This window comes from Carassius carassius, chromosome 44 (assembly GCF_963082965.1).
Source record: "Carassius carassius chromosome 44, fCarCar2.1, whole genome shotgun sequence".
In the NCBI taxonomy this organism is placed as follows: domain Eukaryota; kingdom Metazoa; phylum Chordata; class Actinopteri; order Cypriniformes; family Cyprinidae; genus Carassius; species Carassius carassius.
In genome coordinates this window covers 3,396,569-3,451,872 of record NC_081798.1, presented here as the reverse complement: position 1 = coordinate 3,451,872, position 55,304 = coordinate 3,396,569, and the positions used below count along the sequence as shown (strand labels likewise).

The window sequence follows — 55,304 nt, the reverse complement described above, 5'->3', positions numbered from 1 at the left end:
CAAAAGGAATTGGAGAGCTACTGACTGATGTCTGTTTACTGAAGTGTGTCATCCTGAGAAACTATTTCAACTATCGCCCTGACACCATTTCAAGCTTGTCTAATCTGTGCTGGTCATCTTACTTGTCATGTAACATTTGTGTATGTCATTCTGGAAGTCACACGAATATCAGGTCTATGCCACTTACGTAACATGAATGATGACAATATGTCATTTTAAACACCCTTTTTGAGTAAAATGTACTTTGTGGTGCACTACCTTAGATTTAATTAATGGAATACTTAGGAAAACCGAGACTGAAGTATGTGCATGTATTACATGTGTTATGTCTTTCCATTTTCAGCTGCAGACATATGCATACAGCATTCATTAAGAACAAGAATTCTCCGGAATGTACCTCACTGCCTCAAGAAACGAATTGGACAGAACAGATAGATAGACAAATAGGGAATCAGATAGATAGATAGATCAAAAAATGAAGTATACTTATATTTGGAGACACAGCCACTGCTACACGCTCTCTCTCTCTCTCTCTCTCTCTCTCTCTCTCTCTGTCTCTCTCTCTCTCTCTCTCTCTCAGAGGGCTGGGTTGAGGCTACAAAACACCTGAGGGGAAACGTGAGAGTACAGTTGGATTTCGGAAGCAGGGCAGGACGAATGCACCGTCATTCCCTCGTGAAGAGCTCTGAGACGAGCTCTGCTTCTTCATTTCTCAGGTTGGTTTGTCCCGACAGATGTACATATATAGTAAAGGAATGTAATATTTGCTGAGAGTTTAGAAAATTAACGTGTTTTTTTTTTTTTGGTGCCTGGTTAGATGAACAATGCAGCCTTTCATTCGCTTGAATTGGTTAGATGACTTAATTTACGCTTCTAAGAGCGAAATTTCAGTTTTATGCATAAAAGTGTCATTTTGGAGAAGTACAGCAACTTCTGTTTGCCACGCCTCTCAAAAGCTGTGATTGGTTTAATCTCGGCTCGCGATCCCGTTCATTCCTGTCTTTTGTTCAGGTGTGTCGTAAGAGGTCGTGATCAGAAGGAGCCAGAAGCGTTTTAACGATTTCCTGATAGCACTTGAACCGTTTACAGGTGAGTCCTAAATTATTTAGACATCTTCTGTAGTTCAGTTCTATAAAACGTGTATTGCCATGGGAAATTTGCTGTATAACTCCGTATTGTTACTAACTATGCAAATGTAAAATACCTGAAGTGTAGCTTATAAAGGTGCATCTCAGTAAATTAGAATGTCTAGGAAAAGTTCATTTCATTAATTCATCTCAAATTATGACACTCGTGTATTAAATAAATTAAATGCACACAGACTGAAGTAGTTCTTTTAATTTAGACGATTTTGGCTCACATTTAACAAAAACATACCAATTCACTATCTCAACAAATTAGAATTCTTCATAAGACCAATAATAAAAAGTTAAAAAAAAAGTGAATTTTAGTGAATTGTTGGCCTTCTGGAAAGTGTGTTAATTTACTGTACAAGTACTCAATACTTGGTAGGGGCTCCTTTTGCTTTAATTACTGGCTCAGTTCGGCGTGGCATGGAGGTGATCAGTTTGTGGCACTGCTGAGGTGGTATGGAAGCCCAGGTTTCTTTGACAGCTCATCTGCTTTTTTTTGGCCTTTTGTTTCTTATTTTCCTCTTGACAATACTCCATAGATTCTCTCTGGGGTTCATGTCTGGTAAGTTTGCTGGCCAGTCAAGCACACCAACACCATGTTCATTTAACCAATTTTTGGTGCTTTTGGCAGTGTGGGCAGGTGCCAAATCCTGCTGGAAAATTTAATCAACATCTTCAAAAAGCTGGTCAGCAGAAGGAAGCATGCAGTGCTCCCAAATATTTTGGTAAACGGGTGCAGTGACTTTGGTTTTCAAAAAACACAATGGACCAACACCAGCAGATTACATTGTACCCCAAATCATCACAGACTGTGGAAACTTAATACTTGACTTCAAGCAACTTGGGCTATGAGCTTCTCCACCCTTCCTCCAGACTCTAGGACCTTGGTTTCCAACAGGGCAACAGTGCAGTTCTTCTCATTAGCCCAGGTAAGACTACTCAGGAGTGTCTTAACAAGAGGAATACGACAACCGCAGCCAAATTCCTTGACACTTCTGTGTTTGGTGGCCCTTGATGCCTTGACCCCAGCTTCAATCCATTCCTTGTGAAGTTCACTCAAATTCTTGAATCGATTTTGTTTGACAATCCTCATAAGGCTGCGGTTCTCTTGATTTGTTGTGCATCTTTTTCTTCCACACCACTCTTTGTTAACATGCTTGGATACAGCACTCTGTGAACAGCCAGCTTCTTTGGCAAAGAATGTTTGTGTCTTACCCTCCTTGTGAAGGGTGTCAATGATTGTCTTCTGGACAACTGTCAGATCAGCAGTCTTCCCCATGATTGTGTAGCCTAGTGATCCAAACTGAGAGACCATCTTTAAAACAATTGCAGGTGTTCTGAGTTGATTAGCTGATTGACATGTCACATATTCTAATTTGTTGAGATAGTGAATTAGTGGGTTTTAGTTAAATGTGAGCCAAAATCATCACAATTAAAAGATCAAAAGACTTAAACTACTTCAGTATGTGTGCATTGAATTTATTTAATACATGAGTTTCACAATTTGAGTTGAATTACTGAAATAAATTAACTTTTCCACGACATTCTAATTCATTGAAATGCACCTGTATTAACAAATAAAATAAAATGCAAAGTTTAAAATAAAAATAAAGTGGAAAAAAAAACTATGAAGTAACAGTGCAGAGCACTAAGACAGTAACAATTGCATTTAAAAATGTAATGAATCATGAAGAAATTTTAAGAAAGATAAATTGTGACGTAATGAAAGAGTGTTGTTGAGACCCAAACCACTCTTCCTCATACTGGCAGGCAAACTCGTACATTATTCAATGCATAATATTTTCTCAAGATTTCTCACTAGATCTCTGTTTATAGTGCATTCTGCCAAAAAAGAAAAAAAGTATAGTCTTGATTTTGCTGTGAAATATTTACAACTCTGCAACATTGTGACTTCAGATTGTCTTTCTTTTGAACCACAACATGCTTTTTGCATCATTCTGAAATCCTGCTGGAGAACACGATCAGAAAATGACCAGAATAAGAAACGAACACTAGAATTTTTTTAAGTTGATCATACATTATCGAATACGTAGTGCTTCAGTTTAACTGTATCATATTTTCCCCTAGATTTCAGTGTTTTTTGTGCATTGTGTCAAAGTTCAGTCTTGATTTTGCTGTGATCACAGCGTGGATGCAAGTTACAGGCAACTGTGCATTCAAGTGGCTGCTTGTTTCTGTGTCATGCTGGCTCTCGGTTTTATCAGAAGCAACTTACGGTGCATTACATTTTAATATGGGAGTAAAACCCCCTTACTAAACCCGTGCACTGAGCTGCAGGACCCACAACATATGTTTGATTTGAGAGGGATGGGGTTAATATTAGTAAAACATCACAGTTAGATCTCTTCTTTCAGTTCTGATAGAGTTACTTGCTTCAAACCGATAGATGATTGTTCCATTGACTACAAGTTATAGTTTACCCCAAAAAAGAGACTTCTTTGATCATTTACTCACCCTTATGTCATTCCAAACCTAAATCATGACAGAATTTACATTTATGAGTCAACTATCCTTTAAAGCAGCACTTGTCTGTATTGTAATAAATGTTTAATTCTGCATCTGAAGAAGAGGTGGTGGACAAGTAGGTTTCACCCATTTGTCAGCAAGCAGTTTTCTGTCATTTAAAATGTAATATGTTTTTCTAAATAAGTATTTAAATTTTTTACATAAATATGCTATATCTGTTATGCTGAATCATTTTGGAACTTTATTTTGACATTTTATTTTCACAAAAGTTATTTTAAACATTAAAGCAACACTTGCATTTAATAAGCTTTCTATGCATATAAAATTACTTTTGTAAATTTAATTTAGTGCAGACACCAAAATGGGACTCCCTTTCAGAAACGTTTGACCTTGGCCAAAGATAAGTAAAGGTGACCAGCCCCTCATGGTAATGTTATGTAATGTTAAAATAAAAGCTTGAGAAGCTTGTTTACTAACTTGTTTGTAGTAAAAACTAAAGTGTTTACTACACACAAAAAAGCTGCCACGCCTTGTAACACAAATTCTATTTAGTTAAGCTAGTTGAATTGCTTAATGAATGAAGTGTGCACTCCATCGAGGCCATGTTTTAACCGAACCTAAGAGAAGAGCTTTATCTCAGTTGTGTTGAAAGACTGTTTCACTTGCTAAGTGTTTTGCAAGTTTCCTCTTTACAGTTCCGTTAGTTTCCGCTGAAGGGATGAATGACACCTTGCCAAGCTTTTAAGCTAAGTAAACGCCCATTAACATTTTGCATTTTCTTTGTGGGCTGGTCGGCACTTTGTTATTATAAGAGGAAAGATCACACAGTGACACTAATATTAGGCAGGTTTCACTTGTTAGTGTATTGTTGTATGCATTGTTGGTTATATTTCAATGTTTATGTGCACTATAATGAACTCGAGTTGTTTTTTACCTGTCAAAGGTGTCTTTGGTAAGAGTCACAAGGGTTTTCTGGAACATTCAGTGTATAGAAATAGTTTAGAAGATACATTTAAAAAGTATATTTTAGAAATGCGTAAGTCTTATAGCAAACCGAATATATGTGCATATAAAAAAAAATATTAGACATAATAATAATTAATAATCTGTTACATTTGCATGTACGTCAAATGCAGAAGAAAAGATCTGTCACTACTTCCGTTTCAATGCAACGTTAATTTAAGATTTCCACTTCTTTTTTTTTTTTTGGTAATTTGCTTACAGAAGTGAGAAATGGGGAAGTTCTGACTGTGCGTGATTTTTTTGAGTAATTTTGTGTGATACAAAATCGGATTTAAATCTTGAAGTACAAAGGTTTTTATAAGTGTGCAAATTAAAAATATTTCAAATACATTATTTTTAATTCGATTGTGTTCTGTCATGATTTACTGACCTTCCCTTTCTTCCAAACCTGTATGAGTTTCTTTCTTCTGCTGAACAAAAAGAAGATATTTTGAAAACTGTGTAATCAATCGAATAACTGCTGGTACCCATTGACATCCATAATATTAAATATTATGGCAGTCAGTGGGGACTAAAAATATTCTCTTTTGTTTTCATCATAAGAAGGAAACTCTTACAGCTTTGGAACAACAGAAATTCCATTTTTTTAACTATTCCTTTAAAGTTGATGATGCAAAATAAATGAGATTTATGTAAGCTTCTGAACAATTTCCAGATCAAATAAGCAAAACTGTGAAGTGAAGTCTTAAGAAGTCCCAAAGATGCTTTGAGCCATTCTGAAATAATTCAGGAGAACAGCTTTCAGATGCAATTTGAGTGCAATGAATCATATTGTAAAAAAAATGTTAATTTTAATTATTATGCAGATATTATGATTTATTATGATTTTTGTATTATTGAATTAGGAATGTTGAATATAAGCATTTTCTTTAGTGGTCCCAGACTTTTTGTCTCCACTGTATCTGTGTTTTAAGGTTACACTTTATTGTCGCTGAGGGAAATTTGTCTTAGGGGCAGAAATACAATCACCCCGTCACATAAAATACATGGTAGTAAAAAAAAACCCAGCACAATAACATATACAGTGAAAAAAAAATCTCTAAATAAATAACCTTAAATAATTAAACTGCAATGTTAATATCAGTTACTCTTATGCTTTGTGGTGAGGAACTGCTTGGGATGTTTGGTGCACGTGTCATCGACAGTGTTTCAGTGCATGAGGTGTAAGCGCTGACACTCCACGCTCCTGCACTACAAACACATTTCTCGGCATTGCAGAATCAAACAATTACATTGTAGTTTAATTCCATTCATTCCTGAAACGAGACATTGCCCTATGACATACTCGTTTTTCACTCATTCCTCTCATTGTGCAGCACTGAGTAAGACTCATCAGAGCTCTTCCCTAATGTGACAGCTGGTACGCTTTTTCAGTCTCTCATCCTTCTGTAGTCTGGGATTTGGTTTATTTTAGGGAGAGTACCTTTTGAAAAATACTTTACTAATACTTTAATTTCTTTGATGGCATTAATGGCATACAGTGCACAGTGGTGTTCTTTATTTCAGTGTTTCCTTTTAATATAAGTAACCTTAAAGGGACAGTTCACCTAAAAGTTCAAATTCTAGTAAACTATCCATTTAATATTCTGGATTACGTTTAGTAAATTGGTCGTTTAAAATTTTTACTTAAAGGGATAGTTCACTCAAAAATTCTGGATCCAGCTGTTTTCCACAGGGTTTTATATATATATATATATATATATATATATGGAAGTCAGTGGAGACCAAAATGGTTTGCTTACCCACATTCTTCTAACTATGTTATTTTGTTTTAAGCAGAAGAAAGAAACTCATACATGCTCTGGATTTCTGTTTTGTTTATTGGTCACTTCTTATTTTTGCCCAGTTCACCCGGAAATGAAATGTCTTCTAAATACTGTATAACCTTTTCTTCTGTGGAGCACAAAATGATTTATACCCTATAATTCCAAGCAGCTCTTTTCCATACATTAAAAATGAATGGTGAGCATGGCTGTTTATCAGATTTACAGTGAATTACTTAAATAACAGGCTATTCCTCACACAATTCTGTTCAACAAAAATGGAATATGCTGCAGTTTTCAGTGCGATTGATTGATCGACTGATTTTTATGTTTTGGAGTTTGACAGTCCCTGGTCCCCATTCACTTTCATTGCATTTGAAATATCAAGTTGTAACTTTGAAACAGTATTGTGTGAGTAAATGATCACAATTTTCATTTTTGGGTCAGGTTTCTGTTACCAAAGAGTTCTTATAGCAAGATTACACAAAAACATTTGTATCTTGGCATAATCATTATGCTGGTTTGCCATGGTTCAATGATGCATTGTTATTAGGGGAGCCATGTGTTGTGAAGCCCTCAGTGAGGAACGACGGGGAGTTTGTGAAATGCGAGAGCATTTTTACCCTCTTTGTACTTTGCTGGTCTTAACTGGTTTAAAGTCACCCAGTCTGGTCTTCTGCTGGTTTAGTAAGCTGGTCTTCTAGCCTGAACTTCTACAAAAAGCCCCAAATCTCTCTGAAACTGCACTTGCAGACTGATGTGTTGTATTCACTTTGTTTATTTGACCCAGGCCAGATGTTTATCTACTGGTTTTGGTGTATGGCCCATGCATTTTAATTAAGGGTCATGAAACCACTGTTTTCAGCAGACTTCTCACATGATTGTTTCTCACCAAAGTTTAAAGAAATACTGCAAAAATAGGTGTGGAGTGTAGGGTAAACAGCTTTGAAGCTTCACACAACTGCATGCATGCATACATATCAAACAAATACGCACCCAAGGTCCTGGAAGATGGGTTTTGTTTTCCGACTGCTCTAAAGTATAAAATACCATGCTCATGTTTCTCTGAAAAACAATGAAACAGACAGTTTTTCTATTTTGCATGTGCATCCCATGCCAAAATGTGTGTTTTGTTTTGGTCTGTGTAATTCCACCCATTTACAGTTTACCCCATCATTATCATCATCATACCCATTTCAACACTGAGTTGGTGGGAAACACAGCGTATTGCAGCTATGGAAGCCAGCTAATAAACTGGGTCAGATATTGCAGATTTTACTTAACCATCTAAAAAGCTCTATGATCGGATGTGGATATATCAACTGACAGTGCAAGGCTCATTGCCTTCTGTGGTCAGTTGCATTTGTTCTTGTTCCGTCTCGTCAATCTGGCAACCCGTGTAAGAGTTGAGTCTGAGTGGGAAGGGGTGGGAGAAATGGCATTTTGCATGAGCAAATATTCCAACCAAGCACTCACTCACAAAATGTACATGTTTTTTGCAATGTAAGCAGTCAGGCCTGTAAGAGTGGTTTGGCTAACAGGAGCTGCGTTTATTAGTTTGCACTTCTCTCTGGTCACACCTGCAGTTTTCTTAAGCACCCCTCTGTGTAGAAGCACACGCTGACACAACTTATTACAATTACCTCAACACCATCTTATATTTATTAACCACTCTGTAAACACACACCCATGCATTGTGCTAATTATTCTGAGACCCCCAGAATAGTTCAGATTTTAATGCAGGGCTGAAGTTGAAGGGAGCACCAATGAGAACCTCAACGCCAACGTTAACATAATGAACTATACAGTCTATGGTAATGACACTGCATTTTAATAAAATTCAAGTTAATTTAAGCAACTGAATATTCGCAAAAGATATATATGATATATATTCTCATGTGGAAATTATATGTAAAGGTCAATAATATACCTATATTGTGAAATATTATAAAAATTAATGTCACAGCCTTTTGTAACAGAATTGTAGGGCAAGATTGACTATTTGTTTACCTAAAATAGTATTAATACGTGTTTTTTGTTTTCATTTGGTAATTAAATGACTTTAAATGTTAAGGAAACTAAACCATTGAATGTATGTTTGGCTAATGTGAGTGCTTTAATAAAGCATGTTGAAGTTTTTTAAATTATATTTTTGATCAAAAAATAGCCTACTTTTGCATAATTGAGAATTTATTATTTCTTGTTTGGTTAAAAGTATTGCTCATTTATTTTTTCATTTAATGACCAGAAACAGCTCTGTTTTAACTGAGTTTTTAATTGTAATTTTGTGCAGTGATTGTTAAGGTTTAGGTCTATCTAGGGGTGCATTATTTGAGAAATAAATTGAATTGTTAAAAATGAAAATGATAAAAATATATTGTGATTTAAAATGTGTATTTCCAGGTTTGCTGTGCTTGTTTGTATAATAAATAAATAATCATTGTATTATAAATAGTTGTCATTATTTTAATGAATACAAAATAAAATATTGAAAAATAAGAAATAATGCTATTGTAATATTTTAATTGAAAAAATAAAATCGGGTATTTAAGAAAAATCCTTTTTAATCTACAACTATAAAATTACTATACAGTTTTTTTCATGGCTGTCTTCATTTTTCAGATGTTAAACCATTGGTAAATTGCAGGGGACTCAATACACTATACTGATTCTAACGGTAAGCAACTGTTTTGTTGCTAAGTTGCTCCTCGGGTGAACGCAGCTTCTTGTTTGAAGTTCAATCATAACCACACCCTCACCTCAACAGACCTCTTAACACCTACACAGAGACCATTTGTGTTTTTGTTTAGAAAGGGAAAAAAAGGGGGTCAGAGTTTCTCTCCAAAGCCTCGTTGAGCTGTGAAAGGAATTTACAGATGCGACTTGTCATTTACAAGCAGTAATAATACAAACGCAATAGCAGTAGTAACAGGAGACATGCAATTTCTGTCAAGCCTGTCAAGTTTTTGGTCTTGACTGGCTGGAATGAGAGTCATTTCCTTGTCTCTGTGTCGTTGCTGACTCAATTCACGTCTTTGACAGAAAGCTGTCCTGTCTTGTTCCTCTTCAGATCGTATGTCTGATAGTAATTTTATGAATTGTTTTGTTCAAAAAAATGAAACCGAGTAACTTCTTGTTATCTGGGTTTGAGATGTAGAAGTTAATTTCAAATTTCCGTAGAATTCCATTCAATAGTTTTGCAGAATTTCATTTATACTGGCATTACAGGGTTTTTATTTTATTTTTTATTTTAATGTTTTTGAAAGTCTCATGCTCACTAAGGCTTCATTTATTTGATACTATGAACATTTACAAATTAAAATAATCTTTCTATTTGAATATATATAAAAAATTATTCATGTAATGCAAATCTTTTTCATTTTTAGTTATCACTCCAGTCTTCAGTGTCGCATACAGAAATCATTTTGTGCTGAGTTGTTGCTCAAGAAACATTTATTATTTTTGTTGTTGTTGTTGTTGTTGTTGTTTTTGTTGTTGTTATTATTATTATCAGACTACAGTTAATTTTTTAATTGGTTATATGATTGCAAATTATACACAAACTATTATTATTATTTTTTTAGTATCATTGCATTAAGCAATTTTTCTGTCACAGTTTCTTCAAGTTAAACCAAACTTTTATTTTGAATTCCATTTTTATGCCTGGATTCCACAATTCCATCTGCATTTTCTCAAAATTTCAATAACTCATTAACTACTGATGAACACTTAAATTTTTATTTTAATTATCACTCAGTGGTTTATTTAATAATACGGCCATGCACATCTAAATAATAAAAAAGTACTAGTTTTGGAAGAATTAATGATTGTTTTATTCCCTGTAACTACTTCAACTTTTTTCCTATTTTTTAATAAATGTAATACCTGTAAGCGGTATGCGTTGTACATTTCACAATATTTAGTAATAACTAAGCTAGTATTCACAACATGGCCACAGTCTTTCTCTGAATTATGTCCACCTACACACACACACACACACACACACACACACTAATCATTTTTAAAGGGATAGTTCCCTTTCAAATTGAATTTTGGTATGTTTTAGCTTACCTCAAGGACATCCAAGATGTCAAACTGTTCTTGTCTGGGACTCATATAATGGAGGTCTATGGTCACCACCTAAAAGAGCATGCACAGAGGAGTCCAAATTAAACAATTCCCCATCGTAAGTACACATTGATGACCTAAGACACGAAACGAGCGGTTTGTGTAAGAAAACGAACAGTATTTATATAGTTTTTTTTACCTCTTGTACACAACCACGTCCAACTGATCTGAGTGCGCGAGTGCTTCCTGATGTGATGTGCTCATGCGCTCTGGCTTAGTCTGCGCAAGCGCGGAAAGCACCGGAAGTGATCTCTCACGCATGTAGGGCTGGGTACCGAACTTCGATGCATTTATGGTATCGAACGAAAGACTTCGATACTCATAGTAATTTTATCATAGAAAGATAAAATTATTTATCTTTCGGTGCCAAATATCAGTTCCAAAAGCCAAGCGGCCGTTTTTTTTTTTTTTTTTTGCCAAGCGGCTGTCTGTGTGAGCTTGTAGCATACGTGCATGTAACGACCTAAATTAGCCGTGACGTGACGGGGAGGATTTCTGAAGATACTCGCAGTCACACAACACAAGTGTAGTTGTTTTTTTTCTCAAAACGTTTCCGTTTTACAATGCCAAAGAGGTCTTAAGTGTGGCTACATTTCATAAAAGTGGATGCCGAGTCAGCAAAGTACAACATATGCGATAAGAGTATTGCAACCAAAGCCGGCAATACCAGCAACTTAATGAAGCATTAGTTTGGATGAGTGTTTTGTCCTCCCTCCCTGTTTAGTTTGGTCTACTCCATTGCGTATCTTGAAACACGCCCCCTTTCACGTCGTCGGAAAAAACAGAGAGAGACAGATTTATCCGGTACAGCGAATTTCTCTAAGCAGCAGGCCACTGTATACATTCACTTAAAACATAACCAACTGTGTTTACGATAATATTTGCAGAGACAATTATTTTGATATAATTGTGTGTGTATGTGTTCATTCAGAAGTTACGATACGCGAAAGATGAATTCATTCTCTGTACGCGCATTGTCTGAAATGCTGCTCGTAGCGCGTGCTTTGAATGAGTGAGCGCAAGCTCCGAACGTGCGCAAATTGTTTAAAACGCTTGAATAAGCAAAATTCAGAAACAAGTGCAAACGATCAGCGACAATCCGTTTCACCCCTTCAAGTGAGTGAACAACGTGAATCAAGTTAGGAGTTTTCATCACTATTCACAATAGCCCATCGGACTGGAAAACACAATTGCCCTGGGACGTAGGGCTAACGATTTTGCGAGCCCTGCACCTCAGATCTATCCAGTTTGTGAAACACTGGTTTTCACACTGGTTTCGTTAAACAAAATAAATTATTATTTTAAAAGATTGACTCAAAAGAATCATCGGTTCACTAATCGGATCATGAACTTGTATTACCGAGCCAAAGATGATCTATTTTTGAACATCTCGAATGAATAAAGACTTCAAGTTCATCTGTAAAGCACATTAAGCTATCGTTTGAGTTTATAAACTTCTATTTCATGCATGATTCATATGGATCTGCTAACTGAATGCAAAGTGTGAGTTCTAGAAGAATGTTTGTGTCTTGATGAGCATGTATCGCTCACTAGGAGTCGCTAAATGAACAGCTGCTGTTCTTTTTTTTTTTTTTTTTTCAACAGAGGATCAGTTGCCCTATTGGTTAAAATTCCCAAACTGTTTACTTAAATATTAAATTAATAAATGACATCAAAACAGGGGCATTTGCGTTATGATGTGGTGGGCTGCTGTGGGCAAGAAAGTCCAGCGCAAATTTTTGGTCCCAGTCCGCCCCTGAATTAAGGTGAAAAATAAAAGTCTAAACCATAGACAGTAAGTGTAAACAATGAGTGACGTTCATGCGCGAGAGATCACTTCCGGCACTTTCCGCGCTTGCGCAGACTAAGCCAGAGCGCACGCGCACGTCACATCAGGAAGCACTCGCGCACTCGGATCAGTTGGATGTGGTTGTGTACAAGAGGTAAAAACGATATAAATACTGTTCGTTTTCTTACACAAACCGCTCGTTTGGTGTCTTAGGTCATCAATGTGTACTTACGATGGGGAATTGTTTAATTTGGACTCCTCTGTGCATGCTCTTTGAGGTGGTGACCATAGACCTCCATTATATGAGTCCCAGACAAGAACGGTTTGACCTAAAAATATCAAAATGGGAAATACTGCGGAAACAAAGAAACCTACATCTTGGATGCCCTTGAGGTAAGCTAAAACTTATCAAAATTTAATTTCAAAGTGAACCATCCCTTTAAGGGGGTTCATTGAGCAGTCCAACAGGCTTGATCAGCCTGAGACACTGATCTCCTGTTTACAATGAGTCTCTAAGTAATTAAATTGCACTGGTGAACTTGTCTCAAAGTCTGAGAGCGCATCTCCTCAGGCATCTCACCTTTCACTGACTTGACTTTCACTGACATCCAGCAGCCCTCTAGTTCTGCAGAGCGGTTGTGTCTATTTTAGCTGTGGTCACCCGGAAAGAAAAACAATCATGTGAGAAGTCTTTGTGCGTCTGCTAATGAGTAAAATGTTATTGATTTCCTAACAGACGTCTGTAGACCATCCCCTGAAGTTTGTTGAAGCTGTTAATGCTTACCCTCCAGCCAATCCAAACCTGAATATGTCTTCATAAATTCTCACAGATTTTCATGTTTGGTGTGGTCTTGTGTAAAGCTTTCTGCAGTGAATCACAAGTTTGTTTCAGCACTGGTGTTTGGTCAAATTAGTTGACGTGTGGAAATCCTGAGATACTGCTGCTCTGCTGTTTCTTAAGGCTCATGTTCACATTGTTAGTCATCATGTCAGATCAGTGCGTTTACTCTCTGGTGTGTAGCTGCATTGGTTTCTATAGTATTGGTGACTGTGAAGGTTGAATATCACGTCATTTTGAGTGGCTCTCACCACCATCACTGTGCCGTGTGACATACGGAGTGTGATTTTATTTTAGATCTAGGAAAATAGCTGCTGACATTTCATTCTTACCCATTATGTAATGAGGTTGATGATATCAAAAATGCATGACTTGATAAAAACATTAAAAAGAAGTGCATGAATGTTTCTTTGTATTTTCTGTTCACAAATCATAAAACAGATCAGGTCTGAATATGGATAGCCTTAGTGCCGTTGGACTTCAAAAACTTCTTGTTTTGGGGGGTTATTTTTATTTTAATTTATTTTTTTTTGGAACTGCATTTTTACTGTGAAGATTTTTTTAATCTGTTTATTATTTGTTAACTAACAGTTTTTTTGGTGCAAACATTAAGTTTAAGGTAAGAATAAAAAGCATTTTATTAAAAAAATATTGTAGGAGTTTTTAAGTTTGTATTTGGTGTTTTATCAAGTTAGAAATGTGTTTTGTTTTACTATTATTAAGGTTGATTTATCATATGGTTGAAAAACTTTTATACTATTTTCAACAAGTTTTAATTGTAAAGTTTTTATAATAAAAAAGAATCCATGTAAAAAGTATTATTTAATGATTAAAAAAAAAAGATAAAGCGTGATCTTTGCATGCTGATCGATCAATGGCACTAAAGGTCTTTGCACACTGAGTACGAAATTTTAGTGTTAAATTTTCACACTTGAAAAAATAAATAGGAACTCACATTGTGTCAATCACGTTTACACACTGCCTCCGAAACTTTCATACGTCATAAAAAATTTTTTGGAACAAGTTTGGTTTTCTGCATTTTCGCATCTGTAGCAAGCATTTTGATAGGAAAGGATGATGAATACAAAGAAAAAGCATACGAAAATTTCGGACTTGGTGTGCAGAGACCTTAAGGCTATTCAGATTCAGACCTGATGCGTTTTATTTAGTGTGAAAAGCAAATAGATAACAATGTTTATGCATTTAAAAAAATCATTTATTTCAATCATTTATTGTTTACTAATGTAAATTGTGATTTATTGCAGCAGTTCATTAAGCTATGGGCTCAGCGTTGAATGCGCCATGCCAACAATGTACAGTAATGAAGTCTGCATCTGTATTTGATGTTGTTGCATATTCAAGATTAAGGCTAAGATATTTAAAAACCTTTGGTTTTGAACACACCCTCTACTATGAATGTTGCCCCCCCCCCCCACCACCAAAAAATCATGCATCACAGCTTTGCTTATATTAAATGGAGTATTCAGCCTGTTTATGTAACTAAAAGAGGTATGTGGGCATTTTACAATGGTCTGTCCAAATAATCCGTATATGTGTCACATTTTTATGCAGATTTCTTTTCCGACTGGACATAGTTCATTTTATTAGCATGAACATGAAAGCTTAGCTTTTAGATTTAGGTTATGCAAAGCAAACACAGGGTGTTTTTTTTTAAATAATGTTCCATGTATGGTTACTGAGGGCCGTGCACTTGTTGGTCTTGAGGAGGTTTTTGTATTTATGGGGAGTTAGTGATTTTATAGATGCTGGCTTTGTGTTGCAGGCTGTGTTTCTCTGTTGTCCTGCTGGTTCGAGCGGGTGGTGCGCAACAAAAGCCCTCTTCATTATTACAGAGTCGCACTGATTTCTCGCCTCGGCTTGTGAATAATATTAAAGGCACGGGCTGGGGTGGGGGTGGGGGGTACTTCAGTTTTCAGTACTACAATAAACACAGTATACTGTACATTCAGGGTGATATTATTGGTGATATCGTGATTATTTTGATTCGCCATGTTTTGTGACTAGTTGTGGTCTCTTGCAACTCACATTGAAAATGAATACAGTGTGAACTCCCTTAAAAACATCAGTAGTAAAATCAGTGTTACAGTTGGTTTGTTAAATTAATTAGTGTGAGTCCGTTCAAACTGTCTGATTCAAGTATTTGTTTGGATCATCACTCAGAATCGTTCACGGTGTCTGCATGCATTGTATTTCCATCTTTTAAAATGTTTAGGGAAAAAGCTACTTTTGTTTTAATTACTTATACATTGCTAAATGAATCCATATGTATATAAATGTTAAATGCATTTTCTTGTGTAAACATGTATAGACTATTTTTTGCTATTATTTGTATTAATCCATTTTTAAGTCACTTTAGAAGAAAAGACTAATATTAATTAGTGATAAAAGATATTTATGTGCATCTTATGAAAAGCAGTTTGTTCATATACATTCAAAGATGACAGTAAAGACATCCATAATGTTACAAAAGATTTCTGTACATCTCAAAAGAAAAGCGTCTGACACTACTGATATTTGCTAGTTAATAATGATAAAGATAAATATTCTGCCCTAAAAAGGTGAAACGCAGTAACATATCATTTAGTTTTTTTAAATTTGGATTAATTTGACAAAAATAAAAGTCATGTTCTGCATTATAGAAGTATAGTAATATATATTTGTGATTGTTTTTGTGTGTGTGTATCAGTATTGAAAACCTACTGAAATGGTTGGGGACAGTAAGATGTATTTATTTATTTATATATTTAAAGTAATTAATAATTTTATTTAGCTAGGACACATTACATTAATCAAACGTGGCGCCAAAGACTTTTACATTGGTCCAAAAAATTGTATTTAACCTGTTTACTGTCACTCACATTTTTGAACACAAAAGTGCATGATCCAAACCTTCATGACTGAAAACATTTTGTAACATGATTTTGATGTACCATTTTCATGGTACTGCAATGTTTGATTTTAAAATGGGTCTCAAAGGATGAATTTTGAGATTTTAAGTTTTCAGTGATTTCTAAAGTGTGATAGAGAAAAAGGCAACAAAGAAGACTTTTTTTTTTTTTTTTACAAAGGTCAGAACTCCTGTTATGATGTAGGTTTTTGAGGTGCACTTTTGCCATAAATTAATCTATTACTTTTCCTACATAATTTTTAACAAAAAAGATTGGCAAAATATCTATTTTGGAGTCTTATCCTTTCCAACGATATATAGTTTGTCATGATTAGATTAGGATTTAACTGTAATATAGTGAAGTAAACGTAGGTGGGGTGACAGTTAACAGGTTAAAGAATTATGAAAAAAAAAAGTATCAGTTTCCACAAAAAAAGATTGAGCAGCAGACTTCTCTTCAACATAAGAAATGTTTCTGATTTTTGGAAGATCATGCGACACAAGACTGATGGAATAGCTGCTTTGCATCACAAGAATAAATGAACACTTTTCTATTTTAATATGTATTTCAAAATCTACGAATTAACTGTATTTTTGAATCAAATCAATACAGTCTTAGCGAGCAAAAGAGATGATCTTTTTCTTGATCTGCTTCAGCTCTTGGACCACTAACTGTATCACCACAGCTGTTGAACTGCAGGTTAAAAGTTAGATCTCTCTCTCTCTCTCTCTCTCTCTCTCTCTTTATCGCTCGCTCTCTGTCCCGCTCCCATTTTCAGTCTCTCTCTTCCAGTTTGCTGTCTCAGAGTCAGTTATTCATCCACAGAGTGAGTCAGGGAGGGAGGGACCGGGAGGCCAGCCGTACCAGTCGTATCTCTAACACACACACTTATCCTCTGTCTCTTTCCTTCCCCTTGTCCTTCTCTGTTGCTGCCCTCTCTCTCTCTCTCTGTCTTTCCCTCTCTCCACTACCGCTGTCCTGGTTTCTTTCTCTATCAGCCGTGAGCGGCAGATAAGAGACGGGCCGCCGGCACTGATCAGGACTCTCAGAGGAGTTTATAAGGTGAGACTTTTTCCGTTTGTACTTTCTCTAGTGCTTTCAATAAAGTGGAGACATCGCAAACAGCTTTTATATCATGATTCTTCTCTTCCATTTGTTTATTATTAACTCCAAATGTGTTGCTTTTTTTTTCGTCGCATGATTCACTCACAGGATGCCTGTTGATCTGCAGACTGTGTGTAACCCCACCCTTACCGTTTGCTCTTGACAAGCTTCGGTTTGACTTCTTAAAACTTTCCCTTCTGCCCATAAATGGAAGTGTTATTCAAAAGTGAACTTGTTATGCAATCGTGATTGAGTGATTTGTGCTGTGTCTCTTGATGTGTAGAGAAGGTAAGACTGCTTATGAGTTATGAACAATTTTCTGCTGTCTTTTTCTGCTTGTGGTTTTTGACCTGATGTGGTCTGGTCACATGACAGGCGGCCTGAGAGCAGGGTGGTTCCCCTTCTATGCTAGCAACCGTGTCATTTTACGCCTGCCTGCTAATTCTCAAAAATCAGACTTAAAGGGCCGGATATGGGTTAATGTTTTCCTTATGTTGAGAGATGGAGAGAGCGGGGGGACGAGGGACTAGACCTCTCTGATCCTAAACACTAACATACGATGATACAACTTTGATGAGGGTGCTGTTACCATAAATGGTCACTGTGTTGGTCTCCTTTTCCTGTCTTCTCTTTAGGGAGCAGTGCTGTGTTGTGAGCTTTGGCTTTGGCTTTCACTCAATGACTAGTTGATGGTAATCTGATTTTGTTCATTCGGGTTCAGTACAGAATAACAGTGCTGTTGCCAGTTGGTCTAGACGTTGGATGACACTGGTCATTTCTAAAGTGAAGTGCTTTGTGCTGAAAGCCTTGTAGAATGTGTCTGGGTCATATTTTTCACAAAAATCCATTTTTCTATTTTAAGGGCATTTATGCATTTTTATCACTATTTGCATGACAACTAAGCACTTTTTCTTGAAATTCTCATTAATATAATGTAAAAATCTGTTTCCCATTACTGTTATGCTGAAAAAAAAATATTTTAACAAAACATTTAAGTAAGACGAGTAGAGCTGAAACAACGAATCGATTTAATCGATTAAAATCGATTATTAAAATAGTTGTCAACTAATTTAGTCATCGATTCGTTGCTAAATAACTTATTTGCCATAAGCGGCTCATTTCGTGCATATTTCAAATCTGCGGTGACCAAAGTGTGGCAGTAATGAGCCACCGGAGGTTGTACTCAGCCAGTACAGCAGGAGAAGTAGCGAATAGCCAATAGCTGGCCTCGTTTTATGTCACGTGCTTCCCGAACAGCGTCTCTGCAGCATTCAGCAGGATGTGGGAGTCCTTTATTTTGAGCCTTCAAAAAAGAAGATTAACCTGTAAACTCTGCACTTCATATCGCGTCTTTTGCGCGCTCATGTTCGTTATTTCCTATGTAGGCGCGCAGTATGCGCGCTCATAATGGAAGCGACGCGTTCGCGACGCACCCGTTTTTCCAGGCGCGTCTACACAGCATCGAGTTAAAAACATTTCAACTTTTCAGAATGCGGCAAGCGCACCGCGGGTCATGTGACAAGAACTAAATAATCAGCTTCACCCTTTCCCGTAACAGCGTTAAAAGCTCAGCCAAGATGAAGGAACAGCTGATCATAGCTGTATATGGATTTCCATTTTGAAATAAATTTAGTAGCAGAGCTACTGCAAGCGATTTTTAGAGCTGCAAATCCATTTATCCTTTGCTGAAATTTCCGCGTCTTCAAGGCGAGAGCACGTCATGGTTGCTTAGATTCTGCACGAGCGCTTTGGAGAGGAGGAGAAAGCGGTGCGCCTAGCGTTTTCCACGCATTTTTAGGCGCGATATGTGAACGGCCCCTAAGACTTTTATTTGTGCAGATTCTCCAGTACAATGTTGTTTGCAAATGTTTAGTTGTAAAAGCTGATAACATTGCTTTTTAACAGTTAACATTTAAAGCTTTACAAACATGTTCTGTGATCAGTTTGTCGTTTACGAGTTCATAATTCAGTCGTGCAGCCTAATTATGACTGAACGAGAGAGGTAAATGTTTAAAGATATTTGAAATGCACTTTTTTTTCTAAGTATTCACTGCTCTTTTTCACACAGCAGGTTTTTTTGTGTGTCCGGTTTTTTTTCTTTTTCTGGACAACCTTCTGATGGATTTTACTTTAAATTGTGAGTTCCATTCAGGTTTCATGCCATTGGCACTTTATTCGAAGGATTGTTTACAATTTCACAGCATAAGCTATAAAGCTGTTTCCCAGTAAATAATAAAATACAACGCACTGCAATCTTATTTTGTTTTATCCTTATTCTTCGTGAAAATATGTTCTGAAAGATTCCTTAATAAGCTTTGTTCAGGATGTTAAACTACTTTAGGAGCTCTAAGGACTGCCATGGTGAAAACATTATTTGAAATCTCCTTGTGAAATTTGCTAGAGTATGGGTCAGTGTTCTGATTGCAGAAGAGTTCGACAAAGGATCACTAACACATAATAAAACAACTCCAGGTATATTTTTGATGAGGATATGACAATGCACAATGGTTAAAATCTCTTAAAAATCTATGCTGAATGATAAAGTTAATGATAAACCCTTTATTAATAATTTACTTGGGGGGAAAATGGAAAAAAACTAAAGTATAAGTACATAAATCGATTAATCGTAAAAATAATCGACAGATTAATCGATTATCAAAATAATCGTTAGTTGCAGCCCTAAAGACGAGGTAAAATGTTGTAATGGTAACTTTACTGTAATAAAATAAAAAATCATTGATTACAGTAATAAGAATTACTAGAGAATAATCACTGATTTATAATGTGAGTTTTTTACATTTTATTTAATTTATGGAGCAAAATATGAACCGTACATGCCATGGTTTAGTGAGAATGATCTATTTTTTATATTTACATATATTAATAATAATAATAATTATATATATTTTGTGATTCAAAGCTGAATACTATGAATCAGCATCATTGCTCCAGTCTTCAGTGTCACATGATCCTTCAGATATCATTCTAATATGCTGATTAATTATTAGAATTAGCAATGTTGGCAACAGTTGTGCTGCCAAATATTATTTTGGAAACTGGGATACATTTTCAGGATTATTTGATGAATAAAAAGTTAACAGCATTTATTCTAAATATAAATCTTATCAATTTAACACATCCTTGCTAAAAAGTTTGAATTTCTTAAAAAAAAGAAAGAATAAAAAATGATTGTTTATTGAAATGTTTGTTTTGAAATGAAATGTTTATTGTTAGAAAAATATTTCTATTTTACAGTTTATTTCTGTATTTTTGTTCAAAAAATGCAGCCTTGATGAGCATAAGTGACTTCTTTAAAAAAAAAAACAAGTCTTACTGATCCCAAACTATTAAGAGATTGTGTGTGTGTGTGAGTGTGTATACAATAAATATATATTTATATAATAATAACATGACCTTTACTGGGTATTGCTGCAGATGTTTTTACTGTAGTATTACTGAAAATCTGTATTAGAACTTGTCATTTCTCATGAAGACACATTCACACCTTTCATAGAATTGTCTTTGTGTTCAGTATAGTCCTCTTAAAGTCACTGTTTCTTGTGTAAATTAGAGTTTTTTTAGTCCTGAGGTTTAATAATATTGTGGCCACTCATAGTGTTGTAATTTATGAAGCATGCACTCCTCCCAAGAACATGTTTGCACAACCTTTCATCAGGAGAGTAGCTCCAGATGCACCATCCATCGGGACATAAACAGCACTTAGACCCGGCCCAGGCAAAGCTCTTTTGTGTGTCTTGATGTTTCTTCGATGAGTTTCCACTGTTGGACTGTTTAGCTGCTGAGGCATGTGTTCCATCAGCCATGCCAAAACCTCACAATACATCCACACAGCCATAGACAATCCTGAGACGTCTTACACATGCCTCTCATATCTTGCACAATTACATTACCCCCACACTGGCACACTGCTTGTATTCAGTTCACCGAATACTATAGGGTGTGTAAAAGTTCAAACAGGTTTACCATACATCCTCTTTGTCTTATATTTCCTAACGGATTTCTAAATTCCATAATGTCCATAATTTGTTTTCCTATGTACACTCTCTGCAGTCCTCATAATTCATATGTAGCCTACATGTATGTGCATTGCTTCCAAATGCTATTTCTCTGTAGATCGCACGCCACGATTGGTCGATTGTGTACAATGCCTGCACACTATTGGTGAAACTACTTTTTAGCCATTACGTTCCCCGAATATGAAAACAAAACAAAGACAAATCCAAAGCAAAGCAAAGTCTCCGCTTTCAAATTCTGTTTGTTTTTATTACGCAATTCAAATAATAAAAACAGTTTTGGTGCTCTTTGATGTGTCGTGGGAGATCACTGTAACGTGTCTAAACATGTTAACATCAACGAACATCATAAGGTATGTTTAAAGAAACAGAACAATTTACTGAAATGTGTAGCATTTCATGTAATCAACAAATAGTATTTGAACCGCCAAACACGTCAATGAAACAATTTCACGTTACATTTACCTCATAAAAGCAATTCGGTGACCACGACCTCGAACGTTTGCTAAATAAATTTACTCTAGACAGGAGCATTTAGCTAAATATATGCATTATATTACATATTCATTATATATTTACTTAACCTGTTCTTCAGTATTTTAAAGTATGTTTAAAAAAAAAAAAATTCACGTTATGACAGACGAAGTAGAAATGTTTTGAAAAGGAGTAGAAATGTTTTGTACATTAAAAATGTATTACCCTTTTAATTATATAATTATATTTTTACTATAAAAGATGTCCAGTTAAATGTTTGTTTGTAAATCATGTTAATATATTCTATATATAATATAATATATTAATATGTGATGTTCCTGTGGCTCAGTGGTAGAGCATTGTGTTAGCAGTGCAAAAGGTTGTGGGTTCAATTCCCAAGGAACACATGTTAGGTAAAAAATGTAAGCCTGATTGTACTGCTGCTAAATGCATTCATTTATATTCTATAGTTTACAGCATTAGAGAGGTTATCTTGCGTTAATTGACATGGACTGCACCTGATTGACTGTATTTCCAAATGAATTGATACTGATTTAAGACTAAAGCCCTAGTCACTTCATGTGTTTTGCACAACTATGACGTCACCACTTTGTGTACAGAAACCAGTCTGATCGTTAACTGATCATCCACATTTGTTGAACTGAATGTTCGAGATCTAGCGCACCTCTGGCTGGATGAAGGCTCGTTCTCACAAACTCACATTCTGAGATAAGAAACTCTCTGAAAAGGCTGCTTTTGGGAACTTTTTTTTGTGTGAACTTCAATGCAAAGTCTAAAAGGAAGGAATATTATGAAAACGCTCGGTCAGTTCACATGCATTTGTGTGTACATTCAATCTGCATTTCCTTTTCCTGAACTCAGTGTTGCACTAATCTTATCTCAGGTCTTCCGCTCACAGATCAATATGATGCAGTAGTTTAAATTCTTAGATTTTACTCCCAAAGCAAATGAATGTTATCATCTTTTTAACAATCACACCGACAGAAGCGATAGCGACCCGAAAGCGGTTTAACCTGAAGGTAACAACACATTTTCTACAAACACCTCCGTGTATGACGAAACATGCTCCATGATTCCAATCAGCATCTGTGGAAACCCATTATTCTGTGAACGTACACGATGGCCTACAGTGGCCTATCACTGTCATCTCAAATTACATCCGTGTGCCCCAATCCAGGGATCTACAGAGAGAATATGTGAGAGAACCTGTCTGGGTATGTCAGTTTTCACACTGAAGCGTTGAGGACATGTTGGGTAATATTAAAGAGAAGTTTCCACTGTTGCTTTAGAGCATATGTTTGTTCATGTGAGTCCTTGAAAGGTGAACCTTTAATTTACTGTTCCCTTTGGTTGCTAGTTGAAGTCTTACCTTTAGATTGATCTTATTTTTTGGATCAATGAGAAACAGTTGTTCTGTGTATATGTGTTATCAGAAGGACAATGGCGTCAGTGGCTCATATTTCCCAGCAGATTTGGGCACATCATTGTATCTCAGGGTTGTAAATGAGTAAATGAGTAATTTACTGCTAATCTTATCTTAAATGTACGGTTATAAAATGATACATAACACATAATAATATTGTCATATACTGTACATAACTACTGAATGGGTCTGTGAACCTTAGCTTTGAGTGTTTGTTTTTCTGGTTTTATTTTACTGTTGTTCCAATAATGTTATTAGTTATTTAATTCTTTTTTTTATGGTTTATTTAAATATTATATGAACTATAGATGTCTTTTTTTTTTGTAAATATATGATTAATACATAATTTTCTTTAAATATATTTTATAGTTCATGTAAAATCTCAAGTTTAAAATTTTTACAAAATATGTAATATGTAAGTATATAATCTCTTTGTGTGTGTGTGTGTGTGTGTGTGTGTGTGTGTGTGTATATATATAGTACAGTATATCAGTACAGACCAAAAGTTTGGAAACATTACTATTTTTAATGTTTTTGATAGAAGTTTCTTCTGCTCATCAAGCCTGCATTTATTTGATCAAAAATACAGAAAAAACAGTAATATTGTGAAATATTATTACAACTTAAAATAATAGTTTTCTATGTGAATATACTTAAAAAAAATAATTTATTCCTGTGATGCAAAGCTGAATTTTCAGCATCATTACTCCAGCCTTCAGTGTCACATGTAACATCCAGTCTATCACATGATCATTTAGAAATCATTCTAATATTCTGATTTATTATGAGTGTTGGAAACAGTTCTGCTGTCTAATATATTTGATGAATAAAAGGTTAAAAATAACTGCATTTATTCAAAATAAAAAAAAAAAATATATATTTTTTTACCCAGACTCTTTGATTCTATTTAGTGAGGACAGGGCTAAGGTGATTTTTTACACCACTTTTCATTGCATTTGTTAATCTTTAATATTTGGTTAGTGGATAAACCATGAATGTTTGGTGCAGTGTTTCCTGTAGTTCATTGTACAGTCCTTTCCTCGCAGCTCACTTTAGGAAGTTCTCTGTTTTGTTGAATAGAAAGACTTCAAACTGAAGTGCGTGACACACCTGAACCCCTCCTGTGTTTACACTGAGTTCAGTTGGGACACAGTTCTGTGATAAGAGCAGACTCCGCTTCCTCCATCTGTGTAGTCAGCTGTATAAATCCAGAAGTGTGTTTACAGCTTCAAAGCTCCAGCGCTGATATATTCAGTGAAGGTGACCGAGCTTTTCATGAAGGTTAATGTGAGGCAAGTATTACCTCACTGGTGCTGTTCCGCTCCCTTCCGCGGCCACACCTCCAACATCAGACCATATCAGCCAAGAGAGAAAAAACACATGGAGGAGGGACAGAGGGAGACGGAAAATAAAGAAACAGAATATCGAATAACTCTGTTACCCATGTCTTAGTAGTAGCAGAGTAAGTGGGTTCATTGTTAAGGAAGCATCTGGCTAGAGAATGTTAAACAGACATGAGATGAAAGTCACATGTTTTCTTGAGGTTCAATGTCTTTTATTTTCACTGGTTCAGCTGTTGAGGTCACCTAATACAGTGAATTCATTGCATCCCTAACAAACACTAACTGGATCTAACTCCGTTAGCCAACTGCTGGTAGAAAGCCCAGTATGTGGATTGAGGAATCACACTATCTGCATTCATGCATGTTTTGCTCCAAGTAACTACACCCTGAACTGACAACATCTCTGTTTCTGCCCTCACAGGTGCTTTTGTGCAGTCAAACGTGAAAATGACGTCAGTGAAAATGCTGGAGACCGTGAAAGACAGAGTACTGGAGGTCTATGATAGCCTCTTAGCAGGAAGAGGTAAGAAAGCATGATACATGAAACTAATCCATAGACAGTACTGAAGTAATGTATACTATTCAGACTAGTTCTGTTCTTTTTTTCTAATTGCCGTCTTGTGTTAGCCAGTACACCAGGGAGGCAAACTTTACACCTTACAACAAAAATAGCTGTTTTCCATTCAAAATGGGTCGTTTGAGTTGTCAAAACAGTCTGACTGAGGTTTCCCACGCAATTAAAGCTCCATGATTTAATCATTGAAAGTAGAGAAATTAAGACAGAGGTTAAAAGTAGTTTTGTAAATGTACTGTTGTCCTGTAAAATTAAATGGTTATAATTATTAAGTTTTATTTTACAGTGCAATAGTATTATTATCAAGTCAATATATATATATATATATATATATATATATGTGTGTGTGTGTGTGTGTGTGTGTGTGTGTGTGTGTGTGTGTGTAAATGTGTATATATAAAATAAAAGTGAAAGATTCTAGGGTGAGTTTTTCCCTATTTCCGCAAGTTAAAATATTTATTTTTTATCCTAGATGAGTTTCCATCCCTAGTATACACATAATGCAAATTGCAAACTATACAAATGTCAGAATGTTAAACACGATTGTTTTAAACCATTTCTCCGCAATGATGTTAGCTCTTGTGAAAGTGAAAATTGACTGTAGTAGAAGCAACAAAGTTAACGAAAGTTAAGTGAAGTGCTAGTATCCATGAGCTTGTTTTGAGTGTCTTTGCACACACAATATCTAAAATTAACATTTATTTTAAGACAGTGTACTCTATTTAATAAATAAAAATGAATTCAGAAATTGTTAATCTTATACAAGGAAGCTTAAACTGCTGCTGCTAAATTTTCTAAATAATCTCGAAATGTTGGCAGATTAGTAGTCATGGACTGCTATCAATTATAATAAATGAAAACCTATAGAAGACTTGACGTAATATTAGCTGTATGTATATGTCAAAGTGCTGGGTTTTGTCTTCCTCTCTCTTTCCAGACCCTCGGATGAAGGGCTACCTCCTAATGGAGAGTCCAGTCAATATGACTGCTATTCTACTTGCTTATCTTTTCTTCACACTGTACGCTGGCCCTAGATTTATGGCCAACCGCAAACCCTTCCAGTTGAAAGAAGCTATGATCATCTACAACCTGTCCTTGGTTGGCCTGTCTGTATATATCGTATATGAGGTGAGAATCAGGAGATGTTGGTGTAATCTGGCTAATGTGTTTGAACTTGAACGCGAGCGTTTGTTTGTGTGCATTGACTCAGAGAGAGGTGTGTTATATTTTTAGTCATTATGGAGACACTGTTTCCGAATCTAAATTGATATATGAATCGTTTTGACTTGGCGTGTAGTTCTTGATGTCGGGTTGGGCGACGGGATACACGTGGAGATGTGACCCATGTGATTATTCGAACAGCCCTCAAGGACTCCGAGTAAGATTTGCTTTGTGTTTTCTGTTACTCTAGTTTGTGCACAATTAATCAAATCAGGGCGTATTAAAGATGTCTTTTTTTTCTTCTTTTTTTTCAGATGACAAGAGTTGCCTGGTTATTCCTGTTTTCAAAGTTCATTGAGCTTATGGATACGGTAAGATTTGAATAAAACGGCTGATTTTAAAGCAGATTGGTTCATGTAGTGATGAATGCTGCTGTCGTCATGTTCAGGTGTTTTTTGTGCTGCGTAAGAAACATAGTCAGATCACCTTCCTGCACATCTTCCACCATTCCTTCATGCCCTGGACGTGGTGGTGGGGCGTGAGCTACGCACCAGGTGAGTCGATCCCAGTCAGTCTGCAGGTATTTACATGATCGCCACACGTCGTCTCAGTAACGTCAACCTGACAGACTTCTCTTCCAGTCAGAGATGCCAAGAGATTTTGCATGTGCTAATGGTTCTTGTAAATAAAGCTCGTGGTGTTGATGGTCACTGGAGTCGACAGCATGATCAATTATTATTGAACTTTTTTCGGTAACACTTTAGAATAATGGTTCATTAGTTAATGTTAGTTAATTCAACAACAAACAATGAACAATAAATGTATTACTGTATTTATTCATATTTGTTAATGTTAGTAAATTAAAATACAGTTATTCTTTGTTAGTTCATGCTAATTCACAGTGCATTAACTAATGTTAACAAGCACAATTTTTGATTTGAATAATGCATTAGTAAATGTTGAAATTAACCAACTAAGATTAATAAATGCTGTAGAAGGATTGTTCTTGCCTAGATCATGTTAACTAAAGTAGTTAACTAACATTAACTAATGGACCATTATTCTAAAGTGTTACCCTTTTTTCTATATACAGTATCAGGATTTATAATGATATCCATTTACCATTAATGAGGAAGGAAATGCTTTCCACTTGTTTGTTAGATCTTGAGAATAAATGTCTTATCTTTAGACAAATTCGGTTTTATTTTTCTCTAAATTCAGCTTTTTTCCGTTTCATGTTTTTATTGATTCTGTGTTTTATGATTTATTACAAATGTATCATTAAAAACTGTGTTTAATGAACTGAACAGTTTAAACAATCTTTAAAAACTGTAATCAAATAAAAGTATAACAATCTCCCCCCAAAACTTTTTTTTTTAAGGCAAGTTGCTGCACAACTGAATAATATGCATTTAACATTAATGAAACAAAAGTATCTTGGTTTTATGATATTCCTTAACAATAATAATATTAGTAGTACTTCTTTGAGAAATACTTCTGTCCCAATTCCTTCAAGTTAAACTGAACTTTTATTTTGAAGGTTTGTTGTGAAGATCTTTGAGTTTCAGTGTTTGATGGTAGTTTTCAAATGAAATGATTAAAAGCTGGATCTGGAGATGAAGTTTGAGTGTTCATGTCTCATATAGTGTTTAAGTTTGTGTAGTAGATGAAACTACACACATTCATTCACAAAGAGACACAGCACATGCAGATGCAGCCACATGCACTGACTGACAGATGTGATCAGCTGTTAGATTAATACATGTCAAGTACAAATGTCCAGAGGTTATCATAATTAATGTCATAAACTTTATAGCTATCTTGATATGATATTATGATATACTATCCATCTGTATAGTATGTTCATAGTACACCTATCTGTATATCGTGCTGATAGTATTTAAAATCTGTAAATTATGTCCATAATACTCCCTTATCTGTATATTTATTGTACATTTGTAACATACTGTAGACCTTGCATATTCTGTACTTACTGCTTATTGCACTTTTGGTTAGATGCTAACTGCATTTCGTTGCCTTGTACCTTACATGTGCAATGACAATAAAGCTGAATCTAATCTAATCGAATATTATCACCATATGTGGCTTCAAGACTTGCTGTTATGCTTCTTGCAGGTGGAATGGGCTCCTTCCATGCCATGATCAACTCTTGTGTCCATGTGATCATGTACTTCTACTACGGCCTTTCTGCTGCAGGACCTCGCTTCCAGAAGTTCCTCTGGTGGAAGAAATACATGACTGCAATTCAGCTGGTATGTTCATTTGTTCTGCAGAGCAGTATAAATCTCACCCGTGATAATGGTGAAGGGATAGTGCAGTCTTTATCTACTCGCTCTCATTTTCTTTTGCACAAAATGCCTTCAAAATGCAGCTACTGTTATAAGTGACCATAGCTGTCAGGCTCTCTATATATAATATATATAAATGAATCATGATTTAATCACATCCAAAATAACGTTTGTGTTTGCATAACATACATGTGTGTTCTGTGTATATTTAAGTGAAAAAGTGAAAGTGAAAGTGACATGACATTCAGCCAAGTATGGTGACCCATACTCAGAATTTGTGCTCTGCATTTAACCCATCCGAAATGCACACACACACAGAGCAGTGAACACACACACACTGTGAGCATACACCCGGAGCAGTGGGCAGCCATTTATGCTGCGGCGCCCGGGGAGCAGTTGGGGGTTCGATGCCTTGCTCAAGGGCACCTAAGTCGTGGTATTGAAGGTGGAGAGAGAACTGTACATGCACTCCCCCCACCCACAATTCCTGCCGGCCCGGGACTCGAACTCACAACCTTTCGATTGGGACTCCCCCACTCCTTTTATGTATAATACATTTATTATGTATAAATTCACAGATATACAGAATATAGTTTGAAAATAATTGCATGCATTTGCAAGTCTATATTGATATTCCTTTCATTTATATTATATAAAAATATATTTAATATCTAAAAAAATACATGCATGTATTTATATATACATAATAAATATATACATTATTCATAGATATAATCCACTCAAGTGAGCTGTTCAATTTAAATTTTGGTCTTAAATTTTAGTCCGTTTAGTATGCATACATTCTAAATAAATTATTAAAATATAATAATAAATTTTATAAATATTTATTTTACAATTAAAATGTTATTTTACAAGGAAATTAGATTAAAGAAATAACTGTCTTAAAACCACTTTTAGCTGGTAAAAATACTAATCATTTTTGTCACACTGTATGTGTGTGTGTGTGTGTGTCTATATAATATTACATTTAGTCATTAATACTTAAGAGTTATTAATAAGAGCTGTGTATGCCAGACACTTAGACCTTGTTACTCTTCATTACAGACTCAGTTTGTGTTAGTGTCTCTTCACGTAACCCAGTGGTACTTCATGGAGAGCTGTGACTACCAGGTGCCTCTGTTCATCCACCTCATCTGGGTGTACGGGACCTTCTTCTTCTTGCTGTTCTCTAACTTCTGGTACCAGGCGTACGTGAGAGGCAAGAGGCTACCAAAGAACACCCAACAGCTCACCCAGAACGGCAGGGCCAACGGATCCACCAAAGTCGCCAACGGCTCATCAGTGGTTTCAAACGGCCACTGCGTGCACGAAAACGGTCTGAGCAACGGGAAGAAGCACCACGAGAACGGAAGCACTCTCAACGGAAAGATGAAGAAAGCCTGAGAGCTCAGGAAGAGAAGACCCAAAACAGATGACCAGGAGAACCTGTACTAAGCACTATGGAGTCCAAAGAGTGTTTTGGGACTTTTCGTTTTCAAATCTTGTTTTTGTTTTTTAATATGTACATTAAGTACATGGGGATGTGAATCCGTTTGACCCAGTTTTTTTTTTTTTCTTTTTCATAAACTAATCTAAAGAATAATTATTGAGCACAATGTATGAAGAGAAGAGGAAGAGTACTGACTGGATCTATCCTCTGTGGATGTTGCTAATGACAGTCATCTCAACAGAATGAGTTCACAGATGTGCACCGACACACACACACACACACACACACACACGTGTGTGAGTTTCATACTTCCCCAATAGCACTGTACAGTCAACATCAGTAAACTTGTATTACACCTGTAAATAGTTTTACCTTATAAACTAACGGGATTGATACGTTAAAAAATATTGCTACTCTTGAATGAAATACAAAAAATAAATTCCATTTTAAAATACACAGTTATATCTTTATTTCACATGTTATGCGGTTTGATGGCACATTGTTCCTTCTTAAATAAAACCAGTGCATCCAAGTCATTTGACCTACAATTCCGGCTGAAATTTGCACGTGGCATCTCCAATGCAAATGCCTAACATTAAAATACTTTTTAATCATTTACAAGAATGCAGGAGTAACTCTCTCCTTCTTCGCTCTTGTCGTTTCTTGTGTTTTGGGTTCAGTCGGAAACTCAGTGGGTGCATGCCGCATTTCTCCTTCATAATCTGCATTTGCCATCTCAAGTATGTGCAGCACGTTGAGTGTAAACAAAAAGTCCATTCAGTTCCTGAAAAGCAACAGAGGAAGACCAGATGAGCAAGCATCCTACGCAGTGTGTGTGAGGGAGATCGCATAGGAACATATGACCTCGAGCTCACATTGCATGAGAGTCTGTGTGTATAATTCTCTCTCCTATTTATCCAAGCGTCGTCTTTGTTTGGCTGAATTCCTAGTGCCTTTTTTTCCAGGCAGGTGTGTGTTAATGTAGGGCAGAGGTCAGGGCACTCCTCTAGGAAAGCTGGGGAACAGGGTGTTACATGGATTTGTACAGTGACTCAGAAGGAAAACATCCTCCCGCCTCTATCAGGAAGTACAGCAGAGATTGCCAAGGCTACAATGAGTTCTACATGTGGAAGACTAGAAGAAACGGAGTCTCTCTCCAATATCACGTCATGCTCATAAATCTCATTCATTTTGGAATCAGGTTTCATGTTGCACTTTTGGTCCTCATTTGTCTGCATGTTTCAGGCCTCGAGTTTCAAATCCTGTTTCTGACCGAGCCGAGGTCTACAGAAGGAGAACAAACTACAGACAGCTACGTCAATTTGTTACAGATGAGCCTTTGGCAATGACCAGAGGTTAACTGATAATGGCTTTTGTGGTATCGGAATACTGAAAACGTTAACATTTAAGTTCTTGTGAATGCGTAACTTTAATCTAAACCTCTGAAATGCACCACTGACTTTAATGTAAGAATTCAAACTCATATCCTGTCTTGTGTCTGGCTCTGTTTTTTAGTGTAGACACAGCACATCAAACCAAGCATTCTCCACTGGAGGCTTTGGTCGATCTGGAAGCCTATTTCTGCCTCATTTTCTGCCTATTTCTGCCCCAGTTTTAAAGCAAAATAATTAAGTAAAAAAAAAAATAATAATAATGAGGTATTTTACAGACTCGGTTATGAAAATTAAATAAAGTAATTGGTAGAAATAAGGTTGCAATTACATAAGTGTTCCAATTTTGACACAAATTTGCACTTAAAGTAATTGCAATTACGAGAAAGAATCACAGTTGTGAGAAGTGAAGTTTAGATTCGAAGAAATAAAGTCGCATTTAAATTATTTAATTACTAGAATGTTTCAACTGTGAGATATAGTCATAATTAAGACAAATTACTTAATTACAACAGCTCTGAGGTGGAAATAAAATCATAATTATGAGTAAAAAATAAAGACTAGTCAAAATAAGATACGAGGTTGCAGTTAAAAGAAATGCAGTTTTACATTATTTTTTACTCTGGTGGAAATATAGTATTTATTAGTGATTAAAATGAGTAATTATGAGATTCAAAGTCGTAATTATAAGAAATGGTTTTTACAAGAATTAAAGAAATCGCAAGTCGCAATTAACCCTTCGCAAAGACCCGCCCAACTTAGTTACTGTTGCTATGTCCAACAAGACAAGCCATGGCACCCTCACAATAAAACCTCATGTTCTCACACTGTGAAAAATACATTGCCACACCGACAGACAACTCTCAGCTTTCTAAATTTGTCATTTTCTAAAGAAATTCGAACGATAAATACCATTTTGCGTCGTTATGGATCGCTTTAGAGCCTCAGAGCCTTTTCATATTTACTATGAACAAAAAAAACTGAACATTAGAAGGTGTCTTGTTTTAACTGCAGAAAACTTTAACTTGAAAAACAGTGTATTGACATCTTTCCGTGGTTGAAACAAATATACCTTCTGATGTTCATGTTTATTTTGCGCTATAAACCAATGTCACATTAAAGAGCAACAAAACGGCATTTATTGTGTGAATTTCTTACAAAATGACCAAATCTGAAAGCTGAGACTTTGTTTCATAGCAGAAGTAAACCTGCTCTGTCTTATCTGTCGTAGCACTGTCACTGTCTTCTTTGCTCTGTGATGTATTTTTCACTGCGTGAGAACATGAGATAGCAACAGTTAGTAAGGGAGGCGGGTCTTTGCGAAGGGTCAATTGTGAGATATAAACTTCCAATTATGAGAAATAGTCGCAATTGCAAGAAAGCTGCAACTGTGCGATATAAACTCACAATTAAGAGGAATAGTTGCAATAGCAAGATATGAGGTTAAAGTTGCAATAACAATATTAAAAAGAGACGAATTATAAGAAATCACAATTATGAGAAATAGTCACAATATTGAAATATGATGCTGTAATAAGAAATAAAGTTGCACACGTGAGATAAGAAGTGCAACTGAGAGAAACGGATGCATTTTGTGTAAAAAATTGTGAGATATAAAGTTTTACGAGAAATCATTGCAATAGCGAGGTGTGAGGTTGCAATTATGAGTAATACCATGAATTATATTTTTATAACTCTGAGGCAGAAATGGGCTTCCACAAGTGTTTATTTTTGCCATTATTCAATAGGTCCAAGCGCTGTTAGTGGTGTCGACTGATAAGCTAAAATGATACATCTAGTGATGACTGAGAGATAAATATTAGTAGTTTTTAAAGCCATTTGATGATGTAACCCCAGACCCTTTCACAGTGAGCAGTAGGGTATCGACTAAACTACATTCCACTCTCATATGATACTGAACCCAAAGGTTTTGCTCGTGAGGTTTCTGGGAGTGTTGGCACATGACAGTGGTTGGTCCGTCTCTACGATGTGTCCTCCAGGATATAGAAGATGAGCTCCAGCTGGCAGGCAGCGAGACCCTGGTACTGAGAGTTACTCTGCACCACGGACGTTAATGATTGGTTAAGACATTCCTGGTACGGAGCTGGAAGGCGCTGCCCGTTACTGCCTGCCAAGAACTCCATCTGAAAGATTAAAGAAATGATGATAAGAAAACTTTTGTCCTTTGGTGTCTTGACCTTTGCTCAAAACCCCAGAGATTTAATCAAAATACAGCACTATTAGTAAAGCAGAAGACTGGTGTCATTGGGAGAAAGTCACGCAGCTCACACTCACATGCTACACTCCCGACCGACCCTTACACAATACTGAACTACAGTTATTACAACAACTTAAAGACTACATATTACATCTGAGATTGAGAATAAGGTTCTGGAATACAAAAATCTGGTCGTCTAATAGCAGCCTTGGAAAAAGTCAGTAGACAGTACATGTGATAAAGAATAAAGAGTTTTTGTTTTATTGAAGGACAGAGATAGTAAATGTGTAAATATACTATTAACTAAATCACACACGCACACACACACACACACACATATATATACAGAGAGAGATGTGTGATTGAGTAAAATTAATGAATGTATATGAGTATTTTGTACCAATATATCTGTCTACTTAAAAAAAATTTTATAATTATTTGCAATTAATTAGATCAGCACATCATATAATTAAATTACAAATTGTAATTGCTCAACAGCCCCAATAAAAACCTATAAAAATTTGACAGTTTTTTTTTAATATTATCGGAAAATATTATTATAATTTATTTTTTTACTTTTTTATATAAACATGACACAAAATATTATCATATTAGATTACAATAATCTAATCTAATGCATATTTTACTCATTTACTCAACACACTCTCTGTATACACACGATGAATAATGTGAGTAAAATTAATTGTACTAATATATCTATTTATCTATACACACACAAATAAGTAAATGAGTAAAATGAATGTATATGAGTACTTTTAAAATTGTACCAATATATTTTCGTTTAAAAATGATGATTATTATTATCATTATTTTGTTTGGCTAATTACTTCTGTGTCCAATAAATGATTACAATGTGGGGAGGGGGGAAATCATAATTGGACATAATGATCACTTTCTGACCTTCTGGCCGTCCAGGGTGACTCTAAGAGCCAGTTTGGTCATGCCGTCCTCCTTCAGCAAACACAGAGACTGACACAGTGCCAGACAAAACGCCCGCGCAAGACGCTCTGTCAGACGGTTCTGGCTGCTGTGGTTATTAACACCATTTGGATGTTGGTCTTTCAGCAAGTAAAACACCTGTGAAGAAAAGTTGTTAAAAGTGCTTTTCAAAAGCATTTTCAGTAACTGAAACTCAATCAAATTTAGATAAAACCACTACGATGCAGCAAGCACTTAATCCATAAGCTTAAATCAAAATAAAGACATTAAAAAAGCCCTCTATGTACCATATTTTCATTCAGATTTGACTCTAAAATAAGACGCAATGGAATGCTGAGGGTCAGATTAAAAAATAATATATTATAATTTTATATATATATATTTTTTTTTTTTTATTATTATATAACAATATTTTACTTGTTTTTATGGAAAAATATATTAAATATTAACTTAAAATGTAGATATATTTTTTTATTTTCATAGTTTTCAGTTTTGGGCGAACTATCCCTTTAAGATTCTGAGTTTATATCTATCCCTAACTTTAAAAATGAGCAAACGTATTAAAAACACAAACACTCCACAAGTCACAGGTAAACCTGCTTGCCTCTGTCCAGCGTATGAGCTTCCCATTGGCTCTGTATTCTAAGCGCTGATGGGTCTTGATGTTTGTGAGAGACTCCATAGACTTGCCATCGATGGGGCTGATGATGCTGTGAGATACAGGGCAGAATGAGAGGACAGCAGCACAGCTTCAGACCAACTGTATATGTATATATATTGGTTCCTAACCCTTTATTGAAGCGCGGCTCTTCGTCCTGCCACTGAATGTGCACATATTCCTGCCTCTCTGCTGGGGGGAGTTTTCCACAGGTGACTGTGAAGTCCTTCATGTCCCGTAGAGATCGACGTAAATCAGCCAAGGCCTCCATGGTTACCTGGACCATCAAACCATCTGTAACATTGAGCAGATGCATGGGATCTAAGCAGAGTACACCTATCTCCTGCACATGTTTAAGTTAGATAGGGCTCATTCTATAATTTAGAGTACTTTGCATGTGTTTTAATAATAACTACATATTTTCTAACAGTGTTTTCTGTTTTTGTTCGTTAAGGGAATACATAATTTAATCACACATAGGCTATATTTTGTGCACCCCTTTATCAACTTGCCCCATTAATTACAGTTTTATCTGCTTTTTGAATGGAAGTCTTGAGTATAAAATGATTAATTAAAATATTTAAAAAGTCAAGACTATCTATATTGTATTGCTATATGTATTCCTATAATCTTAATGCCTTAGAGTAAAAAAAAAAAACACAAAAAATGTGCTGGTTTAATGAAACACAGAAATGAACAAATCATAACCTTCCACAATGCTGGACTTGGCCAAGTACCCTGATGAAGGTTTGAGCGCTCCACTGAACACAAAAAAACACGAGCCAGTGACTGAAAGGTGAACAGAAACACAGATTTAGATTCAGTGAGAGAAGAACGACTTTCAAGAATGTCAGACAGCGCCCTCAAGTGAGCGCTTTCGAAATTTTTATATATATATATATATATATATATATATATATATATATATATATATATATAGTCATATTGAATAATCCAATAATATTAAATACATTATAAATTAACGCTTGTGCATTAATTTAAAAAAGGACAAACAGTTCCTTGGAAGAAGATTTTTTCATAACTACCAACCATTTTTGGGATTTTAATCCTTTATATACCATTTAATACAATGCCACTGTTTTTTTTTTTTTTTTTTTTAACTACATGAATTACTTACCATATACTAAATGCAAAACAGTTTGTTTTTGGATTATTACAGTTGTGTATATATCAATGATTATCAACAACATTAATTTAGAATAAAAAATGGGGCAAATATGAGACAATGTCATCATCCGGAGGCAAATTACGGATTGCCGAGAGATCTATGAGCTGCAACTTCAGAAAACACATGCAGATAGAAAAAGCACCAGCAAATCAAGAAAACATCTTCATCAGTTTAACAGCAAATGCTCACAACATAAACTAATAAAAAAACATGCAAGTAGCAATTTCCTCAACAAAATGAAAACTATCCTTTTTTTTTTTAATGGCATATTGATTATAACCAAAGTTGCACAAATACCATGGTTAAACTATGGGTAGTCTAGTAAATCAATGGTTAATTTGTGCATGATAATATAAAACATTTTTTGTTTTTATTTATCTTTTATATAATAAATGTATTCATTCATTCATTAAATTTAATACCATAGGCTATGGTTAATTATTGCAAGGGAAGTTCTTACATAACCTTTCAGAGTTACAGTAATTGTGCATTTCCTCAGATTATTTAGGTATAAATAGGTAAATAAATAAATAGGTTTGATATACTATGCAATGACATTAATACATTTCTATGTGCAGAATATGTCCAAATACTTTTTTTGACCACTGTACTAATATTCAAAACAAAAGAATCAAGGAGGAAGCTGGCATGTTCTCTCTCACCTCTGCGTGGCTGGCTGTGAATGCTGATGGCCTGCGTCTGGTACTGTCCATCTGCCGTCTGCACGCAAATGAGATGAGAGTCGGCCTGCTCGTTAAAGCAGGCGCCCAGGGCCAGCACTCTCTCATTAGACTTATTCAGCGCCTTCAGCAACTAAAACCCCAGCAGAGACAGAGACAAGACCATCATTACCCAAAGAAATGATAATTAAGAAATTAAACTCTTTAACTCAGGTCTGCTTATCTATTCAACTCCAATTTGATGATAAACCCTTCTGATACTCGAGGCACAAGCAACCAAAAATATCATGCTCTAACCATCTCCTTTGGAAAAGATACTATGGTGCTGATGCAATTCTCGGTTATATTTGAGATGATTTTGTGTTGGAATATACTAAGGCCGTGTACACACTGTAAAGTTTCTGGAGTGACAACTGCATAAATTAGGGGTCGACTGATTATCGGCACAGATATTAAGCATTTTAAGGGTTATTGTATTGGTAAAACATTTTGTCAGAGGCCTTGTTATCCACTAAATCATAAATTTGTGTGGCTACTTCACAGATCTTACTCTTTAATGGTTGCCAAATCTACTTATTTTAAGCAATGCTTATCAAGCATCTTTGGGCTCGGCTCATAACAATCCAGTTTATGGAGTTAATAAAGTGGACGGATGCAGGTCAATACATCATGGTATGTGGATTACAGTTTGGATTTCAGTTTATTATTTACTCGTTTTTATTTGCTTTATTTTGCGTTTTTTGATTTGATCTGGCAACCTTGATTCAAAATGTATCCTGTGATTTCTTCACCACACATACACAAAAGACTGAACTCTGACATGCTTTTAAACTCGTCGTTAACAACTAGTTGTTCAGTCTAATTTTTTACACACTGTACATTTCTATAAATGCGGTTGTCGCTATGATTGTAGAATAAAGTTGTGACTCCCATAAACTAACATGTTTGATACCCTCCGTCTGGAAAATCTGAATCTGGGACCGTCATAAACTACACAATTTTCTTAAATCTGCTGAATGGCTCTGACATTTGTCAACTAGCATCAACTTGTCTATACTGTAAATCAGTGCAAAAATCTACAGTACCTCTGGATGACGTGTTTTAGGGATTCTTATACAGGTGCTTCTAGCCTCTAGATCAACCACGAGCCCCGGCACTGTTGGCAGTGTGTAACGGTAAAACCGGAAATCCTGAGAACCAAAAAAGAATGGAAATCAATTAAAAGACATCAGTTGAACTAAACAGGAAGCAGTATGACCAGAAAGAGAAAGTCTCACCACTAAGAGTCTCATTATACTGTTGTTGACGGGTCCGAAGAGAGGTTCTCTGAAGCGCACACTGAACAAGGGACAGGGATAGACTACAGGAAAGCAGAAAACATCAGTTGCTATGATTACTGAGAGCATACAGTGTTGCAAAAATGAAAATAAATGACATTAGAACATCTCTCAATTTAGTTTTTAGTAATTTTGTATGAAAGACAGCTAACAAATAACAAAAAAGACCAAAAAATAAGAGCTATAAAGATCTTAGAAATCATAACACTGCATCTCAATTTGCATATTATTCACACTAAATAGTATGCCAAATAAGTAGCTGTCCCAAATCATAGTATGCTACCATTTTAAAAGTCTGGGATCAGTAAGATTTTTTACACTCACCAAGGCTACATTTATTTGCTAAAAAAATGCTGTAAAAACAGTCACAATATATTACAATTAAAAATAACAGATTTCTATTTTAATATTTTTTTATTTATTTAATTTATTCCTGTGATCAAAGCTGAATGTTCAGCATCATTACTCCAGTCTTCAGTGTCACGTGATCTTTCAGAAACCATTCTATTATGCTGATTTGCTGTTCAAGAAAAGAGAACGAGTGAATCTTTTGTTCGTTATCTGGCTCGGCTCGGTGTTCATCTTCAGTTCTCTCTTCACAGCAGTTCAGTCAGTGTACTGTTTAAGGAAATGAATTACTCCGGGATATTGGTTTGTTTGAACTCAGAGGGAGTGTCAGCCACATTATAAAAGTTAACAGCTTAAGTCATTTGTGGATTAATGCGTATTGGAGACGCGAACCGTTTAAAACGATTCAGTTCGATTTGGTGAACTGATTCAAAAAGATCCGGTTATATATATATGACTGGAGTAATGGCTGCAGAAAATGTAACTTTACCATCACAGGAATAAATTACATTTTAAAAATATATTCAAACAGAAAACAGGTTTAAAAATATTTCACAACATTACCATTTTTACAGCATTTTTCATCTAATAAATGCAGCCTTGGTTAGACTTCTTTCAAAAAAATAAAATCATAAAGAGCCAACATTTTGAATGGCAGTGTATATTAATCTTAGGTTTATTCCGTTTTCTTACATCTGTACTCCGCTCCTAAACGCAGCATGAGTCTCAAGGGAAAGGCTTTGGCCCATGGAGCCTCTGCACGGAGCATGAGGACCCCGAACAGGAAGGGCGGCGCAGGCAAAGGCAGGCCCTCCAGAGACTGAAACGTCGGACGCACGTAAAGAAAGCCAGCGTGCTCGTTATTACCCAGAAACCCTCGGGACACCAAAGAGTGACTTAGGTGATTCAGAAGCTTTCCTGCTGCTTGAAGAAAGAGTGGGATCAAGAACTATCGAGATGTTTGGGCTTAGTTTTACGGTTGAGTAACATCCTATGCAAAATTCACCTGTCTGGGCATCCCAATAGATCTGAATGAAATGATTGAAAATATCCGTCGGGAATCTCTTCTCTTCAGGCAAACACTGCAGTAAAATGACCACTTCTGGCTGTCCCACAGCATGCATGCCCTTCGACATCACACACCAACACCGCCGGTTCACATCTATAGGAGAACAAAACACTTCGTGACCACATGAACACACTTGCATATTGTTATCAGAAGTTAGGGCTGGGCAATATGGGTTTAGTTATTTTTTTAGCATTATTGCTTTTACAAATCATAAAATATAAGGAAATGCATTCCATGTGTTTGTAAGACCTTGAGAATGAATGTAAACATTACCTGTTTGTTCACAAATAAACTCCACAGAGCTTTCATTTAAAATTTCACCCAATGAAATCGGTTTTATTTTCCCCTAAATTCTATTTTCCTTTTTAATTTAATTCAACACAAATTGATCAAAAAAAATTTATATAGTAAAAATAATAATACAAAAACTTACAATTTAGTCTATCTATTTATAGATTGAAACTAAAATATAACAATTAATTTACAGCAATTTTTATTTGTTGTCAAATAAGATGCACTTACAGTAATTAAATCATGAATGTTAAATATCTTTGTTGCACCAAATTACCTAAAAATAATAGCATTATTATCATTATTATTTTGAGAAGTAAAGCTTTAGCACACAATAAAACATTTCTTAAACCAAACTTATTTTGAGTTTCAGTGTGTGTTTGGTAGTTTTTCTCAAATGAAACGATGGAAAGCATGTGAAGTTTCCTTGAGAGCAGCTCTGGAGAGTTTGTGTGTTCATGTCTCATATCTTGAGACGCAGAGGTTGAAAACACTCTGAGCGTCGCGTGTGTTTGAGTTTGTGTAATAGATGAAACCCATTCACACAGAGACACACAGAACACTGACTGACAGATGTCACCTTCATCAGCTGTTAAATTAATACATATCAGGTAAAAACATCCAGAGCTTATCATTAACACACATGTACACACACACACACTCAGTGACAAACTACAGAACAGCTTCAATCACAAAATAATACACCATACCTATTCACTCAAGTTCCACGTGTCAAATCAGCAAAACCGAACATGCAATAACAGTGGAATGAGACATTAGCAACATACAGCTGACAATCTTCACAACGGCCAGCAGGTTTGCGTTCAGCACAAACACCAGAGGCGCTGCAAGACCTCTCTCCAGCTCCTCTAAGAGCGACGACTCCGTTCTCTTCTCCTCCAGAGTGTAGTCTGCAGAAATAAACACAAGATCCAGCCTCTGAAATCTCAAACTCACTCATGAAATGCATTGGAAGTATTGAGAACATCACATACTGACTCTTTTTGTTACTCACCCTTGTGTTGTTCCCAGCATTAAAGGACTACTTTTAGCTGCTTGTGTTCATTGTATGCATTCATTATATGGAAATGATTTGTGTCGTAAAAAGCACTATACAAATAAACCTGAAAATCTTTTTGTTTCAAAGAAAAAAATGTTAACAAATATTCTGTGTGAAGCCTAATTAGTCGGAACTAGTGTGCTTATTAGGACACATACCTCCTTTGACCCCTGTTGAGGTCAGAATAGGGGGAAGGTCCATTGGTGGAGTGGGTTTTGTAGAGTTGCTGCTGACTTCATCTCCAGCTCTGAGCTCAGATATTTCCTACAGTGTAAAAAAATTGACAATCAGAGAGCTGATTTATAAAAAAAAAAAAAAAAAAAAAAAAAAAAAAAAAAGTCAAAATGTAATATTTTTTTTTTCTTCTAAAGGTTAGTTCACAAAGATTAAAGGTAATTTAAAATAAAAATAATAAACTATTAAAATAATTGTTCAAATAATGAAAAATAAAATATAATGAAATAAAATTAGCATTTAATCAAACAAATTATCCTCTCTATGGTGTCATTACAAGAGTGTATAAGTGTTTTCTAAAAGTTACTTTACAAAGACCAAAGACAATTAAAAATAAAATAAATAAAATGTACTCCCAATAATTTTTACATTTTTAAAGTTTCTTCACAAAGACTGAAGGGAAATGTAGTATTTGTGAATAATAATAAATAATAATAAAATACAAAATTTAATAATAAATTAAATTAAATTATTTATTAGGTTCATAGGTTCATGACCAGAGTGCAAAAATGTTTTTGTAAAACATCTTCACAAAGATAAAAGGGAAATTAAAAAAAAACAAATAATAAAATAAAGTTAAAAAAACATCCTCTCTATGTGGTCAGTGTACAAGGGTTTTATTAAGTTACTTAAAAAAAAATAAAGGGAAAATAAAATAGAATAGACAAGCAAAGAAGCAGAAAGATGTCCGGTCATACGGCCTGAGCGAGCTCAGCCCTCTCTGTGTGGGACACACTCCTGTGAAGAGGAGAGCTGTTGGCACTTCTACTCTCAGACTGAGGAAGAAGATTATCTGCAAACCAGACCTTCTTCTGATCCTTGCGAAGCGTCCCTGATGAAACAGCATCATAGTAACTTTATAACTAATGTGTTCAAGCTCATAAGCAGGGGAATCCACCGCGACACTCACGGTTCATCAAAGTTGAATGACAGGTGACACAGACACGTCCCTCTTTCCCGCCGAGATGAGTCAGTTTGTATCGGAGGTCACAGCACACCACACAAAACACCTGCGAAACAAAAAGATGTTCATGTTTTAAGGAGAATGACATCTTAAAGGGATAGTTCACTCAAAAATGAAAATTCTGTTACCTTTTACTCATCGGTCCCAAACACTGTAAACCTAAATAGGTTGTTAAAACTCAAAAATTTTAGACAATCAGTTACATCACAATGTTGTCAGTTTATAAATTTGAAATTTAAGTAAGCTGAATTTTTTCAGCTTTTTTCACCCACTGCAGTGAAATGAGAAGAAATTTTAAACCTGTTGTAAGCAATAAGGTTCTCAAGGCCATGCTTTATTGTGAACAAATCAAATCAAAGTTCATAAAACTCAAAATAATGAAACAATTCAGATTACTTTAAATACACCAATGATGTAAACTCAAAAGAAAAAGAAAGTTCTAAAAACTCATAAAAGTTAATGTGATTGAAGCAATTTAGTTTAAGTTTGCCCTAGTCCATATTATTTAGAGTGCTATGGTTCAAGGTGAACCTGTATAATTATTATTTATTTATTTTTAAGAACGTTGGTAACCAAAAAATGCTAGCCATTAATTTCCAGCATATTTTTTCCCATACTATGGAAGTCAATGGGAATCAACAATTGTTTGGTTCCCAACATTTTTCAAAATATCTTATTTAGAAAGAAAGAAAGATAGAAAGAAAGAAAGGGGTGAGTAAATCATGACAGTATTTAAATTTTTGATTGAACTATCCCTTTAAACTTTGTTCAATTTCCACATGCATCTCTCACCTTCCCACACGCTCTGCAGTGATGACGTCTTTTGGTGAAGGAGAATTTGGATCCACATTTCATGCATGCTGGTGCCTGAGAATCAGGGACCCACTGTGGAGCCGTGGTGCCCAGAGAACTGCAGCGCTGCATGGGCAGAGCACCAAGTGAACCCTTCCTCCCACCACACGTTAGAGACGCTTCCATCCCACCACCCTTCTTGCAGTCTAGGGTGGGGTCTGAGGGCTCTGTGCTGTCTGTTTGGTGGGTGTCCTCCACAGGAGAGGATGGAAGTCCCAGCACAGCCTCCAGCTGCTCTTGCTCATTCTCAGCCCGCTCTTTCTCTTCGATGACAGAGTCCTCTTTCAGTCCAGGCCTAAGCTTGCGCTCGTCCAGCAGCGACTCGCTGGAGTCCTTGAGGGTGGAGTATCCGAAGCGCCTCTCGCCCCACACAGACAGACTGGCGGTTACTGCTTGCCTCATAGTCTCAGTGGAGGGAGCTCAAAGCGAGAGGGTTACTGATCATACTTTAGCCCACCATGAGCTTTGTTTTAGCCTCAAACCATCACAACGTGGCCCACACAATGTCCTGCCAAAAGATGAGTCATATTCATTTCCAGCAGCCCAGTGGATTTGTCAGGGATGCTTGGCTTTTTTTATTTAAAAAAAAGTAAACATTAGAATCCATTTAAAAAAATTAAGATTAAGATGCTGGACTGAATCAACCTCAGTTTATTGTTATAATTTTTTTTACATGTTAAAATGTGACCGTGAGTCCAAATATGATCCATCAAGTTTGGTTATTTGTTCATCTCTAAATTATCATTTTACTGCATTGCATTATATGTTTGAAACTACAGCAGTGATCATAAAACCAAGCATTTCAATATCATCTTACTATTATTGGGAGATATAGTGACAAATAGTCTGCTATATACTGTTATTTAAAAAAAAAAATTATTTACATCACAAGCTACCAGCATTTAATTTTCTTTTTCGCCAATTTAAACACCAGCAAATATTTTGGCTCAGTTTCAGCCGCTGAATAAAACTGCTTTTTGCCACTTGAGTATGAGCCTTACAAGCCTGATACATCAAATATGATGCAAACTTTTGCTTAGATTTTGTCTAAATATTAGATTTTTGCTTTATGGGCTTTACGGGGTTAAAATGTAAGAAGCTACTTGTGATGAATATCCAAGTCTATATTTAAACTAAATGTTGCATTGTTGCATCCCAAATAAAGTAAATAAATACATTGCATATCATAATAAATGGTAAACGTGAAATGCTAATTCTTAAATATTAAACTATTATATTAATTCTGAATTAATATATTAATATTAACAAATATTAAACTGAATTAAATAATAAATATTAAGCAATGATCCCAGGTTAAATATATGACTTTGTACCTAAATAATGACTATTGTTTTGCAGTATAAACAACATAACATACTATGATAAGTAGTATACAGGGCCTATACAAGTTTTTATAGATGAGGCTTTGAACACATTTATGCAATATGTATGATGCTCCATCTATTTATCTACAAGGTTACTTGGCCTCAAAGGGGTTGGTATTTATTAGCATGGTACTAACATGGTATATGTACAAAAACTAAAGGCATTTCAGCATTTATATGCCACCCTCTCAGACACACAGACACAGATCCTGCATCACTACTTCACAGTGAGGATTTGCTGAATGTGCAATATGGCTCGTCTGCATGGGTGCATATGCAGATACACATATTCGGAATCATGCATGAACGCAACTAAATGCAAACACTAATGCATGTGAGTGTATATTATTTACACAAGTTCAGATACAGAACTACAACAACAGCTGTCAAAAAAAAACTACTTTCTGATTTGAAGTCCGAGTTTGTCGCCTCACCCCATCTACACTGTCAGCAACGCCACGCGACAAATTAGAACGCGTCGCGCACTTGCAATTATTTGAGCCTTCTAGTCTGCGAAGTGTCGCAACATCACAGCATTATAGTTTATAGTCTATTCTCCGGAATTGTGGCCAAAAACTTAGTGTTGCATCTGTTACCGCAAAGAAGACTGAATACGCGTTGTAATTCTCTCAGCACTGCATTGCAGAAGAGCCGCAGCAATCTTTACACAAGACAACATCTTCAACGCGTTTGACACGGACACACGGCCCGTGGTGATTCAGCAGCATCACTTCTGGATAGCAGCAACGCAAACGCACATGTGTTCATATATGGCTGATGTGCATCACTCTCGCCTGTGGCTGCTGGGGACTACAGCAATGCGACACAGTACCGTCAACGAGAGCCAATTATCCTCACTTAGCTACTATAATCATCTCAGAACATATCCCCGATAACTCCCACAAGAACCAGAGATTATTTTCAGCGCTATATAGTTATACAACGAAGGAATAAATATGAAAAATGTAAATAATTACCAGGATCTCTGTATCCCATCGCCACCTCTGTGCGCTCGTCATCAGAGGTCTGCGCGAGATCAATGCGCGTTCACGAGGGCGTCGCAATCACTTGAGAAGTCAGAGATGAACACAATGTTGCGACGAGTTTTATCAGCGATGTTAGCACGTTTAATATTCTCTAATAATGTCTCCTTTTTTTCACATTATTAATATAACCAATCGTTGTCTTGGTATTACTGTTACTTGGGTTCACAATCTCTCATTATTATAGATAAACAAGTCTTTAATCAACAACAGCTGGTCACATTAGAGAAATATAGGTCAATTTTTAAACATTTAGATTTATACATCATCTGAAATCTTTCAATTGATGGTTTGTATGGGTAGGACAATATTTAGCTGGTAACTATTTGTAAATCTGGAATCTGAGGGTGCATAAAAAACATTGAGAAAATCGCCTTTAAAGTTGTCCAAATTAAGCCCTAAGCAATGCATTTATTACTAATCAAACATTAAGTTTTGATATAACCTATTTATGATAGGACATTTATAAAATATCTTTATTTAATATCCTAATGGTTTTTGCCATAAAGGAAAAATCGATAATTTTGACCCATACAATGTATTGTTGGCTATAGCTACAAATATAGGTCCTAACCGTGCTACTTCAGACTGGTTTTGTGGTTCAGGGTCACATATGGAAGGCAAAAAGGTTTCAAAATACAGGAACCAGGTATGAAGCACAACTCACAGAGAAAAGTCAGTTTAATCAGAGCAAATTTGAGTTGGTAAGTGACAAATTCGTATATGCAATTTCCTGCGAAATATGCATATGAAATGGATTCCATTGAAATGATTGGATTTTGCATGTTAAAATTATCCAAAAAAGACATAAATGTGAACACATCTTAAAAATAAAATAAAAAACAGTGATTAATGGGTCAGCATACAAGAAATATGAGGTATTGTTTTTGATCATATTTAAATCCCAAATGAAGCCTATGGTTAAGATGCAGTCACATTTACTCTCAATTGGATTTTACTCAAATCGCTCCGCCGTGTTTGCATCTGTAAGAATATTGGCATTTGCAGATTTAATTATCACTGACCATCTTTATTTATGACTTTCCTGACATTTTTAACGTAAACAGTTACTAGGTAGCTGTTTCACTGCAAAGGTAAAAACTAAAATGAGGATATTAATTGACTGTACAACAATTTTTGCGTGTTTTGGTGTAACCTAGTTAGCATTTTAAGCATTTCAAAGGGACAACACCTTTTACTCTTGTAATAATAATAACTAGAATGTACATTTCCTGAAGAAAATGTGAGTGGTGCTTGCAGTGGCAAAACTCGCCCCTCTGTTGCTAGGGTGTTCTAGGGCGGTCACTAGGGTCCCCAGGATGGTTGTTTGGGCCATTGCTAGGGTACCCATGTGGTTGCTGGGGCCATTTCTAAGGTACCCAGTGTGGTTGCTAGGGTGTTGCTACGTGGTTGCTAGGGTACTCGGGGTGGTTGCTAGGGTACATGGGATGGTTGCTAGGGCGGTTGCTAGGGTCCCCATGATGGTTGCTAGGGCCGTTTCTAAGGTACCCAGGGTGGTTGCTAGGGTAATCGGGGTGGTCGCTAGGGTCCCCATGATGGTTGCTAGGGCCGTTGCTAGGTTACCCAGGGTGGTTGCTAGGGTAATCGGGGCGGTTGGTAGGCTGTTGCTATGTGGTTGCTAGGGTACCCCGGGTGGTTGCTAGGGTCCCAATGATGGTTTCTAGGGCAGTTGCCATGGTAACCTGGGTTGTTGCTAGGTGGTTGCTAGGCAGTTGATAGGGTGTTTTGGCTGGTTGCTAGGCAGTTGCTATGGTATCCTGGGTGGTTGCTATGATGTTACTAGGTGGTTGGTAGTTGTTGCTAAGGTACTTGGGGTGGTTGCTAAGGTGTTGCTAGGTGGTTGCTAGGGTGTTTTGGCTGGTTGCTAGGCAGTTGCTATGGTATCCTGGGTGGTTGCTATGATGTTACTAGGTGGTTGGTAGTTGTTGCTAAGGTACTTGGGGTGGTTGCTAAGGTGTTGCTAGGTGGTTGCTAGGGTGTTTTGGCTGGTTGCTAGGCAGTTGCTATGGTATCCTGGGTGGTTGCTATTATGTTACTAGGTGGTTGGTAGTTGTTGCTAAGGTACTTGGGGTGGTTGCTAGGGTGTTTTGGCTGGTTGCTAGGCAGTTGCTATGGTATCCTGGGTTGTTGCTATGATGTTACTAGGTGGTTGGTAGTTGTCACAGTTGGTCACTATGTAGTTCTTAGCCCATTTGGGCACTTAGCTAATCACTATTAACATGTAGCTATTCACTGCTAGCATGACTAGCATGTTGGAAGTCCAGTTTACTAGCATGAGTAAAAAAAAACCGCCATGTCTGTACGATGTTCTGATGCAGAGATATAGGTCATGCAAAACAGTTGCTAGGGTACTCCGTTTGGTTGCTAGGGAGTGGCTTGGCAGCTGCCATTGATGATACTCCAAAGGCTGCTTGACAATATAAACCAACCCCCATGCTTCTGTGTCTTTCAGATGTTAAGATATCTATCTCTCTTTGGATTTAGGTTGCTAGGTAGCTCTTAATGGTTGCTAGGGCGTTGCTATGAAGTCTTGAAGGGGATTCATGATTGGTTGTTCGCTGCCCGAGTCAAAGGAGCCCACCTTCATGTTTCTATAACACTTCTATCCAAAGATATTGATTTGATATTTTTCAATGGAAGTCTATGGAATTTGTAGTTAGGGTGCTCTATATGGTTGCTAGGGCATGACTTGATAGCCTCATAACGATCCTGATTGGTCTGATTGGTTGTCTGATTAAAATGAGCCCACCCCCATGTCTCTATGATATTGTGATCCAGAGTTATATTCAATACAAAATTCCTATGTAATTTCCCATAGTAGGAAAAGCCCTCCCTATACTTTGTATTAGGAGCAAATTTGGGGGGCTCTTGCGCCCCAGGGGTACAACTTATACCCCAATGCGGGGTATGTTCTCGCACAGCCTGATAGCCTCTCCAAATGTAGTGATTCACGTGTTTCTGTGAAATTCTCTCTTGGAGCTACGATTCGTCAAAGTTGGCCGCAATGCATTGTCTATGGGTTTTGTCGCCCGATATTTCGCCCGGTGTACGAACATCGCCTCCGGCAAGCACCACTAATATGCCTAATAATACTACAGACACCATGACGAATCTTTTTAAGCATCTACAGGAAAAGCACCATATAGAATAGTTTTATGAGCTTTATTTTTATTTAATTAACAGAAAGAAAAGAATTAAGACTTATTTTTATAACCATCGCCGTCAAAACTAGCATTTCAACTAGCAACATGATAAGATTTAGAACCACTGAGCATTCAATTAACTGTCCGTCGTTCTGTATAAATGTAGGAGAAAGGTCAGGAATGGCCAATTTATGATATAAAAGTCTCTTGTTTCATAGAATAGTGTTGAAATGATATGTCTGTGACTCTGATTTAAAAACACTGCAGGAGACTTCTGAACAGCATTTACTGAAGGTGCTCAGTTTGCCTCGTTCTTTGAGGCCTCGTCGAAGTTCTCTACGAGATCTGTGAAGAAAGAATAACATGATTTAAATCGGCATTGTACACTTTACAGCTTGTTCAAAAGAAAAACTTTAAGCTTCATACCCGGGACATCATCATCTTCTTCATCGATATCTTCAGCTTTCGGAGCTTTGTTGTCCAGAACTTAAAAAGCAATGAAACAGAATGTCAGCATCTATACCAAACTGTAAATTCAGCTCTATTTCAAAGCCACCTCTATACCAACCCTGTCTGGGAAACTGCTCGGCGAGTTTGCGCAGACTTGTGAGACTGTCAGCGCCAAGTTGACTGAGGATTCCCGGGAGCATTTCTGTAAGCTGTTTGGTCTCTGCGTGGCCTGTGATGGCGAACGTATTGGCAGAGAGAGACGCCTGCACTTTGGGGTTATTGAAGTGAATGACTGTGCCATCATCTTTAATCATATTCACCTGCAAAACGAGATCGAATTCACAATCCTCTCTGAACAGGACAGAATGCGATGAGACTAGAGAGCTACTGATCTACCTCTTCAATGCCAGCTATGTTATTGACTGCAAGCTTCTTTAACGAACTTTGAAGTTTCTTGTCATCAGCTGTTGCTGTTCTGTGCACCACCTTCTTCTTCCTGCGCGCTGTTCCCTACAGAAAACGAATCGAAACTGAGTAAAGACAGAAAAACAACGGCAAAACCATAATATATATCCACAATCATTATTGTTCATAATACTTCTTACCTTGCCCCCTATCCGGACCTGGGCTTGAAGTTTAGCCAATTTCTCCTGGTTCATACTGACTTCTAAAAGCAAACAAATCCTTCATTATTCAAATGCTTTAAGATGCACCTAAAAAACACACTATATACACTATCATCCGGTTTCACAGACCAGACTTAAAACTAGTCCCAGATTAAAATGCATGTTTGAGCTATCGCTACTGAAAATATCTTGTTCTCTGATATATCTTAAAATATGTCAGTGCCTTTGTTCTTGTTCGGTTTTCTTTTAAGACATTTTTATAAAAGCTGCGTAAACCCCTTAATTTGACTAAAGCCTAGTCCAGGATTAAGCTAAGCCCTGTCTGTGAAACCGAGCCTAAATCGTGTTCACACCAAAGCATGATAACGTTCAGGTTGATGTAGCATTTGCCGCAGTTTTGTGATCTGTTACTTTAAATGTCTGAGCACTTTAAACCAGGAGCGATTCTGATTGGCTGTCAATGTTTTGATCTTTTGGAACTTTTCCAGAACCCCAAGGAATACACTTCCAGATGACAGAATAAATCTATGTAACTGAAAACATGGTGATGTGTTGCTGGTTTACTAAAAAGACTGCATGCACAGTTTGGCTTCTTCCCCCTGCAGGCTAAATAAAAGCTCTATTATTTGACTAAGATATCTTATATAAAGAAATAGTACATTTCTTTAGTTTTAATGTTTTTTACCCATTTGGCCATGTGCTTTCTTGACTACAACACCAGGTAAGACAGAATTGGCATTATGTGTGTGTCTCTGTGTGTGTATATATACACATATACAAGTTTACATTACCAAGCCTGGCAATTATATTTTGGTATGGATTCCCTGAAAGGCTTTTCCATGAAAAGAGATTTTCAAAAAATGTATATAGTTATTACTTTAGTACACAAACATCTGAACTGTAACTATCTAACGTTAGTCCAGCACACACTGTGCTCTTCTGTGTCAGCAGGCTACAAACCCTCAGATGACACGGAAAATACGGAAAAAACTCTCAGTCGTCGGTTTGAGGACATTTCCATGCTTTAGTGTCTCTGTCCCTCGCGCATGTCGCAGTGATGGAGAATAAAGACAAACCCTGACTGTGCATTATCTGATTGAGTGCATCACTTCAGCATAACGCGCGCGCGCACATCTCACCATCACGTCACAACAAACAAACCGCGCTCAGACGCGTGATCAACAACGCAATCATCGTGGATGTAGTGTATTTAAAATAAACTCATAACGGTGTTCGTTACTGACCTGATAAACACAGCTGCTCAGAGAAACATGCGTTGAAAGAACAAGGCGGAAGTAGTCAGACTAAAAGTCTAAAAACGTCACGTTGTTTTTGTTGTTTTAAGCGCGTACAACAGTGATGCTGCCCTCTAGCGGCTCGGCTTTAATGATAAAAAGAATAAAGCTAAAGACATGAATCTGTTGATTGCATGTTAAGTATGACCGTATGAATGCATATTTATTTTATATAGACCAGGGGAAAGCGAGTTGATTTGAGCTTCCCCTTGCTTCCAGACAAAACCTGTTGAAATGACCACAAATATATCCATTTTACTCACTCTGTGATGAAGAGAGGCCAGTACATTTACATTAAAAAAATAAAATGCTGTTCAAAGTGATTTTTTTAATGTTCAATGACTCATGCTTCTTGTTTCTGAACAATTACAGACAAACAGGAAAAACCGTGTGCTTGTGCTTTAGGAAGTTATAATCAGAGACTATACTGTTGGATAATACAAGTTTGTTAAAATGGTAGGTGTGGGGTAATTTGATCCAGTGGATCACCCATTCTTATGATTATAAATTATTATTGTATTGCATTTCTGTGTTACATTTCATTCATTTTAGACCAAACTTTTTTTTTCTGTGTTTTGAATTATGTTTTCCCCCGGAAATTTTAAATAGACATTGTTTATGAAAATTGGCCATTGAAGTTTTTATAAAATTGTGTTTCCCTGCACAAGTAAGGTTCCAGTCCATCACAACACACATGGATTTTAAAAAGTCATTTTATTGAATTTCTTTTCCTTTGATATAGCATGAGCTGAACATTTTCAGTTTTACTTCAGCATTATCAGAAGCATCATGTGGCTATTTGAGCCAAGAGACAACTTTTTTTTTTTTTGGAAAACCAAATTTTGAAAGCAGTTTATTTTAGACTCAAAGTGATTAATCCCAAAGATGCACCACATCTTGAAATGTATGTACATATTTAAGTTAGACTCATTATTTTCATGTGCTCACTTTAAACACACAGTGGTAAAAACTGGCTCAACTCACCCTTCTCCCCATTATATATACTGTATGGCCTCACGACAAGCAAACATATTCATTATACGTAACAAAAGTGGTGGTTGTATATTTATTCCGACATGTTTATATTTTGTAGTGCTTTTCACAGACAAATTATGGATTTAAACAGCTCTATAAAGCAGCAAATTGTAATGTTTACATTTCAAATCTAGACACTTTCATTAAAACAAAAATGCTCAAATCTATAAATACAATAAAACACAACCATCATCTGGAATGTGTGTGTACTGTTAATGAGACAATGAAACAACACATATCACGTTTAAAACATTTAACCATGACCATAATATTTTAAACTTGCTTATTTTTTTACATAAAGTCTCAAAACATACTTGCTTAAAGCAATAGACTATAAAAACAACTCTTCAAAAGCACTGTGTATGTTAACAAATTGAGTAAATATCATATGCAGTAAATTAGTTTTTGATGTTTTTAAGGCACATTGTATGTATGCTAATGAAAACAACTCTGTGATTGACTCTCTGAATCAGTCTCTTTTTCACTGTAATGATTATATATCCTCACATCCCCCATCAGCTGAGGTTATCTGACTGGATATTAGTGTCTGGCAGGATAGGTCCATGCAGGCAGATGAAGTCTGGTCTGCTGATCACGCTGCTGGCCTCAATGCTGCCCTGCCACTGGAAACGAAAATTGGGGTGAGGACTGCAAAGTATCAATGGCACCTGAAAAAGTCTCCTCAGAACAGCTTTGTGCAGGAGGATGTATACCCACGGATCGAGGATCTGGTTCCAGGTCGCCATGCGCACAACCAGGAGCATATGAGTGTATGACGTCTGATCCTCACTGTGATCCTCCAAGCTGAAGATGATGCCTGTCATCTGGGGAACAAACTATATAATGCATTAAACATTTCATACAAATATTATACATCTGCATGAACGGGCGCATTAGTGCCACTCCAAAGAGGCACAAATTCACTTTACAGACTTTAACCTTAACTGTTCTCTCCTCAGCCATCTTCAAGAAACGTTTTAAAAATATTTCTTCCATCTACACTTGAACCTCTAACACTAGCACACTCTATTCTAATTCTATTCTAACTACTTGTAAAGTAAAATTGACCCTCGAACACTATTCTTTTTCTGGTCTATCTAGCTACATGTTTTCTTTTTATGTATTATAAAACACGACCCTCTAACACTAGCGTTCTTTATTCTTTTTCTATGCTTTCGAATTGCTTTCTTTTTATTTATATATAAAAAAAAATTGCTACGTGTACTGCAAGACTTGAGATGGTGCTGACATTGCTACTCTTTTGTTGGTTTTGATTGCTTCTCTTGTCCTCATTTGTAAGTTTCTTTGGATAAAAGCATCTGCTAAATGACTTAATGTAATGTAATATTTATTAAATAAAAACGTGTTGATATTCTAAAAATACAGAAAAATACTGATTAAATTACATTTATATTTTACATTTATTTTATTAAACATAAGATGTACTAAGTTTATAAATTATAAATAAATAGAGCGAAATATATATTAATTTAGAAATGAATTTTAAATAATTAAAAATAATTAATTAAAATACACACATATATGTATTTTTATTGATTCATATATAACAAAACATTTATATTTATTTTATGCATATATACCACAGTCTATGATATATACACATAAATACTAAATATGTGTGTGTGTGTGTGTGTGTGTTTAGAAGATGTTTTTAAATTATTTTACATTTATTGAATTGAATTTATGGCGAATCAATTAAAATTTACTTTAATTTATTGTTTTTTTAACTTATTAATTAATTGTACAATTTTATAATCTATATACTTAATCTATATATTCTTTGTTGAACTAAGACGTCCTTATTTATTCAGAGGAGGGAAATATTTTTATTCTCACGTTTATTGATAGATAAAAAAATGTAAATAATTACAGAATATTATCTTTTCCTTTTTTGAGCGAAATAAGAAGTGTGAAAAATAGGACGTATTTTCTTACCAGAATTGGCCCCCAGCACACACAGGAAACCAGCATGATTGCCAAAAGCTGGCAGACTATCTCAGAAAGGTGTGATGTGTTACAGTACGTTTATGACGATGATGATCTCGGTCAAGTTGTACCCTGCTCCGTAAGAGAGTGAGGAAAGTCACGGTATTGCACACCAATGAGACCAGGAGAGCCAGCAAACCCAGCGCAGAGAACAGTATCGTCAGAAGCACATCCACCCGATCGCGTGGCCCCTGCAGGCGGAAGAAGCACCAGCTCCGTGAACGCTGCACCTGGTAGGACCTCTGAAGCAGGAGGGGCAGCAGGGCCACCAGCAGACCCAGCAGCCAGGTTAAACCCAACACCCTCCTGAAGTGATAGGACGCCCACACTGTGACGTGGAAGAGAGGACGGGTCACTCCGACGCAGCGCTCCACCGCCATCAAGCCTCCGAGAAGCAGAGGAGTCAAGCCAAAGAAAGCCATAGAAACTCCAAAAAAGTCAAACAGAGACTTGTGAGGGTCAAATGTTTCCCAGTCTTTCTGTGAGGTGTATACATAGAGAGCCAGAGAGCCGTAGATCAGGTGTCCCAAGAAGTCAGTCACCACCAGACCACTAGCAAACATGAGGAAGGCTGCTTTAGACTTCAGTCTGAACCTGCGGTAGGCTTTGATCAAGATGAAGAGGGCCAGGGTGTTGAAAATTATGCCCACCGTCATCGAGATGACAGTCGGGGTCACAGAAACGTCCTCTTTGGTACAGCTCCCATTATACACATCACTCGACACCAAGCATCCAGCATTAGCTAAAACATTATAAAGCATGATCGGCAATTCACACTGCAAACAAACTAAATATTAGTGATGTTATTTGTAGTAAACAAAACTGATAAGAACTGTAGACTCTTGTTATTTACAGTACAGAAACCCAAGTGTGAAACTACAATGCCTTTGTTTTATTCTAAGTCAGACTCCAAAATCAACACTAAACAGAATGTCTGACTTTTTGTTCAGTTTTTCCCCCCACAATTAGTTTCACATGCATGTGAACATTTCTAAGTTGTTCCTAAAAATACTAATCTAGATTTCTACCCATTTATGATCAATATGTTGTGAAAAGTTCAAATATAAAATGTGAAAATATAAGTA

General features: G+C 36.2%; 3 protein-coding genes and 1 pseudogene across 5 annotated transcripts; 1 reads left to right on the top strand and 3 right to left on the bottom strand.

The window, feature by feature from the left end:
* Positions 1-567: 567 nt before the first annotated feature.
* Positions 568-30,417, top strand: LOC132126821 (elongation of very long chain fatty acids protein 1-like). Of its 2 annotated transcripts, XM_059538340.1 has the most exons (9): positions 568-716; positions 1,012-1,089; positions 24,891-24,992; positions 25,981-26,171; positions 26,341-26,421; positions 26,519-26,575; positions 26,653-26,758; positions 28,341-28,477; positions 29,579-30,417. In XM_059538340.1, the coding sequence occupies exons 3-9, from the start codon at positions 24,917-24,919 to the stop codon at positions 29,915-29,917; spliced, it is 987 nt and encodes a 328-aa protein (XP_059394323.1). In that variant the 5' UTR covers positions 568-716; positions 1,012-1,089; positions 24,891-24,916; the 3' UTR covers positions 29,918-30,417. The 2 variants fall into 2 exon arrangements, with proteins under 2 accessions (XP_059394323.1, XP_059394324.1); XM_059538341.1 differs by lacking the exons at positions 568-716; positions 1,012-1,089 and adding an exon at positions 17,093-17,132.
* Positions 30,418-35,038: 4,621 nt separating this feature from the next.
* LOC132126624 (zinc finger FYVE domain-containing protein 9-like) lies at positions 35,039-45,680 on the bottom strand. Of its 2 annotated transcripts, none has more exons than XM_059537996.1 (14): positions 45,577-45,680; positions 43,155-43,722; positions 42,309-42,408; positions 42,097-42,230; positions 41,323-41,428; positions 40,893-41,015; positions 39,751-39,906; positions 39,438-39,668; positions 38,337-38,419; positions 38,145-38,249; positions 37,042-37,192; positions 35,899-35,979; positions 35,322-35,484; positions 35,039-35,242 (listed from the first exon to the last, which is right to left on the bottom strand). In XM_059537996.1, exons 2-14 carry the CDS (start codon positions 43,614-43,616, stop codon positions 35,074-35,076), a joined length of 2,064 nt encoding a protein of 687 aa, XP_059393979.1. In that variant the 5' UTR covers positions 43,617-43,722; positions 45,577-45,680; the 3' UTR covers positions 35,039-35,073. The 2 variants fall into 2 exon arrangements, with proteins under 2 accessions (XP_059393979.1, XP_059393980.1); XM_059537997.1 differs by having other exon boundaries at positions 35,042-35,242; positions 39,438-39,665.
* A 3,131-nt stretch (positions 45,681-48,811) lies between these two features.
* On the bottom strand, positions 48,812-51,211 carry LOC132126105 (transcription factor BTF3 homolog 4). The gene is made up of 6 exons (XM_059537155.1): positions 51,127-51,211; positions 49,862-49,923; positions 49,653-49,766; positions 49,375-49,576; positions 49,233-49,292; positions 48,812-49,151 (listed from the first exon to the last, which is right to left on the bottom strand). Exons 2-6 carry the CDS (start codon positions 49,913-49,915, stop codon positions 49,105-49,107), a joined length of 477 nt encoding a protein of 158 aa, XP_059393138.1. The 5' UTR covers positions 49,916-49,923; positions 51,127-51,211; the 3' UTR covers positions 48,812-49,104.
* Positions 51,212-52,727: 1,516 nt separating this feature from the next.
* Positions 52,728-54,980, bottom strand: LOC132126207 (prostaglandin F2-alpha receptor-like; annotated as a pseudogene).
* Between the last annotated feature and the right edge of the window lie 324 nt (positions 54,981-55,304).

Excerpts from the sequence above, each read along its gene's own strand:
- LOC132126821 (XM_059538340.1), top strand. The coding sequence starts at position 24,917 with ATGACGTCAGTGAAAATGCTGGAGACCGTGAAAGACAGAGTACTGGAG. Across the intron at positions 24,993-25,980 it reads TAGCCTCTTAGCAGGAAGAG|ACCCTCGGATGAAGGGCTAC; the intron begins GTAAGAAAGCAT and ends CTCTCTTTCCAG. Across the intron at positions 26,576-26,652 it reads TCATTGAGCTTATGGATACG|GTGTTTTTTGTGCTGCGTAA; the intron begins GTAAGATTTGAA and ends CGTCATGTTCAG.
- LOC132126624 (XM_059537996.1), bottom strand. The coding sequence starts at position 43,616 with ATGAGGCAAGCAGTAACCGCCAGTCTGTCTGTGTGGGGCGAGAGGCGC. Across the intron at positions 41,016-41,322 it reads CTCAACAGGGGTCAAAGGAG|ACTACACTCTGGAGGAGAAG; the intron begins GTATGTGTCCTA and ends TTATTTCTGCAG. Across the intron at positions 38,420-39,437 it reads TTTAGGAGCGGAGTACAGAT|TCTATCCCTGTCCCTTGTTC; the intron begins GTAAGAAAACGG and ends GCTTTCCTGTAG.
- LOC132126105 (XM_059537155.1), bottom strand. The coding sequence starts at position 49,915 with ATGAACCAGGAGAAATTGGCTAAACTTCAAGCCCAGGTCCGGATAGGG. Across the intron at positions 49,767-49,861 it reads AGGTCCGGATAGGGGGCAAG|GGAACAGCGCGCAGGAAGAA; the intron begins GTAAGAAGTATT and ends CGTTTTCTGTAG. Across the intron at positions 49,152-49,232 it reads AGAAGATGATGATGTCCCGG|ATCTCGTAGAGAACTTCGAC; the intron begins GTATGAAGCTTA and ends CTTTCTTCACAG.